Raw genomic sequence first — 58481 nt, 5'->3', positions numbered from 1 at the left:
AGGATGATCCAGTGACCTTATGACCTAAGTCGCGAGATGCGATCACCACACTCCAGGTGGTGCCTCTGGCACATTCGACCGCCTCATGGAGAACGTTTCACTTCGTTCCCGAATTACGCATAATAACTTGAGGACATGCCGTGATGTTTACTGCCAACATTATGGAAAGTTAGGAAAACAATGCACTTCGGTCATCCTGTAAATATTCATCCTTTTCTTTGCAATTTTTATGGATAAAATAAATGAAAAACCGCATAATTTATCCGTTGAACAGATTGAGCGACCAGCACCGGCTAATGTGGTATTCGGTGACTTCATCCGGTAATCGATTGACTGTGACCTCAATTGTAATCCTTTGCTCCTAGATGGTCAGAAAACGAGCACAACAGGTACAAGTCATACGATTGTTTAACGAATGATTTTTTTTACAGTGTTTAGATAAATTGCTGTATGATGGATTTCAGTCCTAAAAAAACCTTCAAAGGCGTGATCGTTTTTGTGGAGAACTCCGACATCTCAGAAACAAAGCATCGGACTACAGTTTCTGGAAACAAATGCAACATATCTTTCAGGATTTCGTCTCTTTTCTAAAACCACCGACACATGGCTCGTTAAATTCTTCTATTGTTGAAGCATGCGTATACTGGATACTGTGTGTGTGGGTTCGGTCACAATGTCAGAGGTAATAATTTGAAGCAAATCTAACCCCGATTCCTCGCTAGATCTAACCGTATATTGCCAAACTATTGTTAGAACATATTAGAAACACAGTCGGTTCCACTCTTTTTTGGTTTCGGAGCATTTTGTGTTGGAAAACAATTAATATCCACGTGCAGTGCACAAAATAGAAAAGACGTTCCTGAAAGCGGTTGTTAAGGAGGAAATGCCAGTCCCATCAACAACATTAACATAATTCAAAAAGCAAATAATTAGATTTAAATAGGTTTATAAAATGTCAGTGAGGGCACTATCGCTCCATTTTCACTACTTATCTTTCCAATTCCTGTGTTATTGAATGGAATCCGAAACTTTTGTTATTTTCCTTCTTCTGTAGCTATCTCAGACTACTGAGTTCAGATGTATACATAATCGCTTTCGAGTTTCTCACTCTCGATTCCTTCCTCCTGAAGAAACGAAACAGTGGAAGCACGGTTTAGCGCGTTTTCATTCCGAAAACCAGGCATCGGTGTCATTTCTGGAAGAAAAATCCTAGGTCCGTTGGCAGTAGGAATACTAGAAGGAAAGTTGGTAACTGCACTTAAACTCTCAATCCCTCACTGCGGTGTGTTAAAGGCATCACTCCACGAATCTGAGGTGGTACGGATTTCAGGTGGAGTATTCGTATATAGGATCGTAGATTATGTAGAGGAGCGTGGTTCCGTCCATTTCTTCCCAATTACCGTAAAAAACGGCCGGAAGATGCGGCGCATGCACAAGGCTGGCGTGCTCCAGTCGGACTCGTTGTAGAAAATAGCGCGCAGCATCGCTCGAAGCCGTATCGTCCGGGCCGTTTTTTACGGCAATTAAGAAGAAATGGACGGAATCACCCCCTCTCCACAATCTACTATCCCGTATAAGAATACTCCACCTGAAATCCGTACCACCTTAGATTCGTGGGGTGATACCTTTAGGTCAGATGACAAAGTGCCTTTGGAAAAACTTACTGAAGTCTGTGCTGGTGTTCAGGAATGGGAGTCTAAGCAAAATCTGGCTAAGGATGCGCATTCAGGTTTTTTTCTTTTCTCAAAGGAAACGTATGGAGAGATTTTCGGTGGATCACTCCGAACCTGGATAAAGGTTCAGCGTTCGAGCGTAGTTTATCAGGGTCACAGCGAAAATGCGCATCTCCTCCATAAAGCTTTCCAGACGTACTTTTGGGCTATTCAGGTGGTTACCTCACTCGAGAAACTATTGATCAGCTTATCGATTATGCCCATCATATTGGTTTCACCCAAGACCCAGCGCGAACCGACCACATGTAGAGGCTACCGGATACATTAATTTTAAGTGAAATACTTATTTGTATGACTGTCGACTCGCAATATCGAAACATATCGAATAATCGATTGATCAATTCTACGTTTTTTTTAGCAGCGGCAGAAAGAACTTATCCTCGAGGGTTCTACCACAGAAAATCTGAGCATACGTTAACTTTATAACATTGTTTCGGTACTGAATTATGATTGCTGCAGTCGGCCATGTTGTAATATGACTTTTCTGTAAATAATCTTAACACCACTGAGTGTAACCTCATTTTCATCATTTGTCTTGGAAAAATCTTTCTTTCTTTGCAAACAGGTGGGCGTTGTCGCACTACTTATGCACCCTAACAGGTATAGGGCAAGGTCATCCATTAACGCAATAAATTCTAGCAGACTTAAGAGAGAAGTTTGCGGGAACAACGGTAACTCTGTAAGTTTCGTCGCAACATCGACATCGCCTTTGCGAAACAGTAAGAAGTTCAGGTGAGCATTCTACTCCGTGAAAAAAGCATAATCGGTTTAGGTGCAGAATTGTCGGTTACATATTTTTATACATAATTTACTGATAGATGCGGATGCGCTGTTGTTGTCTGCCTTAAAGGCATCACTCCACGAATCTGAAGTGGTACGGATTTCAGGTGGAGCATTCGTATACGGGGTTGTAGATTATGGGGAGGAGAGTGATTCCGTCCATTTCTTCCTATTTGCTGTAAAAAAAACGGCCCGGAAGATACGGCTTCGGGTGTTCTGGCGCACTTTTTTCTCCAAGGAGTTCGACTGGAGCGCGCCAGCCTCGTGGGGCGCCGCATCTTCCGAGTCGTTTTCTACTGCAATTAGGAAGAAATTGATGGAATCAACCTCCTTCCCATAGTCTCCCATCCCGTATACGAATAGTCCACCAGAAATCTGCACCACCTCAGACTCATGGGGTGATGCCTTTAAACAAATTACACGTATTTTATTTATTTATTTATTTATTGCAATGACAGACGATAAAAACAAGTTAGAACCGGTGGCTTGTCCTTCATTATCTCATTATTTTTTGTGAAGTGAAGCAAGCAAGCGAATAAGTGCTTAGGCAGTTGCTTATGCAGTAAATAATAATAAAAATAAACAAGACTTCTACTTGAGAATTTAGATAATTTGATTCAAAAATTAAACCGACACGAAGGACTTTTCAAACATTCCTCTGTTTTTTTTTCTAAAGAAAGTTTCCTGAACGCGTTACTGGTGTTCGAGTTAATTGCGGACATTTACAGGACCGGTTCTTTAAAAATTTGATTCATTTCTGCTCGCTAAGACCTTGATCACGACGAGAGATCTAAAAAGTAGGGTTCTCTTGCAACGGTACAATTAACTACGTACAGAAACAAATGTTGTATATGTGTTGCTTGAGTGCGGACCTTCCCCTGGTCGGCTTGTAATTCCTGCAGTTCCGTTCAACTCTCTCCTTCTTCACTTTTTTCCTCCTCAAACATATAAGCTGAAACTATGTGGTCTCGTGTGTGTTTCTATTTTTTCCTGTGTGCTGAGAGATTTTATCATGCTGAGGAAGAATTAATAGTAATAGTATAGTAATAGTAGTAATAATAGAGAATAGAGTGTAAGAGTTTTAAATAATAATAGAGAAATGGTATAATGATAATAGTTTTTTGCTTTTCTATTGGTAGTGCTTGCTGAAATCCCTCAGATAATTTAGTGAGTCTTGTGAGACGACGCACAGTTAGAGTAAGCCACATCTAAACCGGATCAGGACATACCAAAACAGTCGCTGCATGGGCCTTTCTGTATCAATCGAGCTGTAGTTCGGCCGCAAAAAAATCATTTTTGTTAATTCAAAATAAACTCAACTTCTCTACCGCTGTTTATTCACAAAGAAGTTTTATCTTTCACTTCTTGCAGTTTTATGTGACGTAAACGCCCGCACAAAATCTCTCGAGCTAGCTTTTTCTTTTTGAAGCCTTGGTTTTCTTGGACTCCTTCCGTTCGAAGCTAAGGTCGTTCTGTTGCTTTTAAATATTATCGCCTAAGAGGCATAATCCGAGTTTGTGACGACCCGAATAGTCGAGTTAAATGCGAAGCTCAGGAACAGAGCTCACGCAGAACTAACTAGCCAGAGTTCGAGAAAAAAATAGTCTAGTAGAACTTGTTTAGACATTCGATCCTTCAAATATTCGCTTCTCAGTTATCGGTAATTGTAGGGTCACCTTTTTTATTTTTACGTTAGTTGCGCTAGGGCGGCACTGACTGCTTCAGGGAAGCAAGTCTTACAGATAAAAAATCCATCTGTACAGAGCTATTCTTTTCAGTTGTATCTCACAGAAACCTCACAATAATGTCACATGATTTGATCACGAAAACCGATGGTTAAAAGAAATATGAAAAAAACTATGCATGAAAATCCACGGCTTCTCCATGATTCAATATTCCTAGGAGTCTTCTTGGTAACAGTGTATGCCTTTCCAACCAGTAAGTGAAAAAAAAATTAAAAGAGAAAACTAAATCTGAAACCACTTTATAGTAGAGTCAGAACGACATGAAGCACGGTGCCGGTTTTTAATCCGTTGCGCTCGAAGCGGTGGACTGTAGCGGTTAGGATCGAGTGAGGACTCCTTCTACCCTCGTTCATTGGTGCAGTTCCCCAAGGTCCCAACTCGATTCCAACTGTTATCTTCAAAGCGTCGATTCGAGCGCAATCGCTTACGCGTCTGTACTGTGCTTTATGTTGTTTTGACCCAACTATATCTTGTGTTATAGGTCACCGCATGTCACGGCTAAATTTGAAATCCTATAGAGAGGTGATTCACAAATTCGTCTTGGTTTCAATGGAATTGAATATTATGGCACTGAATATGCCCGAAGAATAGGTCCTCTACGGTCATATTACTCCTATAAGCACTGGTGTTAAATTTTGAGAGTTTATATGTTATATATGTACATATCATTTCAGATGGTTTGCTCTTGAACAACATAACTAAATACTGTAAGTGATGGGGCGGGTGTAGTGTAGCGGTTAGAGACTCTGTTTCCTGCACGATCGACCGGAGGTTCGAAGCCGCCCCAGTGCTCACCAAGCCTTTCATCCCTCCGGGGTCGATAAATTAGTACCAGACTTGTCTGGGAGGATAAAAACACTGGCTTGACACATCGGCTGGCCCCGCAAGTCATTGTACAGGCCAGTTACACGTTCGCGAACCTCAAATGATTCTGAATTGAAGTGAACGTGGGGGCGCATCCCAAGCGGATTGATTAACGCCAGAAACTTTATCCTTTATCCATTAAACTGTAAGTGATACATCCAAAACGCGAACATACATTGATCTTACGGTAAACACATGCACACAGACGTAATATTGTGGTTCATTTCACTTACAGATACAATCTTTCGATTGGTTACACCTTCTTAGGTTGTAACCTTGACAATCTCAGCATGACAATGGACGAACAAGTTTCGTCCTCCCTTACATCATATTTTTTTCACCAACAAGGTCAGACATCTCTTTTGATTTCTTATGTTCAAACGGACTGTCAGAAAAAAAGAGAAAAAGAACTTAAAAGAATTATTCATAGCTCTTTCTAAACTATTAGAATAGTCTTTCCGGAAATATTCAAAAATTTAGCTAGTGCTGAATGTGTTCAACCGAGAGAACGCGACGCGTTTACCGTAACTTGCGCTCCATCGCTCTTGACATTCACTCTGTCCGCTGTGCTTTGTCTCCTATGAAGGTGCATCGCGATTGAACACACTTGGCGACGACCAGAGGTTTAGAAATGCAGTAAATTACTGTAATTTTTCGTCTACATTAGTGATGAATGCCATTGGCTGTTAGGAGCCGGAAAAAAGATCTCGTTGGGACTGGATCATATTACGGTACATATTAATTTAGAAAAAAGGCAATAAAAAGAATAAATATCAATGCGTATACTGTAATGATAGTGGTGGAATATCTATTGCAATCGCTAAGTTGGGATCTGCTAGTGCTACTTGCTTCAGCCGGCGTAGTGTAGTAACTGTTGTGGCGTCAACCTCAGTGAAAATCTAACCGATCCTCGCGATTGGTCCGTTCAGAATCAATACTGAAATCAATCGATACAAAGGTGAAATCTCTCATCTCCAGTAAAGGCAATCTTAGAATAGGTGAGAAGCTTGTATTTCTTAAGAAAAGCGATTTCTGAAACTTAATCAGGAGCTAAGTTTGATTTTGAATGGACGAATTTATTACATATTTTTGGAGTTACCTATTGAAAACACAGATTTCTACCCAACATTGTCCTTTGCCCTACCAGTGTTGGAGTTTTGGCCAAAAAGTATTTTTTTGCAAGAATCTCCACGGTAACGGTATCCAGGAATCGTCTAATAACTGCCAATAAATAGAAAGGCAAAAGAATAACCGACATCTATTTTGTCTCTTTGATTGTGCAGCGCCGAAGAGTCTCCTTCTGCTCCCGTCAATTTGCGTTTTGAGCATTCTAGAGATTCGACGATGCGTCGAATCTCTAGAATTTTCCAGAATCGGCAATCTTTATGCTAAATCTTCAAAAATCCCAATGCTCTCGTTCGTTTCAGTTTCTCAGCATTCATTTATAGTCAGGTTCTAGGAATGCTCAAGTCTCCAAAGGGTTCTGTTCTGTTTTTTGAAAATTGACGATGATTTAAATCCAGTCATTTGAGAGATAAAAACCATGTTATAGTTATATAGTTTTTTCAGCACCTTTAAAATGTCTGTTCTTAAATTGTTTAATTAAGCGATACGTATTTTGAAGCGGGATACGAAGAAAATTTGGAGATTTCATGATAAGGAAACAATTGTTTCCCTAAGATTTACTTTCACTTTTCTAGCATATCTTCAAGGAACAGGGAGAACAACTCGTTCTGTAACTGTTTGAACCATCATTAACAACTAAATTACATATCTTAGGTAGTTTTAAAGAAATGAAAAAGCTGTGAATTCGATATGAATCCGCCGTGATTGAAAGGAACAAGTTTATGAATGAAAAGAATTCGCATTAATGAAAAGAATGATAATGACAAGATAATTCAACGAATTCATTTTGTGATCAGAAAAAAAAAATGAATAAGTACCGTTTCCGCATTTAGGACTGAACTTTCGCGCATGATTGCTCTCTGCTGTAAATAATCCAATCAGCACTTTTGTTCACAACATTTTCGACGAACACCCCGTCGGGTTTTTTTTTCGTAACAACATCTTTGGCTGGTGAACAAGGAGGAATCCAGTCGTGAAACGGCCATGAAAAGAACTCGTGCCGTTCACAGGTTCTCGACTGCCCTTCTAGAAAACGCATTAGATGTACAAAAAACTCGTCTGTATAAATATTGCCTGAAACTCATCAACCTAACACAATCAACATCAACATCAACTGTGGTTTTGTCTGTTTCTGTCTCGAACAGCAGACGCAAATGCGCTCTTCAGCGCTCTACAATTAAAATATTTTTGAAACCATGAAATCCGTACTAATCAGAAATGGTTGCATTTTGGAATTAGCTCAGTTCCAGATCCTCGCCGATTTGATTCCTTTTGTTTTCTTCTTCTCCATGTCTCAGTCTTCCAAACCGGTGTAGAAGAAGAAAAGTGCAAGTGAAAGATACAGAGAGTGTTAGAAACGTGTTCTCACTAATATACATGATTAATGAGATTAATTCCTGATTTTAAGTGGAACCATATTTTGTGTTGTTGATGGTAGATTGAATAAATTTGAAGATAGAACTTGCAGATGGCAAATAATGCCACAATAACCTGATTCATTGTATGAAAAAGAAAAATAACACTTCGCATGAGTGCTGATATCCTTCGATCTCCTCCTCATCGCTTCACGAATTTCCATGCTATCATCGTTCAGAAATTGCTTTTACTTCCTAGTCGCTATTTACATACTGTAGGAATGTGCTACATACTGTAAGTGTATGAAAGATATGCGAGAATTTTGTTAAGTATTTAGAATTAATATTATTTATGACCACTTCGGCAGGTTACAGGGTCATCTATGAACTGACATCACATGGTTTTCCGTGATGATCTGCGTAATCAGATGAAAATAGCAGCTTCCAGCGCTTTCAAAAAAAAAAAACAAAAAGAAAGCAAATGCCACCAGTAAAGGGCTGCGAAATATTTCAGCAACGTGCTTTAGCCAAGTGGTCACAGGCGATTGTAACCAAACAAGGTTCGCGCCAATCCAGGCAGCTTATAACATCCTTGTCGATGCAGTCTTCGCTAGAATTATCTTTACAATCCGAGCTTCTCATTCTTCTTCATCCTCATTCCTCAAAAAATTCACATGCTTCCGGTTCAGAGGTCTCGTGTTTGAAAATGGCTTGTTTTTTTGTACATTCAATAATTCAATGATGAAAGAAAAAATTCTTCTCTTTCAATTTGTTTTGACATGACTTCTCTCGAAACCTTATAAGTAGAAATATTTCATTAATTTTGTTTTCTGAAGGATTCAGTGAAAAAACCAGCCACTTCTCTGTGCTGACCAATCATACACAGCTACCGTACCACTGTAAAAGTTTACTTTACAGTTAGATTGGTCAAGAACTCCTTGGTCAAAAACGTCTTGTGTCTGTTTTTACTATTTTGCTGTAATTTTATGATTAGTGCCATTGCATCTGTGACAAATATGCATCTACATGTCTCAAGAGAGACAAGAGAGTAACTAGTAGCATTAAAATATAAATAGATGTAAATAGATTTAACAGATTTAAATATGCAGTTTTTTCTTTAAAAAATCATTGCTTTAATTCCAAGATTTTCACAAATTTCCTCCCGCTGAACGCGTTTGCTTCGGGATACTGTATTTTTGACTCGCCGCTTAATTCTGCAGTTTTGCGTAGTTTACAGTAAAGTGTTTCGCGAACTGTTACGACAAGAAGTAGTTCAGTGAAATTCTGATTGAGCAAGACGTTTCTCACCGCTTTTTCTTATCATATCTGTCGTTATGTACATGTCTTCGGATTGAAAGAAAGACAACCAGATCAGATCAGAGAGATCAGATAGAGATTTAATGTTGCTTTTTTAAACAACGATGCCGTTGAGAGAGAGAATAGGAGAGAAAAGAGAGAAACCAAGACAAAACGGATAAAAATAGGTAGAGACAAAAAAAAAACGATAGCTTCTAAGATGCTGTGATACTGACAGAAATTGGAAATAATTTCACTAATAATAATTTAATAATAATGTTAATAATTTCCCTCCAAGAGCGATTAATTGAAATTTTAAATCGAAGATGCTGAAAAATCCAAAATTTCTCATCTAGCCAGGAGGATTCCTTACCTTAAAAGTCCACAAGTATTGTGGACTTTGACATAGAAGCTAGGAACTGTTTAGAAATACTTGAAGGGCTCCCAGAAATGCTGCGACTTATCCTGTTATTGGCGATAGTTTCGAAAACTACGGCACAAATGGTTCGACAGTGCACATGTCAACAGGTGGAGCCATGCAGTCATGTCACATCCGAAACAGTTCTTCGCTGCATCGACCAATGTCAGGTACGATTCGCTTTCGGTTACATTTAGCCGAGAATTTTGCATTCGAATGAACTCTGCTGTCTTACACAATAGAACGTGCACTATCAACACAAAAGAGTGCGAACGTGTGTCTATCGAAATAACTGGTTTGCAGCACTTCCACTCGGGAATCAAAGCAATTTCTCACTAACACTGTGCAAAAATATCATATGCCAATAATTATTGCCAGTACTGTTGGCTGCTAGGATTCTTCGAGAAAAATAATGGGAGTGTGGACGGATGCTGAGAAAAAGCAGTTTTGGTCGACAGTGAGAAAAATTCGAGAACATTTGAAGCCAGAGATTCTTTACAAAAATAAACTATGAATAGTTCAAAGAGTTCTGTCATCAAAAATGATACAAAAGTTGTTGCGCATTTTGTTCAAAAAATTAAGATTCGCAGGTTATTACCAATAGTGCTCGTAAAGCAGGATTTGAACGCGTTCCTCCAGTTTTTTTTATTAGAAGATTTCAGTCCGATTTTTTTGTTTTTTTTTTCAAATTTTTTTCTGAATGTAAGAGTTACAGTAGGATTCACCGTAGCTGTTGGAATTCAGTTGACCTTAGTCACATCTTTTCGGACAATTTGGTACAGATGTCGTTCGGAAAGATCTACTAGTCAAGACAGGCGAGGCGCTTAAGGTAGACGGGATTTAATGAAAGAATAGTGCTCGGTTTTTGGGAGTAGAGTTTTGAATATTTCTCGAATTTTTCCCGCAATTTTGCATGCAATTGTCTTCTGTGATCAGCTGAAATTTCAATGTTTGGGGAATTTTGTGCAGTCATCATTGGGATGCAATCCCTAACTCATCGTCAACGAGTACAGCAAAACACAAAAGGACCATACTGCTACAGTTAAAAATTTTTTCACCTCTTCTTTCAGCGACATGCGGCTGAAGCTGGCCTTTCCTATCCGACGGTTCGCCAGTGCTTCAATCAGGTCCGTGGTTCCGTGGACTCCCTAATCAGTTGCTACAAAACGAGCGTTTTTGACAAAGCGTACGTTCAACTTCGCTAACTTCTCTAACTGTTCTTGAATTCTGTTATGCCCAAATTTCAATTACTATTCTTATTATTATCCCAACAACACATCTTAGATTAAGGTTCTTCAGTTTTTTTTTTTGTTAATTTTACTATCATGTTTCTTCTTTACTATAAGATGTATGTATGTGGGAAATTTACGTGAAGTATTTCAAAGGTTCTCGTGTCTTGAAAGTTCGGTATGCAACTCCCTACTTTTCTTATTCGTGTACCCAAGGAATTTTTAGACGGAAGATTTGTTAGCTCAAAGTTTCGGCTTTTTGGAAGCCTTTCCAAGCTTAGAGGTGGATTGGAATTATCTCACGTTAAAGGCATCACCTCACGATCATGAGGTGACACGGATTTCAGGTGGAGTATTCGTATACGGAGTCGTAGACTATGGAGAAAAGGTTGATTCCATCCATTCCTTCCTAATTGCCGTAAAAAACGGCCCGGAAGATATGGCTTCGAGCGTTCCGGCGTGCTATTTTCTCCAAGGAGTTCGATTGGAGCGCGCCAGCCGTGTGCACACACCACATCTTCCGGGCCGTTTTTTACGGCAATTAGGAAGAAATGGACGGAATCACCACCTCTCCACAATCTAGTATCCCGTATAAGAATACTGCACCTGAAATCCGTACCACCTCAGATTCGTGGGGTAGTGCCTTTAATTACGTCAAGTATCACATTACTCTGGGTCATTGTTTCGATAATCCTTCAAAGTAGTGTAGAAGGAAACTATGTACATTGAAACTAGTCCTACGAATGAATGTTGCCGTGTAGGATCACCAGCGACGATCACAACTTCTGATCTACACACACAGTATGAGGCGGCTACAGGTCACAAAGCGGCACAAACAGCAAGAACTCATTAGTTACTGACAAGGATTCATTTCCATTATTCATTAAAGGATTTTTTTTCCAACAATCCGAAGCGTTTGAGCGATTTTGGTTTATTAAAAGAGAATCTCGTAAGCAAACTAACAGAAAACATTCACGTGAAACATTTTTTATTTATGTTATTTGTGTTCAACTTCAATAAGATAAAAAAAGTATGCAAGGCTGGAAATTGACAAGGAGAATTTTCGGGTCCGTACATCTTTAATTCTACTATTCTCAGATGCGCAATGGGTCCTCCAGCAATGGTACCGAAAAGGTATATGGAGACGTTCAAATTGGCGTTGTTCAACGATATGAACGCTGTATTGACGAGATCTGGTTAGTGATTTCCTTCTGCTCAAGTAATTTTCTCGAAAATTTCACCCCACAGCAACTCAAAATCTTGCCATTCATGTTTTCTCTCTATTTACAGGTGTCCGTAATCAAGTAATGTCCTTCGCTAGAGCTGGAAAGAAGTTCACTTCATGTAATATGAATTGTGTTCAGCGTGTAACAAGTGAATGTAGAAGACGACACAAGTACCTCCAAGTCCTTTTTACATTAAAATTTACGATAATCAATTTAAAAAACTATGCAATCGTAGGCCATAGAAAAAATGTCGATTGTAGCATGTTTTTTAAACCTTTCAAACAAGTATGAATAGTAATTGACTAATTAACTAAACAATCTTGAATGCAGCTGGTAGAACGGTGCAAATCTAGCGTGCTCGAAAGTCTTTTCGAACGCGTTCAACCGGGCTGAGGCGACGCATTCGCGGCGCGGTCGAGGCACCTACACTTTGTCGCCATGACGTACCCACCGATCGATAGCGCGCCACCCGCTGCGCTGAGATTGTTCATCGCGCGAACAACTTCATAAATGTAACGAGCAGAATCGTTCTTCATGGTTAGGCTTCAAGTTCGTGATAAGAGTTAATTTTTAATTAACTCTTATCACGAACTAATAACTAACACGTTGTAATTTTGAATTAGATGATGAAGTTGTCTTTTTATTTTTTTAGTAGAGTTTCATCTTTTCCAAGGTGTAGAGATGTATGGGATTTTTCCGTCTCATCGTTCTTTCAGCTGTGGACTGTCTCTACCTTCCGATAACATTATGATACAAACCCTGAAACAGTGCATGCAGATAAGTGGCTTCCACACCACCGGTGTTCAACAAATTTGTAGCTGTCTGGCAACAGCTGGTGCAAGGTGGGCCTACTTTCAGGATGAAATAAAGAACAGTGGTGCCCAAAATTGTGGAGTTCTTCAGGCTTCAAGAATTTCCTTTTATTTTCTTTTATTTTCAGGCAACTTGCACCGATTTGCAACAGGATTATCATCTCAAAGTGAAATTTTCTTTTTCTCTGTAGCGCATACCATAGTAATGAAGTCAACATCATTTACTCTACGTTTGAAAATGTTGTCATAGTAATAAATCTTCCAAAACGAAGATTGTTTTGAAGGGATTTTTTTGTTCGAAAAAGTTAGTGCTAGTGACGCCCGACGACGGACAGCATAAGTGCACAGGTATGAAGAATAAAAAAAAACCTCAGAAAAATGACCGCACGTTTTTTTAAACGGTGTTACATTCTGTCAGGACTATGAGTAGTCTTCGCATTTCGGGGGAAACATCAACAGTGTAGTCGAAAACCCCGGATATCATGACGGCTGTGATTCTACTTTTAGAAGGAGTATCCATAAGTAATCAACTATTATTAGTGTGGTACATTTTTCTCAGTCTAGTTGTTCAGATCGTAAATGCACACAAAGACGTATTTTATACGGCAATATTACAGGTCGTGGCCTTCACTTTTGTGACAATTAAATTCAAACGTTCTTACTATACCGTTATAGAATGGTGAACAATCAAGCAAACGAAGCACATCTACAAAATTGCAAGTTCAACTAATAAAATAAATAATAGAATAGAACTAATAAGATTGATATGTATAAGAAAATGTTAATGCGACGGGTTGAAACAAAGAAATTTTGTGGTGTTTATTGGGACGTATTGAAAGTCGTTTAAGTATTGAATTAATATTAAGTGTTAAGTATTTAACGTATTGAGAGCCAACGGTGATCTGGAAAAATCTCCAGCGGTGATTTTGACCTGCCTGATAGCGATCGATGTGGATCCCGAGTTTGATAAGAGAAAAAAAGTTACTCCTTTAAAATCACTGCTTGAAAGTGATCCCAAACTGAGCATCCAGAAAATGACAAACTCTTCAAGTTACTTGGTCAACAGTCCAAGGACATCTTCAAGAAATTGGGAAGTTTTACATGGACATGTAGGTAATCCGGTAATATTGCAATATTGCAAGTTTTACCACATCTCCCATATTCTCTAGACATAACACCATTTGATTTTCATTTATTTCGATTCGCTAAAAAAAACAAAAATTTTAAAAATATCGATGAAATCGCTACCGCGATCTCACCTAGAATTTTTTTCTTCAAAGGAAACGAAATTTTATGAACGGATTGAATATGAGAGGATTGAAACTCTACCAGTAAGCTGGCAAAAGGCTCTGGATAACTACGGAGATTAGATACTCGACTAAAGATAAAAATGAAATTAATAATAAAATGAAAAAATAAAATGTTTAATATTGTTAGGAGTTTACAATTAAACTAATTAAAGTTAAATGATTAATTAAAATTAAATGTAAGTAAATTGGCTTTTTTAGTTGATATCGAAACAATTGTTTACTTTTGGGATCCCCCAACATATTAATCAGTGTTTAACATAATAGGAAAAGAATTCCTTTTGGCTTAAAGTACACCAGAATCGCAAGTTTGTCGACATCAGCACAGGCGCCCCCAGTATTATAGAAATACTGAGAAGACTAGCTAGAAATGGCAATCGACAGGATCACACATTTTTTAATTTTTCCACAGAGACTGCAAGCGAATCATTGCAACGCAGTCAATCGGCCGCTTCCAACATGACAGTGGCGTAGATTAAGAGTTCCAAGATGCAGATATGCGCTGTATGTCGACGGGAAGACCTCGTATTGGCGCAGTAGAACAGAGACAGCGAACAAGGTCCAGACTTTGTAAGCGCTGCTCCTTCATATTGAACTCTCAGGTATATCGATTTGTTTTATACGCTGTAAGATGTGCTATTTAAAGGCATCACTCCACGAATCTGAGGTTGTACGGATTTCAGGTGGAGTATACGGGATACTAAGTTATGGAGAGGAGGGGGGATGACTCCGTCCATTTCTTTCTAATTACCGTAAACAACGCCCCAGAAGATACGGTTGCGGGCGTCCTGGCACACTATTTTCTACAAGAAGTTCGACTGGAGCCCGCCAGCCGTGTGCACACGCCGCATCTTCCAGGCCTTTTTTTTACGGCAATTAGGAAGAAATGGACGGAATTACCCCCTCTCCATAATCTAGTACCCCGTATAAGAATACTGCACCTGAAATCCGTACCACCTCAGATTTGTGGGGTAATGCCTTTGATTACGTCAGGTATCACATTACCCTGGGTCATTGTTTCGATAATCCTTCAAAGTAGTGTAGAAGGAAACTATGTACATTGAAACTAGTCCTACGAATGAATGTTGCCGTGTAGGATCACCAGCGACGACCACAACTTCTGATCTACACACACAGTATGAGGTGGCTACAGGTCACAAAGCGGCACAAACAGCAAGAACTCATTTGTTACTGACAAGGATTCATTTCCATTATTCATTGAAGGATTTTTTCCTAACAATCCGAGGCGTTTGAGCGATTTTGGATTATTAAAAGATACACGACCCGTTTCTGCGCTATCGAAGGCTTTCCCATAAAGGACAAAGGTTGCATCAAGGAGCAGATAATATTCCCGGCAAAACTCTACGAACATTCACGTCATGGATGTGATCTATGCAGCCGAAGCTGTGATGGCATCCAGTTTTTTCTTCTTGTGGACCTTTAGTGGTATGCACATGAGGAAAATCTTTGTGAATACTCTATATATGACGCTCAGCAAGCATATCGGATGGTAGTTTGGAGGCATCTCTGTCAGCTTTCGTACGGATAGAGACAGTTCACGAGTTCTTTCACTAGTCCATTCTCAAGACAGAACTTTATGTGCGAGGGTTAAGTTACATAAAGAGGTTGTGCACCAATCCGAAAAACTCTGCTGACATGAAATCAGGCTTGCGAGTTGTGCCTGATCTCATCCTCTTAATCGCACCATATACTTTCGAAGAAGATAGACTTCACCAGCGAAGATGTTCGGGTTGAAAGAAGAGTTGACGGTTGACAGAAGGGTTTGAGCACAACCTTCTTGTGATTACTGTCATCACAAGAAGAGGTGCAAATCTGCTGTTAGCATGATATTACAGTACGTTCGCGAATGCTCCTACGACATCTCTTTGAATTTGTTGCTCTTTACATTGCTTTCATAATTTTCTTCTGCCTGTACTTCAAAAGATCCTCATGCAAAGCTTTTCTGCACCTGCTCATACTTGCCAGCAGTGTGTGTGATGCAATCGGATAAATCCTCAATCCTTTTTACTTCGAAGGATTCTTTGGCGATTCTCGGAATTCGACCCAAGATTACCGTGCGAAGCACGTTTAGCCCAGGGTCCTTTCTGAAGCATGACGTTATCCATATTTGGATACTTCTCGATCTGTCAATCTCTCTGTATCAGGGTCTCTGAATGTGCAATCGTTGAATGCGTTTTCTTCGCTCGTTTGTTTCCGATGGCAAATGTTCTCTTCTATCTTGCGACTGAGTCATCGTAATTTCGATAGGCGGAAAAAATTATCATTGAAACAAGATGGTAATACGAGACGTTACGTGAGCGTGGTAGACCTCATGCCCGGCGAGATGATTGCCCTTTTTATCAGGTCTCCTAATCGAAATCTTCCGATCCTGTATTTCCTTCTGTGGTCCCTCCTTGTTTTGAATTGAAAACTTTTGCGGATCATGTATTCGAGTTCCTCATAAAGTGCGTCCAATTCGGATTCATCGGCTGCCGATGTATCGGTGGATGATGATGCTCATTGATTTGTGTCGTAGAGAGGAGAGTAGAACAATAGTCGGACGGTGTGACAAGATCACAGCGAAAATTGACGAGGTGGAGGCACAACGGAATCAACACTCCTATCCTTCGTGACGGAACTTCGTTCGACACACATCGCTCCGTCTGCTCTTGGTCTCTTGCAAAACAATTACGTTGAACTTGATCAGCTCTTCATTTCCAAACAGAACATGTGGGTCGCCATCTGAGGATACCGTTCTCACGTTGTGAGAGAAATGTCTATGAAGGTCTACATGGGAAGTCGTGCACTTTTCGCTTTGGTCCTAAATCAAAGACGTTTTGAGCAGCCTGAAATTTGATCGCCTCTCACTGGTCGATGTAAGTCTAAGACGGCGGCGTCCAGTGTGTGTTTAGCGATGCGGCAGATGAGGTTCTGGAGCGGGAAGTGAATTCTGCTCCATATCAAGCAGCCTCGTAACGGTGAGTTTGGCTTCCACCCCGGGTCCTCGCTTTGGATCAGAACCACCTTGCGACATGTTTGCCAAGACGGCGGTGAATCTTATCAGTTGTTCACTCCTAGGCAGGCTTCCGATTTCCGAAGTCGGAAATGTCGAACTTATATCCAACTTTCAACTTGGAAGATCCCGCCAGAAAACCTACTTTCGCTGTGGATCGTAGTTATATATACTCAGAGTCACTTCCACACCTATATGAGGCTGTGAAACATTGCGGAGGTTCATTATTCTTCTCAAATCCACAATGATTAATTTATTTGACTTCACCGTTAATGTCGAATGATTCCTCATATTCCGCACTGTTTTTAGAAAGTCGTAAACTGTTACTGTAAAAAAAAACTGTAAAACTCGCCAAGAGTAAAAACTAAAACAAAAAACAAGGCATCCACAATCGAATCTGCGTATCATACGCATTTATCTTGGGAACCTCATTCAATAGTCGTTGTGAAAATTTCCTGAGGTAGAAGAAACATTTCCTCTCTTGCTCGGTTTGAAAAAAAAAGAACCAAAAACAGGTTGATGGGCTCCATTTAATACATTGTTAAATTTTTGAACAACGTATGGGAACTTAACGTCAGGGACCGATTGTTTTCTAGTCATCTCCTGGCATTCGTAATAATCGCTATCGCGTAACATATTGTTCCCTATTGCGCTTCACAACTGCAATGAGCTACACAGTTTTGTTGTCGCCTTTCCCACTGGTCACACTGAAAAACACTCATCACTTTATAAGCGCCGGTTATTTTCACTCCCGTTGCAGCCATGTTAGTTAAATTTCTTCTTACAGGTGTGTTCAGAGCTATTTATAGAACAACATGAAATTTTGAGTAGTAATTAAAATTGAAGAACGATTTTAGTGCTTGTTATCACGACTTTCGGGCAAGAGAGTGTTCCAGTCTGTGAACGTGAGTGAATAGTTGTTATTTATCAGCAAAATAAAAAGTTGCGATAAAGATATTAAGTAAAAATAAAATAAGTTAATAATTATTAAATGATGAATAAACAAAATAAAGCATCAAAATGAAAATTGAGATAATAAAATAAAAATAAATGAATAAGTGGAAGAGAATGAGAATAAAAATAAGTTAAATAAAAATAAGTGAGTGGAGTAGAAGAAGAATAAAAGTAAATCAGATGAAATATTAAAATAAATAAAGTGTTCTTTTCTAGTGAAGTTTTCTGTACCGGTACATCTCCAAGAAGCGGAAATTGAAATTGAGGTGCTGTTGCCTTTTCAATCAAATGAACAGAGTGCGGTTATAATTATTCACTGATTGTTTAAAAAATTTCCAGACCTTGAGTCGCGGAACTTAGGGTGTCCTTCTAGGAGTAGGAATTTAAGAGCGATGTAAATTCCGGGGACAAATTTAAATTCGATCCCAATAGTGATCAGTACCGAATTCTCGTTTTCAGCACCGTGTAAACAAAACGAACGCTGCTCGACAACCAAACAAGTATGCGGTCCTTACACTTGTGCCAGCTATAAGCAGGTACCATTTCCCTCAATAATTTACGGTTCATAATAAATTTTTTTCCAAAATTCCTACTACATACGTGCATTTGTAATGTATTTGTAATGCGTACTTTTCGTTAGAACTTTGAGCCGCGGTGCATTGAGGAAACAACCACAGAAGATTCAAATCCAATCAAGTCATTCAGAAAATTCGATGTCTGTCGATAGTTGTGCTGAATCCACCGCAATGTCTCTGTGCGCCAGGATACGTATGGTTATCGGATGCTGAGAAAAACAAAGGATGTATTGAAACCAGCAAATGTCCAAAGAAGAACGTGTACTAAAAAATTACACTGTAGTCGTACAACTTTTTCAAATATGTTCAATCTCTTTAATAAAGCCGTTTCAAACATACATAAACAATTTCACAAGCGACTGTTATCGCTGAAAGGATGCCGAAATCAATATCTGTCTAAAGTAGCATGTCAATTAACCGGAAACAAAACGACAAAAAAAAAACAAAAACAAAAGCAAATCAGTCCAACCGTACAAATTTCCGTACATTTTTACAAAACGAGGAGAAAAAAAGTAGATTTCTTAGAATGCGGTACGTGTTGTCGTAGGCATGGATCTGTGACGATCAGAAAGTCGTCCTCTTCCAATCCGTGATTCCACGCCAACAATTTCACCGTACGAAGTGGTACGAAGTCGTGGAATATCTGTTCTGAAAATAAAAACATTGTTGAAGATTCATTCATTACTAACAAATTAATCATCTCTTTTAGTTGTTATTCATACAGTGTACAAAAAAATTACTATTCACTTATCGTCGTGCTATCACGATGCCAAATGATCTTCGGGGCAACAGAACTTCACAACGATGACTACATTTCTCTTCTCACATCGAATACAGTAATCCGATGTTTGCACTCAGGGACAAATGCTAAGATATATAACATATGTGTTTTCATCTCTTACATCTCAATATTTCTACCTGCTAACCCACATTTGAGAAGATTTCAAAAATTTTTGATTTTTCTGAATTTTTGATATCAGCGGCTCATTTACTTTCGTGAGTTGTTTCGATTTTGTTATTTTTCAGAACTGATTCTGCTAACTTCAAAGAATTCCGACGGTTTCTTACAGAATAGCCCGCACATAAATTACAAGTATATCTCATTACATTAAACTATTTTCTATGGAGTAATAATTAGTTAGATTAGTTGAATACTTGCAAAAAAAGTTGTCTTTTTAAAGAATTAATTAGTTTCCTTATTAGCCACATTGATGGTTTGATGTATTGCTGATAGTGAAAAGTACAGAAAGAATCATAAACGAATGCATAGTTTTCGTCTAAGACTAACGAATGAAATGAAAACCTAACAAACTGCATATTTTAGTGATTCCCATGAAGTTCAATATTTCAGATTACTATGACTTCTTTCAATAATTCTAAATTTTTCTATTTTGCCCTCATTCCCATCTCAGAAGTGTTTTGTTAGTTGGAAAATTCTTTTGAAAAGATTTTTCCACATTTTGATTTCTACTTTTTAGTAAGGTAAATTATCTTAATTTATGAGTTCAGTATATTTCGACATGCCTTAGGAAATTTTCGAAATTTTCAAACATTCACTTCTGAATCACATCAGAGCGCAAATGGCTCTCACGCTGCTCATTTTCAAAAGGGAACGATTACGCATGTGTATTTTGAAATATTCACGGAAAAGTGGTTCTTTTTTACCAGCAATATGATGGGTTGTAAACAAAAACTGATAGATGCGTTCCTTTCCCGATAAATTTGAAAATTTGACACGTTGACTGCCACTAGCATTAATTTCAGTCCACCATCCCGCACAATTTTTCAGACAAGGATGCCAAGCATTTATTTCCACACGTTCAACTTCTATCAATTAAACCTTCCGGAAGTGAATTTTCGTGATACGCAGTTATGTTTATTGCAGTACCAGCGAACAAAAAAACAAAACTCAACATACAGTGTTGAGAATTAATTGCAGGAATCGTGAACTTATGACTTAAACCATCCTAAGTGATAAATTCATTCTATTCAGCGCTGAAGAGAATTATAACACTAAGAACACAACAATATTTTATCGAAGATAACAGACTTGAAAGGAACGTTGGCAAGAATGTGACAATTACTGTATGTGATAATGAATAATAATGAATGAACCATTTGCAGTAGATACGAAAGTACTCTGTTTGAAGTGTTTCGGGAAAATTCACAGTTGCTGTAAATTATAAATCCGTTTCTCACAAATAAAACCGATATATGCACAAAAAAGAACCTATTCTGGAGAAACGGTACATGTTTGTCTCGTGGCAGTCAACGTGTTCTGAAAAATGTGCGAAATTTCAAAAAATGTCTATCACAGGACAATCTCGATAGAGAATCATCAAGAAAATGAATGGCATGATAGTATGAGAGAACAATGGGACATCTTTTACATACAACTGAACTGTTCCATTTAAACGGCTGGAAAAAGTAAAAGCAACCTGGATTTATGTTTTCCTGATATGTCAACGAGAATTTGGCGAAATTTTTTATCTGCCTGACGTTTCGAGAACTTCGCCTTTATCAAAGGCCTGGAAATGTTTCGAGGTCTTTGATGCCATGCGCTTCCAATCAAAATCCTGACGAAGAGGAAAGAGTGTTGCTAGGAGTATCCTGCTTCACGCAAGTGAAAGATGTGATCCAAAGTTCTGTTCTATGTCAGCGATCAAGGCTCAGAGACGCCGCCGCGTTTGCCAAAGAAAGGAAAGTAAGGGCCGGGCCGGACACGTTATGGGATTCAACGACAACCGTTGGACCAGAGCCGTGAGCGACTGGGTTCCCCGGGATATTAAGTGCACTACAGGAAGGCCACCGATCCGACGATCAGATTTCCTTACGATGCTCTTCAAAGAAAATTATGATGCGCTTCATGTCCCATATGAAAAGAGGAATCACTGGGCGACTCTGAAACCCGAACGGGACAAATGAAAAAATCACTTGCTCCCGCCCGACCAGTTCGAAGAACACGGGAGTCAAGGTGAATAGTCGTTCATGCAGCTAATAGAAGTTTATATCCAGCAAATCGAAAATCAAAAAAAGTGAAAAATACCATCAAATACAAGGTTTTGAGTATTTCTGGACCTTTTTTTCAAAGGAAAAAGCGCGATGATATAGATATATAGAGAGTTTCTCATTTCACAACAAAATCGCATTCTAATTCTTTTACATTTTATTAATTCTCGTTTTTTAAAAATAAAATAGGGTGTCACATTGTCAAAACGGAGCACTTTCGACACTTTTAGGTTTTCTTTTGCAACTAATCGAGGCAGTGAAACTGGTAAGAGTTCTGTTTTTCAAGAAGTGCATCGGAGGTGGCATGAAAATTTGCAAGAGAACGTGAAAGACTATGAGAAAACATGAAAAAAAAACAAAAACATGGAAAAAACCAGCAAGAATCATCGAAAAACTATTGCATAACGGTACTAACTTGTAAAAAGATAAAAGGGATAAAGTATTTGGCGCTAATAAATCCGCTTGGGATGCCCCACCACATTAACTTCAATCAGAATTGTTTGAGGTTCACGAATGTGTCACTGGCCAATGCAATGACTTGCGGTGGCTAGCCGATCTGCTCCGGTGCCCTTGGCAGCCCACTCGTTGGTTTCACTTGAATAGGCTGGCGAAGAAACCTCATCAATTCTCAGCGCTTGTTCGTGGATGCGGCGCGTTGCAGCTGAAATCGTCGTACAGAATGGCTTGTTTTTTCTACGACGATCAGGAAAAGATGAGAGGAATCACACTGGGTTCCGCAATATCCGAACTTCATGCTCTCCGCTGTAGATCCGCCGCACCACGTCAGATTCCTGCTTGCCTGATCTGACTAATGATTGATTTTATTGATTGCTACCTTTGCCTCATCCATTAACGCAATAAATTCTAGCAAGCTTAAGAGAGAAGTTTGCGGGAACAACGGTAACTCTGTAACTTTCGTCGCAACATCGACATCGCCTTTGTGAAACAGTAAGAAGTTCAGGTGAGCATTCTACTCCGTGAAGAAAGCATAATCGTTTGAGGTGCAGAATATTTTTGGTTACATATTTTTATACATAATTTACTGATAGATGCAGATGCGCTGTTGTTGTCTGCCTTAAAGGCATCAATCCACGAATCTGAGGTGGTACGGATTTCCGGTGGAGCATTCGTATACGGGGTTGTAGATTATGGGGAGGAGAGTGATTCCGTCCATTTCTTCCTATTTGCCGTAAAAAGCGGCCCAGAAGATACGCCTTCAGATGTTCTGGCGCACTATTTCGTACAAGGAGTTCGACTGGAGGGCGCCAGCCTTGTGCGGCGCCGTATCTTCCGGGCCGTTTTTCACGGCAATTAGGAAGAAACGGACGGAATCACCCTCCTCTCTATAATCTACTATCCCTTATAAGAATACTCCACCTGAAATCTGCATCACCTCAGATTCGTGGAGTGATGCCTTTAAGCAGAACTGGGTTCAAGGATGACACACCTCAGCGAAGGTGAGTCTAATCGGGTCAAGCGATAACATCAGCTAGCGATTAGGTGAAGTATAGTCGATTCAAAACGGCATAAAACACAGTGTGATCGTACGAGCGCTTGCGATGGAGCAACGCGGTTCTCGACGGCTTGCAGACGAATTACGAGTGGACTGCTTGGCAGCTTGCCAGAATTTAGCCGCCGATTGATAAATGCAATTTTCGCTTGTTCTTGCTCTTCTTGCTTTTCTTTCATCTGTTGGGTTTCTTTTTTTTTTGTATTTTATTTTTCCCGTATTTGATTTTCCTGTGCAGATCTATATTGTATCAGGTTGAGACACAAATAACTTCAGCACAGGTGCTTGGCACCAGTATGGTATAGATACAATATAGACCGCTCTACCAAAGGCAAATACGGGAACATAACAATAATACGAAAAATGGAACATGAAAATAGAAAAAACTCGAAAAAGAGGCAAAAAGACCGAAAACAAGTGGAAAATTGCAGTTGACACCAATCGGCGGTGGCACCGTCTCCGAGCGGCCGGGAACTGCGTTGCGCCTGCGCAACCGCTCGTGCAATCGCATCCTGCTTCTTTTAGTTTTGACCCGACTATAAGTCATGTAAGCCACCTTCCTTAGTGTAACTTAAAATGAGAGTTTGGAGTATAACCAAAGGTTAGCCAAGACTGGTGTTGATATTTTTTCATAATAGCTAACGATTTTTTTATCGTCTTTATCAGAGCTTAGAAAAATCAACGTCATCTGTGATTTGTTCTCTCGAACGCCTTATCATTCCACGAACGATTACAAGTTCAAAGAAAAAGGCACTGGCTAGTGGCTTGAACTTTAGACTAAAAAAAGGAAAGATTGGCTGTAGCTCAAGCACACCAACGAAGAAACTTCATATTCCAGGTGCCAAAATTTGAAAACTTTCAAATTAGAAGAAGACTAGACGTTAGTTAGAATAAATTGAGATCTCAATTAACCACTTTGGCCTTATTACTGCTTCAGAGTTGTTAAACTTCTTTAGCATAGAGGCTATCGCCAATAAATAGGTGCCCACAGGCTCCTTGGACCATACTTCGGAGTTCACCTACAGCGAGCCGATAACAAAGAATAATTTCAACCCGTTCCGGTTGCCGCATAATATGCTTGGTTTCCTTTTTTTTGTTAGTGTCCTCACTTGCGCTCAACGAAACGAAGTACAAAGCTAGAAATGATGTGGTGTTCACGACAATGACACAAATTATATGCGAGTAACATCTACAGACGATTAAAACTGCTTTAAAAATGTTTCTTGTAAAGCAGAATCTGAAAAGGATATCAAACTTACTGTTCAGGGTATTCCAGCTCTGTATGGATTGCTATCGCTGCGATAGGTGTCTCCAATGAGCCTCCACTTTGGTCCCTTAACGTATCCAATATGTGAAATAACTTCATTTGCAGAACCGAGAAACATTTTTGGCTTTGAATACATTGCAAGGAAATTTGTCGTTGTGCACATAATGTTAGGAGAATTGAGCAGATTGTTACGGATTTGACTAACTGACAGATAAATTTTCCACTACTTTACAGTTTTAATTAAACTGAAAAAAGATGAAACGATGAAGAAACAGACATCGGAACAGAGCACTAAGAATATGGGAATATGGTCAAACGAACGAGTGCGCATTGCGGCAAACGCGTCGCGGTCATCTGGTTAAACATGTATGACGCTGGCTATGGACTGATGTTTTTATTAATGTTTTTGTTACTACAGATTTTTAAGACTAAAAAACGTAGCTCCCTGAAGGAATATCAACGAAAGAAAGGAAATTACTGCGTGTAGCACAACGTTCAAATTTCTGCGCTTAATATGTAAGTACAAATACAACACAAAGATTACAGCTACCGCTGAAATCGTAGACCTTCGAAGGCGTTCACAACCGTCATCCATGGTGATTCAGTGAACCTGTGGATGTTGCTACTTAGGTTTTGATTTTTTCTTCATTTAAAATAATGGTAAAATGCACCGTATTTTGAGTTTTTTAAACTAAACAAAAAAAATCCAGAAATCTAAACACAGACGAAAAATAAAATTAACTTACTTGCATTCCTTGACGCAGAAATACAGGGCCCAAAAATGCAGAACAGCTGTGATAAGGCTGTCAATCGTCATAGCAATAGAGCAGTTTCGGGCAACTGAAACAAAAATGCACCATGAAATCTACCGTAGTATGGAAGTATAGTCGAATCAAAACGAATCATGAATCACGAGTGCAGTTGCGGTGCAATTGCGTACGCGCTCGGAACGCGGGGCGGTGGAGGCGGCAGTTGGAACCAACTTGGGACCCTCACAAACAGCAGCGATGGGTGGTGACAGCAAAGTTTTCATCACGCTCCTAGCCGCTACGCTCCACCGAATCCTCTCACCCGCGTACGCAATTACGTACGTCGTTTTGACCCTACTACACATAGACGCAGAGTAAGGCGTTCTACGTCCCTATAACACGATATGTGCAATCACGTACCTTCAACTCGCTTATTTTCATTCATATTTTTAATATAAACAAGAACATGGTAGACAAGAGAATGTGCTGTGAATATTTCTACCATAAAAAATACAAACAAACCAAAAAATACGACCGTTGCCAACGCCTTAAAAATAAATGCTGACATGTAACAATGAAGAAGAGACTAACAAAGATTGATCTCACCTGCAGAGCAGTTCCTATCATCATTACTTTTTTATTTTTATACATGTATCCGTAAAATATTAAGGCATAATACAAACCTGAAAATGGCTAAGATGATAAAAACGAAGTCAAATTGTGTAACTGCATATGTGGTTAAAAGGAGGGTCGCTATCGCAAAAAAAAGAGACTCACCTAAAACCAACGTAGCAAATGCTTCCCAGAGTTGTGCAACCAAAAATAATATATTATATACCACATAGGACACTAACGACGCTATTATCACGATCGTTTTTAAATCCTGAATTAAGGACAATACTTCCTGAAGACAACTTTGGGAGAATATTCGGTTTTTTCTCATCAACGGTGCCTGAGATATGAGGATAGTTGTCAAAAATGACAGCGAAAACACAGAACTCTTCTCATTGGAAGCCTCAGGGGCACCAGAAATTCTAGTTTTCCCAACGATGCAACTCCGTACACCCACAGAGGTGATTGAAGTGAATAGGTGGCGAATTCACACAATAACGTAATTAGTTAGGTAAATGCGTGCAAAAAATAAATCCCACTCTATCCATCCCACCATTCCTACGGGAATAAGGAATTACCATGTTGGGAATGTTTGCGTTTTCGAGTGATACTTTTGCAAAGTGCATTGCGAACTCCATCCACTCCTGAGGGGAACCTCATAACAAAATAACGTTTTCCGCAACGCTGTCTTTAAAGGCAGCGTACCAGGAATCTGATGCGGTGAGGAAATCCGCAGGAGAAGCTGGAGGTGGGCTTATGGGATGCGGGATCCGTCCTGCTTTTGCTTATCTCTCGCCAATCATCATGAATAACGGCGTTTGCTCCTATGAGGTACATGCCACCTTGTACACACTCCGGTTCTTTCAACGGCCTGTTCAGTTATTTTATTTAAATAGGCCAGTCGAGAAAAACTCATTGGTTTTCGACCGTTCGCACTTGGTCACGTGAACAAAGGTAGCACGTGGCAACCGAAATCGTCGTTAAAAACTCAGTCTTCCACGCCGTTTTTTTCTTACAATGATCAGGGAGAGATGAGATGACCACCCCGGATCCCTCCGACTACGGCCACAACTCCACAACTCCATCTCCTCCTTTTCCCGCGGATTTCCTTACCCCGTTAGATCCGTGCTCTGCTGCCTTCAAGTCCAAAGCCAAAACTTTTTTGAGTGCATTTGTATAGAAAGTTCTTAAAAGTGTCATTGGTACTTACTTCACTTGAGGGGATTAAATTTTCAAATCGATATAATGAGATCGAAATAAGGAAGGAGACAACATAGCTGATATGAATGAAACAAGTTATGGAAGAAGCATCCATGACCTTATTGATATTATGGATATTAACAAACTATGTTTTTTTTTTCATTTTTTATCAACCAGTTGAAGCCTTTTGCTGTGTAAAGTTGGAAAAAATGGAGAGGAAGGGACCTTACAATTATTTTTTATCTGATTTCCTCCTTTAAAATCAATCCTTGAAAATGGAATCCGTTTAAGTGAGGAAAGATGGAGAACAGAATGGATTGAACGCAGCATACCAGGGATTTGAGGGTAGAATCTCTACAAGGGCGATCTCGGTCAATCCCAACTAATTATCCAGAAAAATGGTGTGAGAAACACCCCTATCGCACCGGATCTCCCTACGCGGCACCTAATAACGTATAACCTTTGTTAGCGGGGCGCGTGCGTCATTTCTTCTGGCGAGAACAAATGAGGGGTGCTGATATTGTCTCTCGATCGCAGGCAGACGCGGTCACTAATCACAATTTGATAATTTTGCTGCTTTAAGGCATCATATCACGAATCTGGGGTGGTACGGATTTCAGGTGGAGTATCCGTGTACCGGGTCGTAGATTGTGGAGAGGGGGAGGGGGTGGTTCCGCTATCTCTCCCTGAATCACTGCAAGCAGCAGCCTCCAGGATGCTGTTTTGTACGATGCCTTCTATTGCAGCGCGCCACCTTTGCACGCGTAGCGTGCCTTACTGCCTATCGGGGCAGCCCGAATTGATTTCCGACGAATCGCAGGGCGGAGGCGGCGCAAGGGGTGGAGAGTTGCAATAGATGGCGTCGTACAAAACAGCATTCTGGAGGCGGCTACTTGCAGTGATGCAGGGAGAGATGAGCGGAACCACCCGGTCTCCATTATCTACGACCACGTACTCGGATACTCCACCTGAAATCCGTAACACCCCAGATTCGTGGCATGCTGCCCATAAAGTAATTACTGTGCAGCACTACCCGCTGAAGGCAGCTCTTTAAACCTATGCTACTCTCCACGATTTTTCCCTGAATTTCATGCTCTCTCTCCATAAGATTAACTATGCCAAGTTCACAAGCGCAATTCCTGGGTTTGTGGAGTGACACGTTATCAGGCGCCTCGTAGGAGGATCCGGTACAACAACACCTTTTTCCCCACCCCTTTTTTCTGGTCGGTTAGGGAGAATTGAGCGTGATCACGACTACATCGTGCACTATATCCCTAACCGTACCCACTCGTGGAAAGATTCTAATAATTTCAATTTGGTGTTATGCTGTCTCGAAAGGTGAAACACGCGTGTCTCAGGTTTTCTTTGGCAGACGGAGATAGCGTAAAACAAGCATTTCTTAGCTTTAAAACTTTGGTTCGATAAAATATAGTGCAGATAGTGGAGACAGTTCGGTTGTGCAAATGTAGCAAGTTTTCGCAAGCGCTGATAATATAAGATAAGGAGTTATAGTTCGGATACGTGTTAGACCGAAAAAAAAAACTGTGATTGACAGCTTATGTAAGTTAATTTCAAAATTTCTTTATTTCTCCTTGAAATGCTAACAAAATCGTTTCTTCCACTCTTTATGTACGCTTGAATCACATAATTATTTTTCTGTAGGATACAATTAGGACGAATATGCTGTATATCAGCGTACTTGTTGTGCTCTGATCTTAAAAATTGCAGAAATCGACAAATCTTCCCTTCACCCTCTTAGTTTGAGATTTCGAGAAACCGCTGCTGAAAGTTTTAGAAGGTTCGACGTGACGCTGGGGTCCTATCAAAATACACTGATAAAGGAGGATTTTTTTCAGGATAATCAGCGGTTTTGTGTAAAAAAAGAACTAAAGAAGAGGAAAATTCAGAGAATGTGAACATTACAGAAGAACATCGTAAGGATTAGTGTTCAGGGCGCTCTTCAAATATATCAATCCTATGCGATCACTATCGCAAATATACAGGACGGGTGTATTTCTGTTCTAAGAGTTATGGCCAATCTATATTCTATTAGGTTGAGTCGAATGTTCTCGGACAAATTGTCAATATTTTTATTTACTTTGCAATTTTCAAACGATAACTGTAAATCATTTGAAGTATGCCCCATTGGAATCGATGGTCTTCTGCCAACGTCTAAGCAGATCGTAGATGCCTCTGCTCCAGAACGCTGGGGACTGGTCCTTGAAGAACTGCTTGAGTGCCTTTTTGATGCCTTGTCGCGGGTTTGGAAGCCTTGACCATCCAAATGACGTTGGAGATAGGAAAAAGGGTGGTAGTCCGAGGGAGCCAGATCTGGGCAATACGGTGGGTGTGGTGAAATGGGGCAGGAAAGGAACTAGCTCAGTGTAATTGTTAACCTACACTTTGAAGAGAATTTTACACTCTATCAAACGGTAGCTCACACGTCCATTTTTTTCAGCTCTTTGCTGAGTGTTGATCTCTAGAAGTCATCACTACCACATTGTCCGAGAACTTTCGACTCAACCTAATACTTACTATGCCTACATATATTATATAATTTTGTTCCTCATAAGAGGTCCAAAGTAGATATAGAACAGGTATTGTTACTGCGAAAAAGTAATTTTTTCAATAACGAAGCAATGCACCTACTTTTTACAGTTTTCTTTAAAGTTTACAAGACTCTGCCTGTTCTTTACCAGAAGTGCGAGATGGTTACAAGTCCGTAATTTTTAGAAAATCAAAAATTTTAGGGGTGAAGCTAGTAACAGACGTACGACATGGTCACTACACTAATTCTCGTGCGATAATCCATCCTATAGTCTTATCCGAAGATCTTAAGCTCTTAAGATAGCCCCATGACCAAGTTTAATAGATAAAAGCTCACCATGTATGGAATGCATTACTCAACACTCTTATCAGGTGTGGACTCATCCAAATGAATCGATAACGAAGCTTATGCAATCAAACGTTCGCTTCGTAAACTTGAACTGAATTCTAGCGGTAAAGCGGTAACTGCATCCAGGCGGTCAAAAAACGAAAGGTGCTTTGAAAACTAGGTAATAGCTTATACTAGCCGCAACGAAACGACACTTTACTTAATAATGAAATCGGTAAAATAAGTCTCTAAATAATCTAAATTCTTTTTTTGGATTTTACAAAAAATGTGGTGGATCAGTAATTAGCTCTATTAGCATTTCAGGCCTCATTCTTTAGGTCCCAGATCAACGGTTACTAAATGGCTAATGTTATGTTCGATCAAAAAAATTAAAGCACAACGAGACGTTGAGCGCGCGGCGCAACGTAATTTCGGCTTAAACCGGTGCTTCCAAAATTTGGAAGTGCTTCAAAGATCTCAGTGAGTTCACCCGACTACATTCCAGTTTATTAAAGGGGAATGGAAAATTGTAGGTTGGAAAAGTGTTAGACTCACGACGTAATTTCGACAATAATTCCATGTGACGTAATTTTGGGAATGCTTTCTCTTTCTCCATTTTCTAATTTGTTTTAGAGAACTCGAAACCGCCTTTTTTCCAGAAGTACGCTATTATGTTATGGTTGATTTTAGTACGTTTTTTCTCCCGTTGATAAAGAAAAAAGAAGAAGGGAATGAAAATGAAAAGAGTAGCTGGGCCGTTATACTCTTTAAGTTGTTAGCTAGACAACTATCACGTAGAAGAAAATGGTTACCGGACTAAATTGCTCATCCAGTCGTTCTTACTGGAAACACAAACAGAACGTAACTCAGTTTGTGATGCAGTAAGTTCACAGAAATTCTTTTTTCTAAGGATACAAATCCTTGCCAAGCGATAATGATGTAGATAGAGCTTCACAATCCCTTACATCAACACTTTTCATTAATATTGCAAAAAAAAAAGACAGACAAAAAGAAAAATATTTGAATAAGAATTCAGCCGCAGTATCGAAGAAGTGCAGTTACGGACAGTTCATAGCATGTTTGCTTTCTGAACTTTGTATTCTCGGAATGTTCAATTTCATGGAAATTTGTCTGACGATGTTAGTTTCATCTGATGAATTTTTCTTCGCGAGAAAAGATTGCCAAACCAAGTCATCAAGTTTCCGCTAGCACGTGGATGACTAAGAAATTAAACATAGATTTTTTTCTCCTTTTAGAACGACGCGCGAAAATACTTATTCATAGGGGCTAAAATCCACCAAAAAAAGAAGGAATCCATCTAAAACTGACGCGTTTGTCTATTCACGAAAAACCAAAAAAAAAAGAATGTCATCAAATAATAATCTAAATAAATCACTGTACACTCACCGGATCAGGAATATTTATCATGTCAACGTGTTAGAAAGACAGCATAAATCTTATGCGAAGCCTGTCGTCGTCCACAAACTCAGCGAGGAAGAATGCCGAGTTTTTCAGCGAATGATAAGGCATCGAACTATTCAGGACACCCGCAAACATCTACCCAAGCACAGATAGTAGTGCTATGATGGCAGAAAAGAGTCATGCGAACGATTTTCAATAATTGATATTTGAGCGTAGTTAAAGGTAAACACATATACGGTAACTTCTTAGTTTCTAAGCGGAAGAGAATAGATCTGCAGTTTATGATAAAACCGTACGAAGATTCACCTTCACTTCATGGTTTCTTCATTTTTCTTCCCTGATCTGACTATTTTAGGAAAAATATTTCATATGTTCCGCAACAGAGATCGTGAGGGTACACTATAAAAATGGGTTCTGCACTAATACAGCACAAAATTCCACAAAACTTTTTGCCTCATAGTATTAAGCAAGTCTAATGGCATAGGTTGATTTATAGTACTCAGTTCCTGTCAGGAGTAGAAACGAAATCGGTCTAAACGAATTGAGAAGAAAGTTTTTTGTAACAAGAAAAATCCCTTTTTTTTTCTTAAAAACAAAGATAGAAAAATGTTAAACCGTGTTGAATATTGAGAAACAGACGAGCCATTAGTTTTTTTTTTTCTATTTTCTTTAAAGATTACCGATTTAATCTCTTAGTTGATATGTACACAACAAAAACGGAAAACAGTGACATTTGCCTTTTCAACTTTTAAGGTTAGGACTCGAAAAGTTTCGATTGTGGCAGAGCCGAGAGAAGAGAGTGTGTGTCTCTGGCTGAAAAATAGCGCGCGTTGAGGCAATCACGTCGAGCTCATCCGGTTCAATTCTCTCGGCTACGTCTGTATTTACAGAAATGGGGAACAAATATCGGATTTGCTAAGTGGCAATGGTAAATTGATGATTTCTACGTTATTTGTTTTGAAATGTAATAATATTAGGCAATATTTTATGAGAAGGATTTCAAAAACAAGTGTAATTTTACGGTAGATCTCCTTTTAATAGAGGAGTCTGAGAGAATAGGAAGGCATAGAACTGACTTCTCTTGGAGTGAAATGGAGAAGACATCATAATAGTTACATAACACATATGTTTACATATGAATGAGAAGTGGAATTCATCCGAAGTAGCAGCGTGCTTTGTCGTTGTATCATCAAACACTTCTCCGTTCAACCGTTGATGAATGCAAAGGAAAAGTGATCTAGAAAAGAGCACCTGGGAAAATATGGCAGCTTTTACAGAACAGGAGTTTGCTAAAGGAGAAAAGGAAATAGCACTGGTTCATTCTGCTATAAAATAGAAAAAAATTTAATGCAGTATACACATTGGAATCATCTTCTTTCAGCGCAGAAATCTATCATTTCATGTTCTTTGATGGAACTCCTAGGGTGAACGGATAAAACATTCAATAGTGGTCTCACTAGCATAACATATGATAAAATAACAACTCAACTATCTAATTAAGCCTATTTAATGCGCTGTATAAAATTATTCGACGTCTACAGAATTTTATCAATGCTTTAGAAAAACCTCTGTTGACACTATTAACTTTTTCTTTGTCAGCAACGGTGAAATGTAATGTCTGGACGCAAATTTTTGGCTTTTTCTACTATTGAGATGATGCCTGAAGCATAAATAACAAATCCGTCTCATAGCAAACAGCACTCCGAAGTGTTTATTAGAACCGAGTACTTTTTCACAGAAAAGCACTGAAAAAAATGAAATAACTTTTAACAATAGTTTGCACTATTCCGACACTGTAGTACAATACACATGTCTCCACTTACAAGATGTTTTTTTTTCGCTTTTTGACGGTCATAGCAGAAAGTCAAGGGAAACGATCACAAGAATTATAGCACTGTAATTAAATGCATAATAATAATATTAATGCACTGTAATTAATAATTAATGCAAATGAAACAGAAAGTGCATACGAATTGAATGATGTGTCCTACCCACCTGAAATAGTTCCTGTGAAAGGCAGTCTTCTTCTTCGCTTTCCGCGCAGGTGTAGTCGTTCCACCATCTGCAAGAATGTACAGCAGAAAAAAATTAGATTATTTATAACTTTATCTCGTTTCTTTTCGCATTGTGCAAGCATTTTGAGCGAGCTGTTGCTAATTAATTCATGTACTTCAAAGCATTAAGCTTCTTTTCGTTTCGCAGTGAACAAGCATCTATTTGTTATCGTTGAAATGATCCATGTACCTAAACAAAGTACATAGCTGCTCACATCGGGACAGTGCTCACCTTGTCAGATCTACGTTTACCTAGAACTCCGTGTTATTCAACTAACGTATTTGCCCAGTTCGAAGTCCACATACCACAATTTACAAAGGCAAAGCTGCACACGGCCTCTTCAACGAGATTTTTCATATCTTCCTGGTGAATATATTTTGATTCTATTGACACAACGTGATACGACCAATCTTACTAGGAATCAAAATCGTCAGGATCGTCGAAATAAACGGGAGGATCTAAGAGTAAACAAAAAAAAAACTACTAAGTTAGCATTGTCCTAATGCCTGAACGTTAACCTTTCTTCAGATCTCGTGAGAGGCTGTGTGCTCCGCTCGCCTTCGTCGATTAAAAAAAAATGGAATGCTGCAATTGCATCAAATTTTTTCTTCCTTGAGATATAATCAATGAAAAATTTTCGAGTTTCCCTTTTAAAAGCGTCACAGCAACTTGATGAATAAGCAAACCTAGGGACCGCGTGTACAATTCTGATTGCTATCTGTTCATGGTGCCCTTTCTTTCACGAAGAACAATTAGACATCCCAATGTGCGCGTTAAAAACGTACGAGCTGTATAATCTGCACAACTAAATGGCGCAAAGTTCCCATAAGTTGCAGAAGGGTGCCTTCATCGAGCACATCGCCAAAGCCCACAACCCAGAAGATGAACTGTGAGCATGAAATTTTTGGCAACAATTATTCGCTTAGGGGCTTAGGGGCGGGTGTAATGTAGCGAGTAGAGGTTAAAGGTTAGAAGTTCCTCCACGATCGATAGGAGGTTCGAATCCGCTCTAGTGCTCACCACTGACTTGACACATCGACTAGCCCCCGCAAGTCATTGTATAGACCAGTTACAGGTTCGTGAACCTTAATCGATTCTGAATTGAAGCGAACGTGGTGGTGCATCCCAAGCGGGTTGATTAACGCTACACGCTTCATCCTTTGTCTTAACCATTCACTTCTTCACGCTGTCACTGCCGGACATTGTCGAGCAAACTCCAACTAGCCACCCTCTCTAGACTGCAATATCTCTTTGTGTCATTTTCTGCACCGCAGGAAGTATGCATCCGGGACCTGCCCGTATCAGTATCGGGAACTGCAGTACCTATTGCGGGGATGCTGATGAAAAGAAGCTGGAAGGTTGCTTGCGAGAAACGATTACAACATCTTGGTGGAGAATTCTGGCTCAACATCGTCTAGTTAAGTATGATAGCATTGTGTTCATCACAACCTTTGCACAACTGCGGGATAGCAGAGAACGAAACTTCTGAATCGTAAGTTCCCATGCTCCCATGAAAATTGCTGAGTTCAAGAATAAGGGCGCCTTCTGTGATAAGGTCAATGTGTTGATGTCTAAAATACCCAGCCAGCAGGTGGATATTGCCGGAATCAAAGCTAATGCCAAGATGGAGCCCGAACAACAATCCCTTTTGCTAGGAAAATGGTATTATCCAGCGGAGCGCACGTCGGACAACCTGATGACCGCCTAGTCGACCTATGTGGACAGATGGGCTTCATTGTCGCTTACACGTTTATGAGAAATCTTCGACATCGTCAGCTCAGGTAACATGAGTAAATATTTTTTGGGCTGAAGGAAAGTTTACAAAAAAGATGAGAACTCCTGAAATTACGGTTGACTACGTTCTGACGAGAAACATTCTTCAGCCGGAAATCTGAAAATCCAGAGCTCATCGGAAACCGTATACAACTCTGACCACTTCAAATTCTTCTTAGCTCCAAGATATGGCTCAACAAAAGCAACCGAAGGCTTCCTCCTCAACCAAAAATCGGGACGGCAGGTCTGAATGCAGAACGAAATTCCACCAATGTGTGTGTATTCATGTTGGGATACGGACAATCAGAAGCTTTCCGATGTAGATTCTTTGAGGAAGTGCATTGTGGGCACTGCAAAGGAAACGCTCCCGGTTCTGATGGCGCGAAAGAAGCTCGCCTTTGCATCTGCGAAGGCAAGATCCGCATGCAATTCTGCAAGTGCCGCACGCAGCACTGGTGACTTCCAGTTGAAAAAGAGTCTGAAAAGGCAGCTGTGTAGTAAACTGCAAAAAGGCCGCGAAAACGAATGAACGTCAAGAGCGATTGGGTTTGAAAAGTCACGAGGAAGAAAAGAATGGTCGGAATCCATGCTTTACTAAAGCATCGTAGCGGCGGGTCGATGAGATATTCTCCAGTCCACAGTGCTGCTAATGGAGTGGAGTGGTGAAGTAGCCATACCAATTTGAAGGACTTCAAGACTTTGCTGAACCGAAAAGGGTCAACCACTGAAGTTGAGCACTTTCATCAAGGTTTTGGAACGAATTATCCTGTACCAGCTTATCAAACATCGCGAAGAAACAACACGCGACGAGCAGGCTGGCTTTAATCCTGAGCGATCAACTACCGAATAAGTTGGTACAGGATAATACGTTGGCTTCGAATACCGCTGCCAATTTCTGATCGTCGGTAAAGCGATCAAAAATTGGCAGCGGTATTCGTAGACAATGCAGCTAGCCACGAACGTTCTTTGACCTACTTGACATCAAGCAACGAACAGCTGCTGTAGTTCGAATACCACCCGGATTTACATCATCGTTAGAAGTGTTAACTAGAGTGAGAGAAGGGGCAGTATAAAGACTCCCTCTGCTCAATTTTGTCATCATGGAAAGAACAGTTGGTGAGTGTCCTGCTGACATCGTCTTTGCACCCTCAAGTATTGTCGGCGTACTCGAAATCGGTTACGGTGTCCCCTGACCGATCTTGAGTACGCCGACGATCTTGTCATATTCGTGGAAAGCACCGCGAAACTTCATTTTGTTCTCAGCCTTGTATCGAAGCTGGCTGCAGACTATGGGGTACGTCTAGGCCCTGATGAATGCAGAGGGTCTCCTTGAGACCTTCAGCGGGAATAAGGGAGACAGGCAACCGAGCGACTCGTCGATGAGTTCTGTTAGCTGGGCTGTACGCGGAAGAACAACGGCAGCTACGAGAAAGATATTCAGCAAAAATTTGCGTTAATGACATTTCAGCATTTAACTCCTTAACGAAATGCCTGTGTGACCGTGTGTTCGACCCCAGCACCAACGAAGTCAAGCTGCGAATCTAATTATTAGCAGTTCGCCCCATCCTGATACTCGGATCGGAGACTTGGGCAGCACTGTGTGCGGTGATGGAGGCGTTAAACGTTACGGATAGGAAGCTGCTTAAGCGTCTACTTGTACGCGAAAGTCGATTTGCAAAGCAAAGCTGGCCAAACTGGATTTTTGGTTTTTTGTTCACGTATAAAGGAGACCAATAGACCGCCTTGTTCAACGTATTCTGAGGAGTTCTTGGGCTCAAACTGGAGAAGTCCAACTGGCCCAGAACGGAATTATTGAGATAAAGTGTGAAATAGAACCTGAGGACACGTAGGCTAATCGCGGATCACTTTGCGGGCTAAAATTACTAAGTTCGGAACGATCAAATTTAAACACTGGGTTTACGGGGTCCATGGTATAATGGGAAAAGTAAGTAACCTTTGAGCTAAAGCTTCTAAAGAGAGATGTGAGGCCACTAAAATTGGGATTCTGGAACGTAAGCATTGATCTTTGCGAATCAATGATATCTAAGCAAAGGTCTCTAAAATTTGAGTTGAAGCTAGTTATTATACTGAGGCATGATTTGAAGCTATTGAAGTCGGAACTCTAAATCTAACATTAAGCTCAGAAGATCCATGACATCGTAGATCATGTAAGCAAAAGTTATCAAGGTGTGGCTTGGAGCTACAAACTAAACCTTATTTTTAGTCCTGAACATCTCTTTAATCCTTACACATCGCATGTATGTCATCGCATCGCCGACGCCATTTTCGCACGTAGATGCTGTCTTCGCTTATCCATGCTCCAAAACTCATAGAATTAAACGGAATTGGAACGAAAAATTTTAATATCCAATATTTGATGCCAGGTCGGAAAAGCTCGACGGCGGTTCCATTTCTACAAAAATGTCAAGGCGCTATCTATGTGCTTTTTTTACTCGTTGTTATTAAAAAGTATTTGGTGTCAAGTCCTGAAACAATAAACCTTACTTTGAATTTTGTTCGGAATGAGAGTAGTGGAGCCATTTCCATATTTTTTAGCATCTAAAATTTACACAATTATCAATCAGGAAGAAGATTGAACATCAACATTGGAAGCTATATGGGGGTAGACCGAGATCGTGTTAATGCATTACCGAGGTGTCATGCTCTGAAATTATTTCTTTTTAGGGACTCCAACCAGAACAGATTGGGTATTCTGGCAACGGTAAAGAAGACAATTTGCAACCAAAAATCAATACCAATCAATTCATAGGGTCTATACTACATCTGCAATCAGCCATGGGATACCGCACGGCCGCCGCACGGCCGTCCCATGGTGCTTTTCAGTAAAGATACTTCTGCATTTTGGTACTATCGCCTTTTTGTACTTCTTGGTACTTCTTGTGCTTTGGTACTTTTTGGTACTCAAAGATATGCTAAATAACTAGGTGAAGCTGTCTCAATAAAAGAAAAGCAGGAGAATGTTAAAAAGGGAAACGTTTAAATGTTTGAATTCCGGTCTCTTAAAGTTTATCTATTTTTTTTCAAAATTTAAAGTCAAGAAGGCACGATGAAATCCTGGAACTCCTAAAAATTGAGGTCAAGTTACATCAGAAGGTGACAGTAGTGTTTCAGTTCAGTTAATCTCCTCATGTGTTTGCTTGTTTTCCTCTAGTTTTGTAGGACTTCTTTGCGAGAATCATTTATTTATAATCCATTTATTTATTTCTGGTGTCTTATAACCTCGACATACTTCTATGTTTTCTAATGGTGTGCTTTCAGATGGAACCTTTATTTGTCTGACGTGTCAGCTTTCTCGCCGTCTTCAGAGGTCTGAATAGAGGTAGATTGGAACAATCCGACGTTTGTTCCGTCAAGTGTCACACCACCCATACTGACTCGCAAAACAGAAATATCGGCAAGGAAGACGTTGGAGGCGTTTTGGATTCTTAAAATAAACTCTTCAATGACTAATAGGAATGCATGATTGTCGATAACGAATGAATTCTTGCCACTTGTACCGCTCTGTGATCTATAACTGCGTGATGTTGCGTCAGTAGATCAAATCATCTATATCGTCGCTAGTGATCTACAGACAGCAACATTCATTCGCTCGTACACCGAATAGGTAACAAGCACCTGCAACCAGCCGCCGAACATCGGGTCAATGTATATGGTTTTCGTTTTCACTACCGTGAACGACTTTCGAAACAATGGCCCAAGGTGGTGTGACACTTTACGGAGTAAACGTAGGATTATTCCAATCAACCTCTATTTAGGCTTCTGAAGACGGCGAGAAAGCCGAAACATCAGGAAAAAAACGTACACTCGCAGGTACACTATCAGAAAACATTTATTTATAGACGAAGATAACGTCAAACAAGCTTGGCTCCACATACTTACCCTCTATGATTTTCGTTAAACAATTGGTGTATCTGTTTGTGGCGCTATACTGGGGAGAACGTTTCCATATTTCCTTAAAAGCTTGATCTGGTGTAATCAAGAAACAAGCAACCTTGGAATTGAGGTGCCCTTAAGTGAGAGATGTGTGAGATAACGTCGCTTTGAATGAATACGCAAGCATTTCAAGCAACCAAACAGTTATATCAAAACAAACTGAAGCCTGATGCGCTTGCCTAAGCTGCTCTGTTCGAAGTAGTGCGGTTGAGGAGCTCCGACTGAGATGATATCTTATTCATCTCTACAATCCGGTTTCGGCAAGCGAGGATCCCACTTCGACACCAGCCAATAATTCCTCTGCACCACTTTACAGCACAACCATTTACGCAATTGCATCAGCCTTCGTATAGTTTTAACACGGCTGTAGCAAGATTCCACGAGAGCTTCTCCAATTTTCAATTTCTTTGTTGAAGTATGTTACCACCGATAGACGTACAAAAAGAAACGTGGTTATTACCATTACATATGAGACTTCCGATGCGCAGAAGTCTTTGTAGCAAACACACGAAAAAGCCCCCGACGGAGCAATGATACACTCTTCTTTCGGCTGAAATGGACAAAAGATCACGAGAAGAAACCTATATCGTGATGAAGCTCAATCTACACCGCTTTCGAAAATGTTGAGGATGTGACGCAACTAACTACACATCTATATCCACAAAATTCTACCTTGCTGTCTGCTTTCCATTTTGAACCAAGGACATATTTCCCCTTCTCGCACGGTGGAGGCAGTAGAAAAGAGCAGTAAGGTTGATTGGTGTTGATTACTAACTGGAATGATGAAGCAGAGTTAGTACCATCTTGAGAGTTTGGAGATGCACTAAACAGGAAGTAAAAATTGAGATCAGAAGACATAGAAGATCTAGAAAAAGTGGCTTTAAGCTATTGAATGTTCAGAAGTCCGAACTAACTTTACATGATATTCGCCTAGCTAATGGTCTTTCGTTTTAGGAACCTATCCCGTTTGCTCGGGAGAATACGGCGGATTTAGCATGAGGTGAGTAAAAATTTGTTTGTCCTTGAGCATTAATTAATTAATTATTTGCTTTTTAAATTCACTGCTTACCATAAGTTCGTAATTATATTTTTGTTTATAGAGAGCTCTTGAGAGCATGTCACTGGTCTCATCGAAAGTTATTAAGAACTGAACCTACACTTCCGTCTTTGAGGGATTTTCGACATTTTAAAGATGTCGCCTGGTGAAGAACGGTGGCAATTATTATCCATTCTAAAATTAAGATTAACTGAATTCAAATGCATAACTTTTCTTGATAAAAATGTGGAGCAATGAGAAAACACACCAAACATCCTGCGGTCTTCAAAGGTGGAAATATGAGGCATACATCATTCCATTTGTTTACCTCGAAGAGGTGTATCAACATTATCAATATCATGCTTTGTAGGGTGAGAAAACCAAGCACATAAATACACACATGCACACATACATACATTATGCTATACTGTTATGCTACAAATACCGGGCTTATTCTGTCGCACATGTGAGTCAAAAAAGTCCAGGAAGGCTTAGGACAACGGCATCGAGTCGGTGTGTCGGCGCCAAAAAGCGACAGAAGAGTGAGATGGGACCACGGGCGTCAGTTTGATGCCCTGCGGTGCAGTAGTACCGAACAATAACTATAAGTGGATTTGTTTAGAAGTAGTTGTGATGTTGTGTAGCGTTTCATAGCCGTGACAATGACATTTTTTGCGTTTCTTTTCTACTTCCCGCATATCTATTTCCCCCTCGCGTTTGCCTCTGGGTTGTTAACATCCTTCCTTTAGAAATTGAAGCCCACATACAAACGGCTGCTTAAATAGTAGCTAACAGTTTGCGTGATCTGACGTAGAACCTTATCTTTATCAGAACGATAATGACGTTTATGATATCTTGTGTTAGCACATCGCAAAGAAAGAGAGGAAAAACACATAATTTGAATGATTTTTCTACCGCAGGAACGTCAAAGGAATATAGGTGTAAAATCAAGTTTGAATACCATCTAAATTTAGTACTGACGCATTAGGAAGAAATCTTTCATCAGCGCTATGAATTGCTTCAATAAAAGGAAAGAAGGAAGCATTGTTAAAAAAATCCGAACTTAATTTCACATAAAATGTCACACTTTCAATATTTATTGGTCAGTGAAAACGAGTGAAGCGAGCACCACAAAAAATCATAGCATTAGAACCAGGCCCAGATAAAGTTTAAATAGAAAATAAGCTTCAAAAATGACCACGATACTCTAGTTAAAGAAAAGGATAAAGTCACTGGCGTATCAATCCGCTTGGGATGCGCCCCCACGTTCACTTCAATTCAGAATCGTTTGAGGCTTACGAACGCGTGTTGCCCTATACAATGACCTGCGGGGGCCAACCGATGATCAAGTCAGTGTTTTTATCCTCCCAGACAAATCTGGTACCAATTTATCGACCCCGGAGGGATGAAAGGTTTGGTGAGCACTAGGGCGGATTCGAACCTCCGATCGATCGTGCGGGAAGCGGAACCTCTAACCTCTACACCACACCCGCCCACGATACTCTAGTCACTCTAGTAATGAGGACAATTAAAAATTATCAAAGCTGCAGTGGTATTACAGTAAATAGTCCTGGGATAACGCAAAAATATGTTCTACTTTGAATTCTTCGTGGAGTGGCTTTTTTCATTCCTCTTTTAAAAGGTGTTTTTGTGAGTGATCCAACGTTGGCACTTGAACAGTGCACATCGCCTCACCGCATCTAACCTGCTGAAAATTTGGTAGAATCGGTAGTAGAAATGAGAGAGATCGCGAAGGGTAACATTATGAAGTGATTATCCCCACATCGCAAAGGCCAACCATTGAGTTAAGAAAAGAAGTATGTTACTGGGTTTCCAAATCCAAGAAATACTTAAAGTTCGAGATTTTGACTTTCCGCACTTGCTGCTTCGCTAAATTCTCCTATTCTTGCTCATCTTCTTTCTATATCGTCCCCACCTTCCTTCCAAGTCTGAATCTTTAACTGACGTGTGCACATATGCTTATGTGTTTCGTTGTGACTCCTTCCGTATAGACACAAATGTTTTTTTACAATTTGTCCTTAAAGGCAGTATACCACAAATCTGACGTGTTATGACTTTCCCAAAGGAAAGCCAAGTGTACCATGTAAGCCAGCTGATTTGAAGGTTGCGGGATTTGGGGTGGTTCCGCCCATCTCTCGTTCGTCGTCGCAAGTAACGGTGTAGAAACCCAACTTGACACGTTGCGGCTGAAATCGTCGGATAAAAACGACAGCTTCATCCTAGCCGTTTTCTACGACGATTAGAAAAAGATGAGCGGAACCACTGCGGATCCCGCAAACTACAATCTCATCTCCACGTTTCCCCTAGGAAACCCCTCCGATCCCAGATAGCTACGAAGTGGGTTTCGACGGGTTCCTCGGCGTCGAATTCGTGCACCGGCGCCAGATGGATGTAAAATTGGGTACTATGGGTTGATTTCCTTCTTCGTTCCCCCAAAGTTGGTAGCGTACCTTCCTCAGAAAGTGAAAACATGCATGCAAACGGCTGCTTAGATAGTAGCGAACATTTTACATGATCTGACGTAGAACGTTATCTTTATCAGTAAAATGATGTCTTTCAGGTCATTTTACGCTAAAACTTCATTCTTTGGTAACTGTTGGGGAGAGTCAGGAGGAAAACTAATATTTTGATTAATGCTTTCAAATTTTGTCTATAATATATTGGTAAGGAGTGTTTGAAGTTGAAGTTTGAATGTTCTCCAAATATAGAATTGACGCATTTAGAAAGATGATTATGAAATGTTTCCCCTTTAGTTGTAATGAAAAAAGATGAAGAAAGATTGTTAGAGATGCACAAGTTTAATTTCACAGGAAACGGCACTAATATTAATTTTTGTTGATTAATGAAAGCGAGCGAAGCAAACACCAGAAGTCCGGCTTTAGCCGGACGTTCCGACTGGTTAATCCTATAAATCAATAAAAGTGATCACAATTAGTGAATAAGAGTTATCAGTAGCGTCCGAGATGGTGGGTCCGTACAATGACTTAGCGAGAACGTGTTCGACAAAACGAATTAAGATTTAGTGATTTGAAGAAAAGTGCATAAATATCCTCCATAGTTTTCCTAAAGTTCGACAAGGAGCGATGCGAAAAGTATAGTCGGGCCAAAACGACATGAATCACGAGTGTAATTGCGGCGCATTTGCGTACACGCTTGAAACTGCGCGGTAGCAGTTGGAACCGAGGTGGGACCGTCGCAAGCTGCAGCGAGGGGTGCTGCTAGCAGGGTTTTCAAAACGCTCCTAACTGCTACCTTCCAGCGGAGCGCATCGAGTGAAGCCGCGTACAGAATTGCGTACGTTCTTCATGTCCTTTTGTTCCAACTATAACACCCAACTTCACTCGTTTGATCTGCCACAGTACCGCGCGCGCATCGAAAGGTCCTCAACGGAGCAAAGCCACTACGTGAGGCCGCTTCTCCATCCTTCATCTCATGACGCAGCGCAACACGTTAAAGCTATAAATCACCTTCAAGGCATCACCCCACCCGAATCTGAGGTGGTACGGAGGTGGAGTACTCGTATACGGGATAGTAGATTATGGAGAGGGAGGGAGTGATTCCGTCCATTTCTTCGCCGTAAAAACGGCCCGGAAGATACGGCTTTGTGCGTTCCGGCACGCTATTTTCTACAACGAGTTCAATCGGAGCGCGCCAGAGGCGTGCACGCGCAGCATCTTTCGGACCGTTTTTTACTCCAATTAGGAAGAAATGGACGGAATTCAAACTTCTCTCCATAATCTACGATCCCGTATACGAATACTGCACCTGAAATCCGTACCACTTCAGATTCGTGGGGTGATGCCTTTAACTTTGTTATTTCCTCTTCAATTTCCCTCTGATTCTGGCAAAGTCCACCATGGGATTTAATAATAAACCTGGTTTATTAAATCACAGATTTTTTTTGTTCGTGAACGAAGCAATGTGGAATTACATTAAACATTACATTTTGAAAAATTATCAGAGATTAGAACGTTGCTACCAAGAACGAGTTCACAGCACCAGATTTCTGAAAACTTCTTTTGTTTCCAGCTGCGAAATTCGTTTCTGATTCAGCGAGGCCGAGCATCACGATCCTCTTGAGTAAGCAACGTATTTTGAGTTATTTCGTTTAATTCGATATTTTTCACAGCTTTCTCAGTGCTTGAAGCGGCGTCTGCTGTTCTATCTTGTGTCGTTCCATTAGTCGATATCTCATCCAAAAATTGTTGTGTGCGTGCTTCTTCTTGATTTTGTGCTGTAATTCGCTTTTTTCGCGTTCCTTTAACGTCCAAAATTTCGTCTTCTTTAGAATGTTGTGTGTGAGAGACATCTGCTTTTCTTGCTTCCGAGTTTTGTACCTAAACACACAAATTTATACAATGAACACTAAGACACTCAACCAGCAGCTTTTACTGTCATTCTTCACATTATGGTCATAAATCTGCCGCAAAGTCGTTAAGGAATTATCAAACAAGTTAAAGAACTGTGAGCTTTACTAAAGCTGTGTCCAGTTGAATGACTCACAAACTAGAGATGAGGTTGTAGATTGTGGGAACAGTGATGCTTCCGCTCCTCTCCTCAAAAACAGCGTGAAAGACTTGGTTTTTCACGACGATTCCAGTTGCAACGCTTCACTCTCGTACACGTGCCACATCCAGCTGCGCAGTGATCGAAAGCCAGTGAGTTCTCCTCGACTGCCGATTCAAGTGAAACCAATGAAAAGGTTGCTAAGGGGATCAGAAAATATACATAGAGGAGCGTTGTAGGAGGATAAGAGAGGGGTGAACTGAATCACTCCTGATTCTGCAGTCTACAACCCCGTCTCTAGTCTTCCCCGTGGATTCCCTCACCACGTCAGATTAGTATGCTATTTTTAACCTAGTACAGATTGATCCGTCGATTGCTGGCTAGCAGTTTTTTTTTGCACCATCAAGGAAACCCTCCTAATGAATTTTTGTGGAGAAAAATCTCTCATGAACAACAAAAATGTGTACTCACTGATGATATGTGAGGCTTTTTTGGTTGATCGATTGACATAGGAGTTAAGCAAAAAGAGTTCTGAGTGAACTCCGTTTTTCCTTCTTCGTTCTTCTGTGCTAATTTTTGGGTGCATTCAATCACCTAAATAAAAACAAATAAATGAAAGTGCTTTATGTAAGAGTCATTTCATTCTGAATTTACCTTAAGAGTAGAGGAAATTTTTGATTCATTTGATTCTGGTGGTTTAGTAGGCGCCGACAGCGGTGATACTATACTTTCTGCCATATATCCTTTGTACTTCCTCTTACGTTTCTGCTGAAAAATACATAACTTTTGCAGTAGTAGTAGGTAGAATTGAGGTTACTAACCTTTCCATTGCAGATGCATAGTGGTTGATGTCCAGCAAGCGTTACTGCTACAAATACGAGCCAAAAAATTACTAGTACCAGCATATGCTACATGAAGAACCTCGTAGAACTAGTCTTTAAGAATGAACTTTCTTCAGTTGTTGTTTGGAACAAACAATGGAGTTAACACACCGTTAAGCCCTTTCATTTACATTAGTAAACGTTGAAGCCATCGTTCGGCCGAATTTTTGATATTAAGTGTAAACAGCTGGTTTTCGAGTAGCTTTAGCACTAATCAATTTTGTGGGGTTTCAATTTTTTTTCAATTCTATGAATGTAAAATATTACTTAATTGAAAAAACTCATGCCTCTGACGTGTTCAAGGTCTTTGATTCCTGCATTGAATTCCGCTGTGATATCTACAAACTAATTCCTAATTTCTATCCACTACTAAAGAAAACCCTACATAAAACGATTTCACAACACTCTGGCAAGGCCCTTTACACGTTAGCTGTCGGAATGAAAGGTTCCTAAACAGTGGAAGACCAGGTAGGCTGTGTTGTTGTATAACAAGGGAGATCCTTGCGACATCGCAACGTCCAATTTTGTTACTATTCGTCATCTACAAGCTCTTTACAAGTGTTATCCTTAACAGGATTGAAACAGTGTTGGATAAGGACAGCCATGCAAGCAAGCGAGGTTTCGAAAAGGATTCAGCGCGATTGACCGCATTCACACTGTTTCAAAACTCATCGAGGTATTATGAAAGTACAAGATGCCGCTCTGTCTCACCTACATCGACTTGAAGAAGGCCTTTGACTCACTTGTGACGGAAGTGTTCGTGGAAGTTTTGGATCACCAAGGCTCAGAACAGTCAGTAAATCATAAAGAAATTAGAAACTTCGAGAATTGTAGAGTAACCTCACGACCACATTTTTGCCATTCTACAAGAATGTCATCACTGACACGTAGAGAGGGGTCCGAGAGGGATACAATCCCACCTGAAATATCCAGGGCCACTCTTGAGTGGTCGATGCAAAAGCTGGAATGGGACGACACGGGAGTGAAGGTTGGCGATCAACAGCTACTCCATTTACGCTTTGCCGATGACATCTATCGTCAGTCAAGCGGAGCGAATGCTGGCCGAATTCGTTAAAAAATGTGGATGCATCGATGTTCAGCTGAATCTGCAAAAGACGATGTTCATGCGTAACGGATGGGTCTCGGATGCCCATTCACCCTCAACGGAACTCTCATTCGAGAGAATGATGTTAGGAGTATCCTGCTTCACGCAAGTGAAAGATGTGATCTAAAGTTCTGTTCTATGTCAGCGATCAAGGCTCAGAGACGCCGCCGCGTTTGCCAAAGAAAGGAAAGTAAGGGCCGGACACGTTGTGGGATTCAACGACAACCGTTGGACCAGAGCCGTGAGCGACTGGGTTCCCCGCGATATTAAGTGCACTACAGGAAGACCACCGATCCGACGATCAGATTTCCTTACGATGCTCTTCAAAGAAAATTATGATGCGCTTCATGTCCCATATGAAAAGAGGAATCACTGGGCGACTCTGAAACCCGAACGGGACAAATGAAAAAATCACTTGCTCCCGCCCGACCAGTTCGAAGAACACGGGAGTCAAGGTGAATAGTCGTTCATGCAGCTAATAGAAGTTTATATCCAGCAAATCGAAAATCAAAAAAAGTGAAAAATACCATCAAATACAACGTTTTGAGTATTTCTTGACCTTTTTTTTTCAAAGGAAAAAGCGCGATGATATAGATATGTAAAGAGTTTCTCATTTCACAACAAAATCGCATTCTAATTCTTTTACATTTTATTAATTCTCGTTTTTTAAAAATAAAATAGGGTGTCACATTGTCAAAACGGAGCACTTTCGACACTTTTAGGTTTTCTTTCGCAATTAATCGAGGCAGCGAAACTGGTAAGAGTTCAGTTTTTCAAGAAGTGCATCGAAGGTGGCATGAAAATTTGCAAGAGAACGTGAAAGACTATGGAAAACATGAAAAAAAAACATGGAAAAAAAAAACCAGCAAGAATCGGAAAACTATTGCATAACGGGAGTAAGTTGTAAAAGGATGAAAGGGATAAAGTTTCTGGCGTTGATGAATCCGCTTGGGATGCGCCACCACGTTAACTTCAATTCAGAATTGTTTGAGGTTCACAAACGTGTAACTCGCCTATACAATGACTTGCGGTGGCTAGCCGATGTGTCACTTCAGTGTTTTTATCCCCCAGACAACTCTGGTACCAATTTATTGACCACGGAGGGATGAAAGGCTTGGTGAGCACTAGGGGATTAGAACCTCTAATCGATGGTGCAGGGAACGGAACTTCTAAGCGCTACACTACACCATCTTTGTCAACCTGCAACAATTGTCTCTACCGGTCGGTTCTCGGGGTCATAATACGTAATTCAAAAGGCGCAATGACGAATAAAGAGCGCTATCTCCAAGCAATATTTCTCCATAATGGTCAATTATCTCAGATACAGAGGTCTAATCTTTTTGATTAAATCCAAAAAGCAAGTGGTGAAGACAAAACAGTGGCGGATCTGCTTCGTCTTTTTTTTTCATAACTCGCCTCAGTTTGATCTTTATTGAAAGATCTGTACATCAATAGATTAGTAGACACGAGCTCTACCGACTGAATGTAATTAGAACTTTCAAGCCCTGTCAAGGAAGCACTTTTTGAAAAAAAATTACCTGCGGGTATACATTAACTAGGCTGAGTCCAAGATAATTGCGCCCCAAGGATATATGATTTTTGACGTGAGAGTATTTTTTGAAAAGTGAAATGATAGTTACATATTCGTAATCTACGTAATATTAAAGTAAAGTCATTAGACAATGAAATAATTATGTTTACACAAATCTTTCTACGATGACTGGAATGGAAGAAATGGATGAATGAAAACGAATGAATTCCAGTTATGCAATGGAGGAAATGAATTACGAAGAAAAGTGAAGAATCAGTGAAGTTTAAATCCGAATAGAACTAAAAAAAGTTTGGATTTAGAATTAAGCCAAGGATTAGCAGCTCAGTAAAACAGAGTCCCAATTTCATTATCAGAATCTTCAATTTCAAGGGTGTGCAAAGATTTTTCTACAATTCCCAAGAATAAAGCGAGCTATCTTGAAGGATTTCGTTTTGTAGAAAGAACATTCCTTTCTCTAGTCATTCCATTCCTTTCAAATGTGATAATAAATGCAGTAACACAGCCGTAGCTCGATTTGTGTCCAAAGGTATCCGGTTGGTCTGCGTGCCTAGATGACAATAACCTTTCATAGAGACTGAATTACAGTTTTGTTTTTTTAGCTTGTGATGAAAATTTGAAAGATACAGAATTTAAAAAATATATTTTCAGTATTTGGGCGCCATCTAAAGATTATTTTGTCGAGGAACACTGACCCTAACTAGGAAAGAGTGCAATACTAGTGCGGGCTTTGGTAATTTCAAATGATTTTGACAAGTCGTTGCAAAAAAAAAACTGAAAATGGCTAATAAGAAACCGTTACTGAATAAGGTTTTATCAGGTGTGAACTCAGTTGTTATTTTTTGTTCAAAGTCACACACTGACTGGGTACGAGCTTTGACTCGTAGCCAAAAATCTGAATTTTTGTACTTCGCGACGTTGTGTTGCTACGGTGGTGCAGTTGAAAAAATCCGTATTCGGCTTTGATAGAGCATCAAAGAAAACCTTTGACTTAAAATCTTATCTTTGTAGATGTCCGGTTTCTGTCTGTGAGTAGTTGGGAAAAATTGAAGAACAGGATAAAAAAAGGATAAAGTTACTGGCGTATCAGTCCAAGTCGGATGCGCCAATGCGTTTTACTGAAATCGTTGAAGTTTTGGAACGCGTGTTGGCCTATACAATGACTAGCGGGGGCAGCCGATGATCAAGTCAATGTTTTTATCCCCCAAGATAAGTCTGGTACCAATTTATCGATCCCGGAGGGATAAAAGGCTTGGTTTGCACTAGGACAGTTTTGAACCTTCGACTGTGTGCTACAACGGACCTCTAACCGACTGCGCCCGGGACTTACTTCATCGTTTGAAGTGGAAACTGTAGCAGGAGAAGGGCTGTCGCGGGTCCTTTCTTGTCCAACTTTGCCGTCGATGATATCATGCGAAAAGCAGTTGAGTAATGTAGAAGTGGTTCTTGCATCATTGGGACGTTCGTCGGTTTATCTCAGGTACGCCGACAAGGAAATGATATTCACCTCAAGTAGGACGAAGCTGCCACACCTTGTCGACTTTGCATCAAAATTAGCTGTATCTCCAGTTAACGAAACCGCCCTGATATGCGCGGTACAAACTGTGCAACGTCTTCTCACACTTCGTTCGCCGCTGCAGCTTCCCTAACCTTCGTATGACGCAGGGCGACAGGGCTCAACTACAAAAATAATTAATCTACCGCTATTTCCTCTTCCCTCCACAACGGTTTACCGCCTCATAGTGGCGTGGAGGTGACACTGGGCGTCGAACTGCGATGCACAGCGGAGGTTCGTCCTCCGGCAGGGTCTCCCAAGCTGAGAAGGAGTTCGACACATCCGACATTCCGACTTCTCGGAATCGGAAGCCTAGCTAAGAGTAAACCACTGCTAAGATTCACCACCGTCTTGGCAAAATGTCGCAAGGTGGTTCCCTGATCCATATAGGTTGGGCGACGACCTGTGGTGAAAGCTAAGCTCGCCGTGGCATGGCTGCTTAGTTTGGGGAAAGTCTCTTTGCCACTCCAGCATATTCACTGCCTCAGTACCCTGCACACTGGGCCCTGCCGTCTCAGACGTCGGACGGTATGGCGACCGGTGAGAGGCGATCAAATCTCAGGTTGCTCAGGACGTCATTGATTCTGGACCAAGGCGACACACGCACGACTCGCCATGGAGACTGTCTCAGACTGTGTACTTACAACGCGAGAACAGTTTCCACAGACGCCGACCTGCATGCCCTTCTCGGAGCTGCAGAGCGTATCAAATTTCACGTGATTGCTCTGCAGGAGACCAAGTGCAGAAGGAGCGACGTACGACAGATGAATGACGGTACACTCGTCATTCGTGGAGAGAAGGTTCCGTCGCGAAATGTAGGCGGTGTTGGTTTCGTTGTGCACCCATCTGTCGTCCATCTCGTCGATTCTCACGAGATCCTGTCACCTCGTCTGGCCATTCTTCGCCTCCGCCCTCTGCGCCAAAAATCCATCAGTATCATCAACTGCTATTCACCAACATCAGCAGCTGATGATTCCGAATTGGACGCGTTTTACGAGGAGCTGGAGGAAGTAGTCCACAACGAGAAGTCCTTTTACAAATTCGTTGTCGGAGACTTCAACGCAAAACTAGGAAAGGCCACAGAAGAGGAATACAGGATTGGAAGATTTGGACTAGGGGACCGGAATGAAAATGGCAATCGTCTCGCCGGGCTGTTGTCCGCCGCTCGCCTCTTTCATGGGAACTCTCTTTTCATGAAAAAAGATCATCGTCGGTGGACATGGGAATCGCCCAATGGCGCGACTCGTGCGGAGATCGACCACATACTCACCAACCGGAGGTGGTGTCTACTTGACGTCTCAGTAGTACCATCCTTTTGTAGTGGTTCTGATCACCGTCTCCTTCGTGCGAAAATACGACTTAGCCACACGATGGAAAAGAACATCTGCTATCGGCAACGAAGGAGAAAAGAAGTCGTCTACGACGATTGCGTACTCGAGGACTCCCTGTCCCAAGGTGACTGGCACATCGAGGAGGACCCAAACATGGACTACGAGATGCTGCTCAGAGGATTACGAGCCTGTGCTGAACGTGCCTCGAAGTCGCGCACGACAAACTTGGATCGAATTTCGAAGACCACCAAGGAATTGTTAGGAAGAAGAAGGGCTTTGAGGCTTGATCCGAATGCATCGCACATTGAGCGGTTAGTAGCAAACACTAGCTGCAGAAAAGCGTTGCAGGAGGATCTTTTGAAGTACAGGCAGAAGAAGATTCTAGAAGCAGCACAAAGAAGAACGAGTCTAAAGAAGTGCCGCAGGGATCTCCGCGAATATAATATTCCGCTAGCAACCTTGCTGAGCGAAGACGGGACTCGCACGTCTTCTCGTCGTGAGATGGAAATCATTACGGAGAGGTTCTACTCGAACCTTTTCCGTTCATCAACTCCTGTGTCAAGCCCAATCATCCCCACTGGCGAAGCTCCACCACGGATTCTCCCTTCGGAAGTACGAGTCGCTATCAAGAGCATGAAACCTGGCACAGCCCCCGGACCTGATTTTATATCAGCAGACTTTCTTCGGGCTGGTGGCCATCCGCTTCATGTAATCTTAGCAGCGCACATGACATCCTATCTTCAGAAAGAAAGGATCCCAGACCAGTGGAAGACCTCGCGAACCGTTCTTATCCATAAGAAGGGTGACCGAGAGGACCTTCGGAACTACCGTCCGATATGCTTGCTGAGCGTGTTATACAAAGTATTCACCAAGATCATCCTCACACGCATATCTAGGACGCTGGATGAAGCCCAGCCTCAAGAACAAGCTGGATTCCGCCAAGGGTTCAGCTGCTTGGACCACATCCAGACCGTGTCGAGGGTCATAGAGGTTTGCCGGGAATACCGCCTGCCCCTTGTTCTAACCTTCGTCGACTATGAGAAAGCTTTTGACAGCGTAGAAACGAATGCAATACTGTCAGCGCTGGTCGATCAAGGTGTGGACGCGTCGTATGTGAGGACATTAGCCAATTGCTACGAACGATGCACAACTAGGATACAGCTTTTCCACCGCCCTCTCACCATACCCATTGGAAAGGGGTACGACAAGGCGATACTATATCGCCGAAGCTGTTCACGGCTGCATTGCAATGGATAATGAAATCACTATCCTGGGAAGAAAGGGGCATACGTGTTGATGGAAGATTTCTTTCGAACCTTCGTTTCGCGGACGACATCGTTCTCTTTTCGAGCAGTACCAATGAAGCAGAAACGATGCTCAACGAATTGAACGAAGCAGGGAAGAGAATAGGACTACGAATAAACAGAAAGAAGACACAGTTCATGAAGAACGCGCACTGCGAGGACGGAGGAGTACAACTTGAAGGCTCCCAAATCGTGGAAACTCCGTCATACGTATACCTCGGACGTTCTATGAACATGGAAAACGACTTGAAGGAAGAACTGAATAGAAGAATGAGAGCAGCATGGGCAGCATTCGCAGCCGTCAGGAAAGCTACGGACCAACTGACGGACCATGATCTTCGTGCCCATCTGTTCGACTCGACAGTCCTTCCAGCGCTCTGTTACGCAGCGGAGACGTGGGCAGACACCGCGGCCACGTCTAGGAAGCTACTTACTACCCACAGAGCCCTTGAGAGATGTCTCCTGAAGTTTAACCGGCGCACACAACACCTTGCCGGTCTTCGCAGCTCCGACTTAAGAGCAATGTCCCGTCTTCGCGACCCAGCGGAATATGTATCGAAAGCAAAACATAGATGGGCCGGTCACATCATGAGAAGAATCGACGATAGATGGACTAAAAGAACGCTAGAGTGGATCCCAAGGGACGCTAAACGCCCCCGAGGGAGACCGCCAACGAGATGGAGTGACGTGTTCGCTGCACGGATGGACCAGCTGAGAGCTCAGCTGGATACGGCTCAAGGACCTCGTCAACGTCACTCACGAAGCTTGAGAACATCTTGGATGACAATGGCGAGGGAACGAAACGAGTGGAAGAGATGCTGGGGCCCGCACGTCGAGTGAAGACGGGCCATCTAAGTATCTAAGTAAGTAAGTAAGTATTTCCTCTTCAGTTTCCGTCTGACTCTCGCAAAGTTGACTAGGATTGAATTGTAAACCTGATTTATTAGATCTTACAGGTTTTTTTTTTCGTGAACAAAGTACTATGAAATTGTGTTAGTTTTTGTTCATTACATAATACACTTTGAAAACAGTCAGAGATTAGGACATTGCAACCAACTATCAGTACACTAGAATTTTTAAATTCCTTTCTACTTTTTGTGAACAGATTATTTCTGTGCTTCATCTGACAGGTGTCATCTTATCCTCCTGAGTCACATCGTATTCTACAGCATATTTCTTCCGTTTTTCAGATACGGTTTGAACAGTCCTTGCTGTAACCTCTTGGGTTATTTCCCTATTTTGTGGTTCATCCAAAAATTGTTGTGTGCGTGCTATTTCTTGGTCTTCTGCTGAAGCTCGATTTTTTTGCTTTGCTTTAACATCCGAAATTCGGTCTTCTTCTTTAGAATGTTGTGTGCGGGCGATCTCTGCTTTTCTTACATTCAACTTTTGAACCTAAAGTACACGAAATTATTTTATGAATATCAGGATAACCAAATAGCAGCTATTACTTTTTTAGAGTGGTAAAGGAACAGACAAGAAAACAGAAAAAAAAACCTTGAACCTAACACGAGATGGGTCCTATTTCCCTACCATTGAATGAGCTGCAGGCAGCTAATTAGTATCTCCTATTTTTTGCCTAATTCAGCTCCCCATCTTTAGGACGTCTTTGTACAGAACGTCTCTCATGATAAGGTAATACGTGGACTCACCGCCGATTCGGGAGGTTGCTGCTTTAAAGTATTTTTTGGAACGTTAGAATTGGAAGGTGCAAGATTAGACTTCTGAGGGATCTCCGATTTATCCTTTTTGATTTCCTTACGTGAAGATTCCTGAGTGCCTTCGGTTTCCTAAAGAGTCACACAAATTAAAGCATTTAATGTCGTGTACAATTCAATACGGCCTTACCTGAGGTGTAGGGCACTCATTTGAGGGGTTTAGTAGTTTTGACAGTCTATTACTTTCTGGAAGATATCCTTCTTTGAGCTTCTTTGAACGTCGGCACTGAAGAATTCTTTGCGTTTACTCTTTCGACAGGCAAAATTAAGCCAACTAACCTTTCCAGCACAGGTGCATACTAATTGATGTGCAGTAATCGCTACTGCTACCAAGACGAGCCAACCGACCATCAGCACAGGCATCTACTACATGGAATGCCTGGGACTCCACGAATGAACTCTACCCCTCTGTTGTTGTCAGAATCAAACAGCGATGTCAACGCACTATCAGACGCATACGGATACATATCAGTAGGCGTTTGGTCAAATTTCCGCTGTTGAGTGTGAAGAGTTGCTTTTTCGAGTGATTCCAATTGAGCAGCTTCATTTTCGCTCCTTTTATTGTATGTATAAAAAAGTTATCTCGTTTAGTAAACTGATATGTCATGTGTGTTCGAGGCCTTTGATTTCCGGTCTCCCAGGTGCTGCTTCGCATTTTTGCCAGGATACCTACAAACCATGCACTGAACCCTATCTATTACTGGGGAGAACCCAACTTTGATATTTCTCCAGGGCGGCACTTTAAACACATGTGAAAGGTGAGGTCAACCGATTTAAGTGCAAATGTAGGATTAGACTCGTTATGGATATCTCCTTTCCAAGGATTATGTAAAGGACAAATCCTCGAGAAGAAATAACTTCTTGTATCCCTACAAATGAAAAAACTCTCTCTTTTGATTCATTACTGTAAAGATTTGCTATGGTTGCATGGGTGCAGAAATTTGTGTTATTGGATAAACTGGCCAATCCACTGCTGTTCATCCTGTCAAACTCTGGATTTGATGAAACGGTTAGGTGTGTTCGGCTTAATATTCGCAATCAACGCTACGAACCTTATTCGCTACTTGAATGAAGAAAAACGTAGAAAATCTCTACGTGCTGCTTTAAAATTAAAAGAGAAAATTAAAAGAATTAGAAAATAATAAAAAATAAAAGGTTTTTAAATTTGCTGCCTAGTTCTACGCAGAAACGTACGGAGTTTGAAAAAATTTTCGAGTTTGAAATCTCTCCACCAGCGGGTCGAGGCAGCAAGTGTCACTCACGGTGGAAACCCGGGACTCTCTTTCCACAACTCCACGAATTGGCGCCATCATAAGCGGTCAGAGACATCACCTCGTACGACTTGAAACATCGACTCCCTCCGTAGGTGCGAAAAGAACTCAGCTCCATTCCAGGAGAATTATCAAAGCCACACAATTCTGTCTTCTTCTTTTATGACTTGAAGAGACTTCTTTCTCCCCAACCTTCTCATTTTCATTCAGACTTTTTTTCATGAACGCACTCCTTTAGCACTGGAAACTATTGGAACTGGTTTAATGTTGAGTTTTTGAGCGAAAAAAATGCTCGCATTGTAGCAAAATGTTCAAACTTGCCCAGTTTCACATCACTTTGTTATTCTCAATTTTGATTGACAAATTGCCTCAAATTACGAGGTGGCTGGAAAGAGTGCTACTAACGTTTCCACAAAAGTACAAAAGATGATAGCGAGTATTTCAGAGGGGAATTTTGCGAACTCATTCGTTTTGATTCATTTTAATTCTCAAGGGAAATTATGCTTTCGTTCCATAAACTTGTCTACAACTTCAAGATATACATAAAAACAATAGCAAACATAAACTCTAGTTGGATGAGTAGAATGAAGTGAGTTTTTGAAGTCACCTTTAAGTATCTTCTTCTGGAATCTACACTGATTCATGACATTGTTCATTGTGTAACAACAGGTTTGGAGTGAGCACAAACTTCATTTAGTTTTCCCTTCTTCTACAGTGTTGTATATGTAAAATCATATAAGTGACGACAATTATTATTAAGGTAAGCAAGGAAACTTAAAAACGGACTTTAGGAAAGAGGAAGATGAGATTCTTCAATTATCTGTCTGTCCACTTGGAATGAAATTCAAAAAATTTTATGAAATTTTGAAGTAGTTAATTTCAAATGAGGTGAACTAATGCTAGAAGACGGAGCAAAGAATCAAACTTCTCAAATCAGAAAATTGCCATTCATTTTCTATCTTAGGACTACTCTTGTTTTTTTTTTTTTTAAATTCTCTTAAGGATCATAAAGTAAAAAAAGATAAGATAAGGTGTTTGGCATGGACTTCAAATGCAGCAAATGGGGATTTTCATTGAAGTTTTCGTCTAAAGTTTAAAGAGATTTTCTAAAGAGCCTACGCATTCGGTCAAAGAGGTTTATTTGAGGTATAAAGTGAGCGCTTTTACCCTCTTCCAGACATGTCTGGTACCAATTTGTTGACCCTGGCCAGATGAAACATTTTGTCGGCCTAGAGCTGTTTCGAGACACTGATCGTACCCGAAATGAAAAATGTTCTGGGGGAAAAACTTTAGATAGCAATTATGACTCGATTTGTTCCTTTTTTCGATGCTACGAAGCTTAGCATAGTGATCTCTATCCCTCCTATTGATCTCTTATTGATCTACTTAAACTAGAGGATAGGGTGGTAATGTCGTCCGTTCTTCTGAGAGGGCACAGTGAGCTCCAAAAAGAATTATATTGGAATCATACTAATACTATTGTTGTTATTATTACATTATTATAGGTAAGAATTAAAAAATAAAAGAAGAGTAAGCAACCAAGTGAAGTGGAGAGAAAATTGAATAGCCCTGGTTTGTTCAGACACTTTCAGGTTACAACAATTAAAGGCAAAGTTAGTGTTTAACCTCAACATCTGTGGATCTAACGGAAAGAGTGCATAAAACGCTAGGAACACACATGAGCAAGTTATCAGCAACATGAGTAACTTATTAGCAAGCAGTTTATCGGGAACAAACAGATTTTAAGACGTGAGGAAACATAAGTGTCAATTTGGTGGATTTTTTTACATTCACTGGAACACTAACCCCAAAGTTGAAATAACGTTTAACGATAACACATGTGTGGAATCGACGCTAAAGAAGCAGTTGCCGCCGAATGTGCTCAAGAGTCTCCTTCGATTGCGACAAAACAGAACAGAGAAGAGAAAATGGTTGCGAGTCGAGCGTTGCAGCAGAAGCGTCGCGGTCAACCGGCTGAACACCCACGACGATGACTATATCCAAAAGAAAAAAATCTCAACAAATTAAACGTAAATATTAGTATCCGATATAAATCAGTGGTCGAATCAGGAGATTGTCACCACCAGTTCATAAGTTTAATCAAGAAGGGAAAAAACAGAATTTCTCCCTTTGATCAATGGCGAAAAGTGCTTTTAAATTACACTTTTTTTTAGTATTAAGTACTTCTTTTCAGCCAGAATCCACCATATCTTCGTTCCGACATACCAACAAACATTCGTTCCCCACTTTTTTCCGACACCTCATTATCCCCTCAGGCAGCTAAGGTGGAAAACATTCAGAGTATTTCGTAGACAAACATCAGCATCAGCACCTGAAACTACTTCTCTTGTAGCAGCAACCTACAGAGCTATAAAATTTGATGGAAACTTTTTGATACTCGGTGCTCCTGAAGAAGAATAACGTAAATCAGCCAGAACTATCCGGAAGATCAAGAAACTGATCAGGAACTGAGAGGTTATCTTTCACTTTCTCTTACTGCACTACGGAAATTCTGTTACACGACAAAAATACCCGATAGGATTGCGATTTTATGAGAATGCGGTAACGTTAGGGTCACTTCTACGCTACCAGAAATTACTGGAAGGAAACACCAAACCTATTAGTTGAAAAAAAGATTTTAAATTGGAATACAAAATCCACAAACACTCATTTTTTTACTCTTTGCCTTTTCGGGCATATAGTTTTTAGTAGTTTAGTTTAATTCACTAATATCATGTCACTGATGAATTGCACACTCCTCCGTATGTGTAGAATTAATAAAAATAAGCATAGTAAAATAAAATATAAATATAATATAAAATAAATATAAAGAAATAAATGTTTTGAAAATGTCCATTGTTTGAAATTATTTGAAATAAAAAAAAACTTGAAAAAGGTTTGAAATTTACCTCAAAAACACAAAATAAAATTTTTGCCCTGAATAATCACTATTAATTTTTCAATTTTTAGTTACATAACCAAAATTGTTAAGTGAACAAGTAAAAGAGTTGCTTGCTTAAGCAATCGTGATGTAAAAATTTCTCCTCTATTTTTGCTCTCTCTTTTATTTTGCTCAATTAATATCAATTCTAATAATTTGATTCACAATTATCTAGAAAAAACAACCTCGAAGATTATATCTATGGATTTCTTCTTTTTTTTTCTTGGATGAAGTTTTTCATAAAGTTGATTCGCTCCAAGTTCGTTTAAAACAGTTCTTCTTGACGTCTAGTTCCGTAAAATCCTCGTATTTTGACAAAAAGCCCAATGGAGGTTCTCATTTTTCTTTTTCTTCTTTCTTTTCTTTCTTTTTTTTGTTTTACAGTGCAAAGATTAAGCTAATATG

The 58481-nt window shown here is 40.5% G+C and overlaps 8 protein-coding genes across 12 annotated transcripts; 4 read left to right on the top strand and 4 right to left on the bottom strand.

Moving 5' to 3' along the window:
• Nucleotides 1-1533: 1533 nt before the first annotated feature.
• Nucleotides 1534-12754, top strand: RB195_015588 (uncharacterized protein; the record flags this gene model as incomplete). 2 transcript variants are annotated; one of them, XM_064206369.1, is made up of 8 exons in its annotated part: nucleotides 1534-1729; nucleotides 2418-2465; nucleotides 9338-9486; nucleotides 10387-10502; nucleotides 11644-11741; nucleotides 11836-11941; nucleotides 12488-12613; nucleotides 12712-12754. In XM_064206369.1, 8 exons carry the CDS (start codon nucleotides 1534-1536, stop codon nucleotides 12752-12754), a joined length of 882 nt encoding a protein of 293 aa, XP_064062249.1. The 2 variants fall into 2 exon arrangements, with proteins under 2 accessions (XP_064062249.1, XP_064062250.1); XM_064206368.1 differs by lacking the exons at nucleotides 1534-1729; nucleotides 2418-2465 and having other exon boundaries at nucleotides 9349-9486.
• A 6199-nt stretch (nucleotides 12755-18953) lies between these two features.
• On the bottom strand, nucleotides 18954-31082 carry RB195_015587 (uncharacterized protein; the record flags this gene model as incomplete). Of its 3 annotated transcripts, none has more annotated exons than XM_064206367.1 (8): nucleotides 18954-19080; nucleotides 24211-24285; nucleotides 24769-24828; nucleotides 24965-25058; nucleotides 25388-25514; nucleotides 25574-25650; nucleotides 25745-25850; nucleotides 31062-31082. In XM_064206367.1, the coding sequence occupies 8 exons, from the start codon at nucleotides 31080-31082 to the stop codon at nucleotides 18954-18956; spliced, it is 687 nt and encodes a 228-aa protein (XP_064062247.1). The 3 variants fall into 3 exon arrangements, with proteins under 3 accessions (XP_064062247.1, XP_013299366.2, XP_064062248.1); XM_064206366.1 differs by lacking the exon at nucleotides 18954-19080 and adding an exon at nucleotides 20701-20710; XM_013443912.2 differs by lacking the exon at nucleotides 24769-24828.
• Nucleotides 31083-32927: 1845 nt separating this feature from the next.
• Nucleotides 32928-40169, bottom strand: RB195_015586 (uncharacterized protein; the record flags this gene model as incomplete). Its single annotated transcript, XM_064206365.1, has 8 exons — nucleotides 32928-32970; nucleotides 33072-33138; nucleotides 37410-37463; nucleotides 38805-38877; nucleotides 39319-39408; nucleotides 39531-39632; nucleotides 40016-40089; nucleotides 40163-40169. The coding sequence occupies 8 exons, from the start codon at nucleotides 40167-40169 to the stop codon at nucleotides 32928-32930; spliced, it is 510 nt and encodes a 169-aa protein (XP_064062246.1).
• Nucleotides 40170-43964: 3795 nt separating this feature from the next.
• RB195_015585 (uncharacterized protein) lies at nucleotides 43965-45326 on the bottom strand (the record flags this gene model as incomplete). The annotated part of the gene is made up of 4 exons (XM_064206364.1): nucleotides 43965-44252; nucleotides 44893-45015; nucleotides 45076-45189; nucleotides 45243-45326. The coding sequence occupies 4 exons, from the start codon at nucleotides 45324-45326 to the stop codon at nucleotides 43965-43967; spliced, it is 609 nt and encodes a 202-aa protein (XP_064062245.1).
• A 670-nt stretch (nucleotides 45327-45996) lies between these two features.
• Nucleotides 45997-46377, top strand: RB195_015584 (uncharacterized protein; the record flags this gene model as incomplete). The annotated part of the gene is made up of 1 exon (XM_064206363.1): nucleotides 45997-46377. The coding sequence occupies one exon, from the start codon at nucleotides 45997-45999 to the stop codon at nucleotides 46375-46377; it is 381 nt and encodes a 126-aa protein (XP_064062244.1).
• Nucleotides 46378-50041: 3664 nt separating this feature from the next.
• On the top strand, nucleotides 50042-52986 carry RB195_015583 (uncharacterized protein; the record flags this gene model as incomplete). Of its 2 annotated transcripts, XM_064206362.1 has the most annotated exons (2): nucleotides 50042-51938; nucleotides 52004-52986. In XM_064206362.1, 2 exons carry the CDS (start codon nucleotides 50042-50044, stop codon nucleotides 52984-52986), a joined length of 2880 nt encoding a protein of 959 aa, XP_064062241.1. The 2 variants fall into 2 exon arrangements, with proteins under 2 accessions (XP_064062241.1, XP_064062243.1); XM_064206361.1 differs by having other exon boundaries at nucleotides 50042-52099.
• RB195_015582 (uncharacterized protein) lies at nucleotides 52216-52986 on the top strand (the record flags this gene model as incomplete). The annotated part of the gene is made up of 1 exon (XM_064206360.1): nucleotides 52216-52986. The coding sequence occupies one exon, from the start codon at nucleotides 52216-52218 to the stop codon at nucleotides 52984-52986; it is 771 nt and encodes a 256-aa protein (XP_064062242.1).
• Nucleotides 52987-53265: 279 nt separating this feature from the next.
• Nucleotides 53266-54227, bottom strand: RB195_015581 (uncharacterized protein; the record flags this gene model as incomplete). The annotated part of the gene is made up of 4 exons (XM_064206359.1): nucleotides 53266-53541; nucleotides 53799-53936; nucleotides 53995-54090; nucleotides 54144-54227. The coding sequence occupies 4 exons, from the start codon at nucleotides 54225-54227 to the stop codon at nucleotides 53266-53268; spliced, it is 594 nt and encodes a 197-aa protein (XP_064062240.1).
• Between the last annotated feature and the right edge of the window lie 4254 nt (nucleotides 54228-58481).

Source organism: Necator americanus, chromosome V (genome assembly GCF_031761385.1).
Source record: "Necator americanus strain Aroian chromosome V, whole genome shotgun sequence".
Taxonomy (NCBI): Eukaryota; Metazoa; Nematoda; class Chromadorea; order Rhabditida; family Ancylostomatidae; genus Necator; species Necator americanus.
Note: the sequence above shows the minus strand (reverse complement) of the source record. Positions and strands in the feature narration are given on the sequence as shown.